Below are 72,089 nucleotides of genomic sequence, written 5' to 3'. Positions count from 1 at the left end.
GATGTTTCCTCACTTTTCATTTCTCTTTTCTTCCCCTACTTCATAATGATTCCAGTGAATATTATAAAATCTAAACCCTCAACCATTCATTGATTTTATTATTTGCAGTATAGATTTTTCTCCAAACAGGTAAACACAGCCCTTATCCTTAAAAATTAGTGGAGGAACTGAGAGATAACATTTGCAATTCCACGAATCAAATTAAAAGAGCTTACTTGACTTATCTTTGCTGTGGTCCAAGAAAAAAATTATCCCTTATGGCTTCCCTGCCCCACAGTATCCATACCGCGTACATAAAGCACTTAAGAACAATCACAATATTTTGTGATCCATCTTTAATTCTGACCAAACTAACTTGAGTGTTTTAATAACTCTCACTGCAACTTGAACATCTGTTTATTCCCCAAGCAGCAGCTGGTCTTTTTCATGCCATGTAATTTACTGAATCGATTCTTACCAATACAGACATTATAAATACAATGGTCCCAAGGATTGTGAGCCTCCTTTACTTAGAAATTAGGCACAGTATTGATGTGAGGTCACTCTGGAGCAATTGTCATTGCTTGCAGGTATTAGTTGAATATTGCAATATTAATATGTGTGTGGAAGGATCTTAAAATCATCCAAATCAACCCACTTACATTATTTATGAAGAATCAAGGCATCAGTTGATTTAGTAAATTATCCAATCTTACATATCAAGGACAAGATTTGAATTCACATTTTCTGAATCTTAGGCTGCTGCTATTTCCGCTATGCCAATTTAAGTGAGAGCTGTAACGTCCATTTTAATATCAGGTATGTGGGCGAAGAAACAAATCTAAAAGTTTTTGGAATAGATAAAGTCAGAAGAACAATGTGGAATTAAAGAAGGGGCACCCAAACTTCAGGAGGGGAAAAAAGCCAACAAGTACAGGTAATTGCATGTAATAATTGGTTTAGTCTTAGAACAGTTCATTTAAAATATACTTATGGCAGAGTTTTGAGAAAGAAAAAAGAAAAAAAGCTAGTTTAGTGGCAAGATGAAAGGAGTTTGTCATGAATTTTAAGTACACATCCTCTCAGTTGGCTTTCAGTGCAGTTTGTAAAGTCTCAGATCTCAGTGGGAACTAGTTTACCTAAGAAGTCTCGTTTTAATTTTTTAAGGCATATAGTATTATCTAACTTCTCCTAGATTCACCACTACCATCTTCTGTCTCTATATAAACCTGTCTCCTATTTGTTCCAAGTGAACTCCTGAAACAGGAAGAGTTTTCTGCTTCAAACTGCTTTGGTGAAAGTCTATAAAATCTAGCAGTTAAAAAAATATGTAAATTCAGGCAGCATGTTACTTAATGGTCTTTCTATGTAAAATATACTTGGAAATGTATGAAACCTTCAGGCTCTATCTACATAATGTTCACCAACCTTTGAAAAATGTTTGGCCTTGGTGGTATGGAACAAGGGTTATTCATGTCTGCATAACTGAAATAAACTGAAAATGAGAGGCTATTTCATTTTTATTCTAGACAATCTCCATTAGAAAATTGGAATATATTATGTTTCTCTATAGCCATTTCCCCTCCCCTTATTTCTATTCCTTTATCCTAACCACTGTAAGGAGACAGTGCCCACATTCCTTTCCACTTTTGTGTTCCCACTATCATGATTCTCGAACGTTGTTCACTCCAGTCCTTCAGTCATCATGATGTTTTGAAAAAGGTTACCATTCCCTTTCCCTTCAAAACTTGTTGGAAGTTAGCTGTGAAATTTTTTTTAGATATTTTATAAACTGAGGAGTAAATCTTAAAATAGCTGAATTTTTCTTTCTTTCTATGAAGATTTGCATCTTGTAAGCAAATTTCTCTCTCTTTTTTTAAAAAAGATTTTATTTATTTATTTGACAGAGACAGCCAGCGAGAGAGGGAACACAAGCAGGGGGAGTGGGAGAGTAAGAAGCAGGCTTCTAGCAGAGAAGCCTGATGTGGGGCTCGATCCCAGAACCCTGGGATCACGCCCTGAGCCGAAGGCAGATGCTTAACGACTGCGCCACCCAGACACCCCCTGTAAGCAAATTTCTAAGTCATAAGAATTCATCTTGAATTGAATCAATTAATATATCTGGAAAGACATGGGGAAATATTTGACCACTGTGAGCAGGGCAGTGATAAAACGGAACTATCTGGTAGTAGGCTACCACTAAATTATTTCATGCAAAAAATCTCACTTTGAATTTGATCACTGTATTTTTTCCTAGTTCTCCTCCCATCTGGAAATGTCAGAGTCCTTCCAGAAATGAAACTGAATGGCCTGGAATAATCAGTCAGTCGTAACTGAATTCATACTACGGGGTCTCTCCAGTTCTTGGGAACTCCAGATCTTCTATTTCCTGTTTTTCTCCATAGTCTATGCATCCACTGTACTGGGCAACCTCCTTATTGTGCTCACCATCATGTCAGAGCCACGCCTTCGCTCCCCCATGTACTTTTTGCTGGGCAATCTCTCCTTCATTGACATGTCTCTGGCTTCATTCGCCACCCCCAAAATGATTGCAGATTTCCTCAGTGAGTGCAAAGCCATCTCTTTTGAAGGCTGCATCACTCAGATATTTTTCCTGCATCTGTTAGGGGGTGCTGAGATTGTACTGCTGATATCTATGTCTTTTGATAGGTACGTGGCTATATGTAAACCTCTACGTTACTTAACCATTATGAACCGAAGAATGTGTGTTGGGCTTGTCACGCTTTCCTGGATTGTTGGCATCTTTCATGCTCTGAGTCAGTTAGCATTTACTGTGAATCTGCCCTTCTGTGGACCCAATGAAGTGGACAGCTTCTTCTGTGACCTCCCCTTGGTGATCAAACTCGCCTGTGTTGACACATACATTCTGGGAGTGTTCATGATCTCAACCAGTGGCATGATTGCCCTGGTGTGTTTCATCCTCTTGGTGATTTCCTACACGATCATCCTGGTCACTGTTCGGCAACATTCCTCTGGTGGGTCCTCCAAAGCGCTCTCCACTTGCAGTGCCCACTTCACCGTTGTGACTCTTTTCTTTGGCCCATGCATTTTCATCTATGTATGGCCTTTCGCAAACTTCCCAATAGACAAAGTGCTCTCAGTATTTTATACCATTTTCACCCCCCTCTTGAATCCAGTGATCTATACCCTTAGAAATAAAGATGTCAAGGATTCCATGAGAAAACTTAGTAGCCGCATCTTTAAGTCTAGGAAGACTGATCATACCCCTTGATTTCCTCATACAAAAATGAAATACTTGTTTCGCATTTATCCTCCTCATTCGTCAGCAAAGTGATGCTACTGCAAGAAACTGGTAGTTCATGGCAGAACTATTTATGTAATCAGTCTCCGCAGTCACTGAGTTCTGGTCATGTTAATTGTTCCTCATACAATATAACTTAACTACAGGGCACCATCAAACCTATACTCAACATTTTACTGCACGGAGACCCACTTTTTGGAATATTCAACTTCTGTCAGATATAAACATATATTTGAGTATTCCTTCCCCTGAGACATATGCATGTTTTAAGAGTAGATTCTCTCCTAGTCTCTTGTAATAGCCTCTAAGAAAAGAGGCAAGTGTGAAAACACCGACACCTAGTATAGTACCCCTGTACACTGAAGTTACAATGAAAATTTTTATTGGTGACAAAGGTGCTGATGAATGGATTATTTTAATTTAAAAGTCAGGAAAAAGTGGAAGGTTCTTGGTAAGTAAAAATATTCGGTATTTAATGTTTTTGTAACCCATCTTTGATGAGAATAAGAATGTATCTTATTTATATTCTGTCCCTAAGTTCCCTAGAGTGGATTTTCCAATTTTAAAGTAGTACAGTTAACTCCAGAAAATTCTTATAGTCATTATATATATATATATATAATCTTTTATATATATATAAAAGATTAATATGTGGTATACAGTAAATTCTATCCACTCTCCCATTCTAAAAGATGACACTAAGACCCAAGGACACAGCTTTTTCAGAGTCATGCTAGAGGCAGGATCTAGGTCATCCACCTACAAATAGAGATACATGTTTATTTTCTAAGCAGTAACAAGTTATTTTGGTGCTATACTGTTTGTTATATTGTTTCTGTAATGAAAAGATAAATAGTTATGTCCTAAAGGGTCTGAGCCATTTTCCCCCTGATTAAACACAGTATTTGACTTAAAGGACCTATGAAATAGTGGTCTTTCGACATATTTGATATAGATAATAACGGGAGTTTTTAGAAGATAAAAATCATCTAGCAGTATCTATTGATTTTACAGATCATGAAAGTGAGAATCGGGGAATAGAGTAACTTTCCAAAGGTCATGTATCTATATAATGACAGTCTATCCTAGAATGTGCCTGTCTTCTCTCTCTCTCTCTGTCTCCCTCTTTCTTGCCCTCTCTCTCTCTCTCTGTCTCTCTCAACTGAACAAGGGCTAGGTTATCTTCAAGAGCATTTGGTCATTGTCATTCTGAGAGCTACACATAGAAGAAATGTTTAATGCATGTAAGTGGATGAACTGTAACCACAAATAATTTTCTAACTGCCTGCCTTTGTCAAAGTTAGCATAACATTGTAATATTGTACTAGCTTGGGTTTAGATAAAGACAGATGAATATATAGAGATGACTGATGGGATAAATACATTGTAAAGAGTTGAAAGAAAGATAAACCAATCATTAGGGGAATGGATGAGCAGATAAATGGAAAAGGAGATGGATGGGGGGATGGCTGTATAGCAAGATAGACAAATACTTAAAATCATAAATAAGTGAAAAAATATCTTACTATATTGACTCAATAGTCCGTGTGCTGAATCTATACAACTATAGATTGCAACTGTCACTTGTTTAAAATTGTTTGAAAGGCTATTGAATTTAGTAAAGTCAAAACAGGATACTCTGAAGTGTGTTTCTTGTGATGAAGTACAACCAGTTCGGTTTAGGAATATATTTAACGGTCACTTGAGAGATCCACCAATGAATTAACATTAGTAAAAAATAATAATAATTTATGGGGTGCCTGGGTGGCTCAGTTGTTAAGTGTCTGCCTTCGGCTCAGGGCATGATCCGGGTGTTCTGGGATTGAGCTCTGCATTAGGCTCCTCTGCTGGAAGCCTGCTTCTTTGTCTCCCACTCCCCCTGCTTGTGTTCCCGCTCTTGCTGGCTGTCTCTCTGTCTGTCAAATAAATAAAATCTTAAAATAATAATTTAAATACCTTTGGTTTATTTATGACTCTCTGAATATTACAAATCTGTTCTCCCACCTTCTCAACTCTGGTGATGAGATCAAGGTTCCAAGTTGAGTCTTTCATATTTCGTTCTGATCAACAGCATACGATTGGCTCATCAGGGTAAGGAATGCTGCAAATCTTTTGTCAGACTGCAGATTTTGTGTTCCAGTTTAGCATCTTAACATACACACTGCTAGGATTATAGCCATATAAATGTCATGAGTTTCATTATCTGGAAATTTACGTGTGCTTGAAAATAAGATTCCAAGTATTAGGAGAACAACATGGGAAGTTAACCCCAAAGACAAAATCTAGATGGTTGGCATAAGCATCAACCTAGGAAAATTTGCATAACGGACTCCCATTCTCCATTCTAAGCCCTCCACCTACAGGGGCCTCTCCCTCCTTGCCTCGTATTCTCTGCTGACAATAAATTATCTGAGCATCCCTTTTTACCTGTCATATAACACTGAGTCCCAACTCTGTGAAAGACAAACCTAGCAAACAATTTCAGGAAATAACCTGATTTTATGATGCCATCTCTTCACCTCAGAGAGTCATTAGCCTAATTGAAATTGTGTGTAGTGTGGTTCAGTAGAGCAAATTTTTTCTTCTCTTTTTTATTCTTTAAGTAATTAGATTCCATGTTCTCCATTTACCTCTGTTGAGCTTGTTTTACAAGTTGATCTCTAATTATAGTCTAATAAATGCAACCAGGAATAAATGTATATAGGGATATCAGAATACTTAACATTGTTCAAAAATTAAATGTACACATACACAATAAAATTGAGATTTGTTTGAGACTGGATGAGCTACAGCAGCAAGCCATCAGCCCCAGAGTTCCCAGTACCAAAATCCCTTTAGATGTATTTCTCTCCCAGCAAAGAGAGAAAGAGAAAGAAAAAGAAAGAAAGAAAGAAAGAAAGAAAGAAAGAAAGAAAGAAAGAAAGAAAGAAGAAGAAGAAGAAGAAGAAGAAGAAGAAGAAGAAGAAGAAGAAGAAGAAGAAAGAAAGAAAGAAAGAAAGAAAGAAAGAAAGAAAGAAAGAAAGAAAGAAAGAAAGACCCATTGTTTCTGCTCAAAGACCTACTGTTCCCGGCTCATTCTAGGAGCAAGGATAATCAGGAATGTGGCCTTTCATTTGATGATGTTGATGATATAACTGGGGATTTGTGACACTTTATTATCAAAAACTTGAAAAAAAGTGATTTGTTTCATGTGCCATTTTTTCTGGTCAGTTAACAGTTTGTGCTCCCCCGTCCCTTTGTACCAGAAAACCTACTTTACTTAGAAGATGTTACAGTTTGCATTTCAAAAAACTGCAGTGATTTTAGAACCAAGACATAGTATGATTTTATAACACCCACCTTCAAGGTTTAACCTAAGCCCCACCTCTTCAGGGGAGGCTTTTTCAATTCTTTTATTAACTTCTCTCTCTCTTTTATTAACTTCTCTCTCTTCTCACAGCTAATATTTCCTGCATTATTGATTTTATACATTGCTTTAGATTGTTGCTTAACCATTTCTTAAGTCTGTGTCTTTTCTTCTTGTAATTTATAAGCATTTTAAGAACAGAAACTTTGCCCTTGCTTGTTTTTGTTGTTGTTATTCATTTGCTTGTAAATCTGTTTTTAGTATCTGCCATAGCATTTGACTCAGAGCACAGTCAGAAGCAGTGATTTGGTACAATTTTTAAAATAATTATGTTTTCTAACTGTCCTTTTGTGTTTTCTTTGGTACTGTTCCACCATTCTTTGTATCATAGTAATCACAGAAATGTTGAGGTAGAGAGAATTTCAGAGATAAGTAGTTGCCCGTATCAAATTCTGACTCTGGAATTCTGCCATTAATTATGGGACCTTGTACAAACCTCTGATCTGATTAGATCTTCTATGAGGTCCTTTCAAGCACTATTATCATGTGTAGGACTTTTAATTGTCGATTCATTTTATCCTGTAGTAGTTCAAGTATGAAACTTCCTAAAAGTCAAGGGAAATTGAGAAGGTCAGAATCTATAGGAAAAGGGACTCTGGTTTTATATCCTTTAAATAATCCTGGATACCCAGGAAGGTGTGGGTCCCATAAATTTTGGTGTGTTGTGTTTTCATTTTCATTTTTCTTGAGATACGGTCTAACATCTGTTGTTGTTGTTGTTTTTTTTATATACAATGGTTGTTTGAAAGTATGCTAATTTACACATATTTGTGAATTTTTCCATTTCCCTTTGGTATTGATTTCTAGTTTCATTCCAGTATGGTTGGAAAAGATGCTTGGGATGATTTCAGTCTTCTTAAATTTGTAATGACTTGTTTTGTGACCTAGCATGTGATCTTTTCTGGAGAGTGTTTCATGTGTACATGAGAAGAATGTATATTCTGGTCCTCTTGGGTGAAATGTTCTGGATATGTCTGTTAGGTCCATTTGGTCTGTAGTGTTGTTCACACCTGCTGTTTCCTTACTGATATTTAGTCTGGATCATCTGTCCATTATCATTTGGGGTGTTGAAGCCTACTTTATTGTGTTGCTATTTCTCCCTTCAGATATGTCAATGTTAGCTTTATATATTTAGGTGTTCTCATGTGCATATATATTTCTAATTGTTACATCTTCCTGTTGAATTGACCCGTTAGCATTACATAATGACCTTTGCTCTTGTGACAGTTTTTGACTTAAAATCTATTTTTTTTTTCAATATAAGTATACTCCGCCTCTCTTTTGGTTCTCATTTGAATGAAATATATTTTTCCATCCCTTCACTTTGAGCCTGTGTGTGTCCTTAAATCTAAAGCAGATACCTTATAGACAACATATAGTTGGATCTTGCTTTTTATCCCTTCAGTGACCCTATGTCTTTTGTTTGGTGAGTTTAATCTATTTACATTTAAAGTAATTATTTTTAGATAAGGACTTACTATAGCTGTTTTGTTGTTTTCTGTTTTGTAGTTCCTTTTGTTCCTCTTCTCATCTTTACTTTCGATGTGTTGGTTCTTTGTAACAGTATGTTTTGATTCTTTTCTCTTTATCTTTTCTTGTATTGCTACAGATTTTATTCTTTGTGGTTACTGTGAGGCTTGCAAAAAAACTTCTTGTTATAACTGTCTGTTTTGGACTGATTACAGCTTAACTTTAATTGCGTACAAAAACTATACTTTTACCCCCTGACACACACTTTGCAGTGTTGTTGTAACAATTAAGCAGATAAAATAGCATGTCTAAAGCCCTCAAAAAAATGGAGTGTAGCACATGGGAGAAAGAGTAAAATTAATGTTTAAGGGGGAAAGGAATGTAAAATAAGGAGGTAAGCAAGAGTCAGATGATTCATGTCCTACTATACATTGTAAGAATTTGTTATTGTATATTCCCTAGCCACATTAGTATTTTTTTTCTGTGATACATAGAATGAAGCCTGTCACATTTTAAGCTTTTAGTAATAAATATCTGAGAGTAAATACATACATCATCTTCATCAATAATAAAATGAGCAATGTTAAAATCAGCATTAAATCAGAATATTTCACCCTTGGAGAGACAAGTGCTGAGCTGTATATGCCTCACTGGGGATGTCCAAGTCTCTTCTATAATCCTTCCTGCTCCCCTCCAGGTATTCTCTGTCACCTAATGTAAAGGTTTCCACCAACTTGCATGTCATCCCCCCAATGAAAACACACCAAAATGCCATTCAGAACTGACATCAATAAGCCAGTAAGATTATTTCAGGGTATGAGAGGAGAAGAGATTCTGGGGCATAGCTTTAAGGTGCAAGGTGATGGGAAAAGAAGAGAAGAGGTAAAAGGGAACCCTAGTTCCAGAAATTGCTGGGCTAACAGTTCCAAGTCATCTCACCTTATAACCTAAGATTCAGTGTTCTGGTTAAATATGCAAATTCAGGATTATACAGGAAAGTTGTAAAGAGATAAGAAGACCAGGATAACTTTTCTTCTGTAGCTCCAATGTAGTCTTCAAGTGCAAACTATATGTTTAGTACCCTGTGATCCACCGTAGAAAAAATAAGTAAGACAAGGCTTTTGTCAGATCACCTGAGAAGGCTATAAAAAGTGCATATTACCTAGTGCAAGACAAAACAGATAAGATCTCTGGTGTTAGCCCAATCTAAAAACTCATTTACAGTTTAGGATTCTGGCCTAATGTTGGCAGGTTTGTTTTTCTTTCATTTTTAAAGAAAATCTATCAAGCTCTATTTTCTTATGAAATCTCCCATTATCTAAATTTATTAAATTAGTTTGATTTCTTTATAAACCTTTGAGAAAAGACAAAAACATGTTGGGAATGCAGGCTGTTGACTTGCAAACTCTGCTATATATTGGGAATGCAGGCTGTTGACTTGCAAACTCTGCTAAAAGAATGATGAGAAAACTGGGATAGAAGTTGACAAACTTGCCCCAAACCAGAAACCTAGTAAGTGGTATAGAGCTTGGGTTCCAATCAGACAACCAGGCTTCACTGGTGATACAGTCCCCACTCCAAGAGTTTTTAGTCTTGTGTGTACCGCAGACCCCTCTGAGCTTCAGTCAAGCTCAAAGCCTCCTCATTAGAATAATACTCCAAATGCATAAACTAAAATACATAGCACTGTAAGAATAACCAATTACATTGAAATATAGTTATCAAAATGTGCTATGTGGACCGTTTGGGGTTTAATCGATTCCCCAGGAATTGGCTTTACCATGTAAATGCCCTGGTGGAAATTAGGTATTTATCCTACAGCTTCAGATTTATTCTAGCCAGTCTGACTTGATGCTTCATGGTTCCAATTTTATAGTTTCTTAAACAATACTTCTACCATGTCTCCAAATAAACTATTCCCTTATATTTTCATAAATGTGGACAAAATCTTTCTGCCTGTAGTTGTAACTTTATTAATGTGCTAAATATAAAGTGAATAGGTAATTGTCACCATTCATTTCTCAGTTAATATTTATGATAAATCTAGTTATATAAGAATTTTAAACATTTCACTACTATCTTTTGAATTGGTAAAAGATAAAGGGAGACGAAATATGTGAACAATATTTTATCACTTTTTAATCATATAAATTTTACTTAAAAACATTGTGATAAAACAAGACACTGACCTGTAGAACATTTATTAATTATTTTCCCCTTTCATGCCATCTTGGTATATATTTCAACTTAAAATGATTAAGAAATTTCTTTTTTTTATTATAATCATATTTTTTTATTATGTTAGACACCATACAGTACATCCCTGGTTTCTGATGTAAAGTTCAATGATTCATTAGTTGCGTATAACACCCAGTGCACCATGCAATATATGCCCTCCTTACTACCCATCACCAGCCTATCCCATTCCCCCACCCCTCTCCCCTCTGAAGCCCTCAGTTTGTTTCTCAGAGTCCATAAAATATAATACTTCCTTTGAAAAACACAGACCTATAAAGGACATTAACTACATCAATGCACCAAAGATTAATAATTGGCACAAATCCAATATTTTAACATTAGTTAATATTAGGTAAATTGACACATCCTATTACAGTCTTACAACCATGTTCTTGAAGTTCAAGTAAGCATATCTATTTCTATTCCATTTACCCTGTCATTTATGCATGTCTAACACAATGGCAACAATAACAATGATATTATTAGTTAGCATTCATTAAACCTTAAATGAGTGCCAAGCACTGTTAATTATGTTACATGTCTTTTTGTTTAGTTTTTTACGATATTCCTAGTCTACATTTTATAGGTGAAAAAACAGAGTCTCAGAAACATTAAGAATACATGCTCAAAGTTGTACAGCAAGAAAGTGGTGAGACTGGAATTTCACCTATAACAGACTGGTCCCATCTAATATTAGATATATGTTTCTTAAAAACCGAGAAACAGATCTTGTACATTAATGTATCACAAGCACCCAGAAAAAATCCTTAAACAGAGTAGGTTCTCAATGAGCAGTTATTGAACTAAAGACTTTTCAGAAGCAGGGTTTATATTTAAAAACAAAGACGTGGAGATTCCTCAAAAAGCTAAAAATAGAACTACCCTATGACCCAGCAATTGCACTACTAGGTATTTATACAAAGGATACAAACATAGTGATTCAGAAGGGCTTATGTATCCCAATCATTATGGCAGCAGTGTTCCCAATAGCCAGAATTTGGAAAGAGCCCAGATGTCCATTAACAGATGAATGGATAAAGAAGATGTGGTGTATATATATATATATATATATATATATATATATATATATATATATATATATATATATACACACACACAATGGAATACTATTCAGCCATCAAAAAATGAAATCTTGCCATTTGCAACAAGGTGGATGGAACTAGAGTATATTATGCTAAGTGAAATAAGGCAGAGAAAGACAAATACCATATGATTTCACTCATGTGGAATTTCGGAAACAAAACTGATGAACACAGGAGAAGGGAAGGAAAAATAAGATAAAAACAGAGAGAGAGAGACAAACCATAAGCGACTCTTAACTATAAGAAACAAACTGAGGGTTGCCGGAGTGGAGGTGGTGGGGTAATGAGGTAATTGAGTAATGAGCATTAAGGAGGGCACGTGATGTAATGAGCACTGGGTATTATATGCAACTGTGAATCACTAAATTCTACCCCTGAAACTGATAATTCACTATATGTTAATTAACTTGAATTTAAATAAAATCTAAAATTAAATTAAATTTAAAAAACTAAAACAAAGATGATAATTTTTACTGAAGAATGGAATTGAGACAAAAGGACATTTTTACCTTAACTTTTTCTCATTTGTCTGATTGACTTTGAGGCAAGAAGGAAGAGTTTATGATTTGGCTAAAAATGAACTAGTATTTTAAAATAGAATATGGTTTTATACCTAACTCCAACTCTACATTTCTTCATAAACTTCTGCCACATTATTTAACTTCGGATATTAAATATTTGGTTTGGAGATTTGTTGAAGCATGCTGAAACCTTAGAGATACAGAATAAATGTCAGAAACTATTAATACCATTAATGCCAAACTGTCTAAATCTATCATAACAGATTGCTTCCTAAACTATTTTCATATACTTTAGTCAGTTCAAAGAGATACAGCCTATCAGTATACTGTTATTCATAAAAATCAAAGTATCTGGCAATCTAATCTAATTTTTTCCAACGACCCTCCGTGTCAGCAATGGAAAAATAGAAAGTGTTCTTTTGTTTTTCTGCCATATGTCTTAAGAAGCCACAAAGAGACATCCTAAAACTAGAATATCAAATTTTATAAGCTTCTGGTTTCACCTGAATGCAGTTATTCGTTAAAAGCATACTACTTACAAATAAGATGCATTTTCAGTCAGAGTTTGTGCAGGTGGGAAAGGTAAAGAAAATGACATTTTTAGAGTCTATTCTGTCCACTTCCCATAAAATCGTCACAACAAACAATCTATTATCTTCACAATAGAAATTAAAAAGGCTAGAGATATAAAGTGAATATCCTAGGATAGCCCAACTATGAAATGACAGACCCAAAACTTAATTCTGAGTTCTACGTATATTCAGAGAAATGATCTGTGCCCCTTACAGTGATTCAGTCTTGACCAGCTCTATGAATTCTCTGCATCTTGGGTTCTTCATCAGCTGTTAGGGAAGTGATTTGGTCAGCTGATTTCCAAAGACTATCTTGTAATAAAAAATATCTTTAACACATAATAAACCAGAATAGGGAGAATCGTGCTATATGTTTTTAAAATTAGTTTCATCTTTTCTTCTTATAGGCTACATTATATTGAAAATGAGAAACAAAACTCATACTAAGACTAATAATATTTTGGAAAGGACAGACTTGTCATGAATGAATTAGTTAATTTTCCAAACATTTAGTCTTGATATTAAATGAATTCATCATATCTCTAATATTCAGTCAGGTTTTAAAAGTTAATCAGACTTCAGCCGTTCACTTTCTACATTTTAAACTTCACAAATGGCCATTTAATCAGTTATTTGCTATATTAAATATCAAGTGTGGTAGTGATCTGTACACTTCTTAAAAAAAATATTGTTAAATGTCACATCCTCCAAACTATTCTGTTTTGTTCAAAGCTGACTCAGAACTCAAGGAGTTAGTTGTAATAAATCAGGATTGTTCAGCTTTATTCAGAAGAAACTCTTCATGATATGAATTTCCGCACAAAAATATCCCCAATGTATGAAAAAAACCTTGTTATGCCCAATACTCTTAATCAGAGTTCTGCAAATGGACACCATCAGAGTGCCACAAGGCTGCCACTGAGTGGGAATGTTCTGGGTTAGAAGACAAGAGAATAGTAATTTTTCTCAGGCTTCTCTAAGTTGACTGAGGAATGTTGATAGGACTCAGGGATATATGAAACCCTGAATTTATGTTTTGATGATATCTGCATTTTTCTATGAAAATAACGTATAATTTCAACAGATTTTCAAATGTATCTATAATCTCAAAAGGCTTGCAAACATCTCACTAACTTCTAGGCAAGATATTTCACATCTCTCAACCCTGGCTTCTTATTTTTGTGAATTTAGACTAAAGAACTTGAAATGAAGATCTAAGTTTAATTATCTTTTGCTATAAGGAGAAAACTGATGATGTAAATCTCAGACAGGAGATTCATTGCACTGGGTATCTTGGAGTAGTTTTCCCAAGGTTTAAGTTTTGATTACTTAGTTTCTTCTTCACAGCTGTCTTCACTTCCTGATTTCTCAAGGTATAGATAAGTGGATTCAGAAAGGGGGTGAAGATGGTATAGAAAACAGACAGAACTTTGTCTACCAGGAAGTTGGTGAAAGGCCACACATAGATAAAGATGCAGGGCCCAAAGAACATTAACACAACCATGAAATGTGCAGTGCAGGTAGACAAAGCCTTAGATGTTCCTGTAGAGGAGTGGTCCCTGATTGTGACAAGCACAATGACATAGGAGGTGAGCAAAAGCAGAAAACTTATAAGAGCAATCACACCACTGGTTGAGATCATGAAGATTCCAAGAACATACATATCTATACAAGCCAGCTGGATGACCAAAGGAAGGTCACAGAAGAAACTGTCTACAACATTGGGACCACAGAAGGGTAAATAGAGGGTAAAAGCTAACTGGCTCATTGTATGCAGGAAGCCCACTGTCCAAGAGGTTACCACAAGCCCAGCACATACTCTTTGGCTCATAATTGTTGAATAATGGAGAGGTTTGCGAATGGCAATGTACCTGTCAAAAGACATGGAGATCAGCAGCACAATCTCAGTCCCAGTAAAGAGGTGCAAAAAGAAGATCTGAGAAATGCAGCCCTCAAAGGAGATGGTCTTACGCTCAGCAAAGAAGTCCATGATCATCTTTGGAGTGGCAAAGGAGGACAGGCACACGTCAATGAGAGACAGGTTGCTGAGTAGGAAATACTTGGGGGAGTGGAGGTGTGGGGTGGATAGAACTGTGAGCAACATCAGGTCATTGCCCAACATAGTTATCAAATAGAGAACAGAAAACATCACAAAGAAGAAAGTCTGGAGCTCAGGAGAATCAGAAAGTCCAAGTAATACAAATTCAGACACTCTAGAATGGTTGAACCCCTTCATTGATCTGCAGACTGCTCTGTCATGACAAAATAAGACAAAATGACATAGTTAGAAAATGTGACACTTTTACGATTACATATGAAGGAGTTATTATATCAATTAGTAATTCACCAGAACATTGATTACCTCAAAGCCTACTAATAACTATCTCAGTAAAGATTTTTCCTTTTGGAACAAACTTAACAATTGCCATCAGATAGCACTTCGAATGGACATCTTCTTGGTTTTGGCCAACATCGGTACATTTTGGGCTATACTTATCATATACCCACACAATAATATTCCCATTCTGAATACTAAGGAGTTACATAATCCATATTTATAGAGTAAGTTTACCCTAAGTTAGTGTGCTCTACTTAATAAGTCAGTTATGTAAAAGTTTAAATGAGGGCTGGAATCTCCAAACTTTCTGTTAAACAACAACAATAAAAATATAATTATGTCAAATCCATTGTTGAATGCTGGATGTAACTAATAGTTTAACATAACAATTTCAAAAGACCCATTAAGTATCCTATGAGGGTAATAAATGATTCTTTTAGTGGTCTCCTGTTTTCTCAGCTACAGAAAAATCCAGTTCCATTCTCACTTCACTTGCAAATTTTCAAATTGTTTTGTCACTATTGGTAAGTATTATTTTTAATATGTAATATATAAATAATTTCTTAATTCCATAAAACTATTGATAACTAAAAGGTACCTGAAACATAAGTTATTCTCGATTTTATTTTATGATTTCAAAGAAACACTTAAAAAAGAGAGAATATCCCTCCTTTACATCTCATGCTATTCCAACAAAGCTGCTTTTTTAGACTAAAAAGAAAAATAGATTCTAGAACTTAGCCAGAAATATACAAGATGAGTGTTTGGCATCTTGTAATACCAGAATATAAGGTGCTCAAAACAAGACAAACAAAAAACCCACTTAGGTGGTAGTATTTCAAAGTGACACAGGAGCCACTGCGGGGGAAGAAAAAGACAGTTCAAGGACTCAGACTCATTTTTCAAAATTGAGTTTTTTATTTGCAGCACATTGCAAGTGCTACAAATACCTTCTATGATGTTTTTCATCTAAGTAACCTCCTGTTTTCCCATTAGAGAAAAATTTGTCTTCATCCTCACTTATTTGCACATATTCAAATTGTTCTGTCAATATTGATAAATATTTGTAAGACTTATCAGAGAACAATATTCCAGAAATCTGACAACTGAACTGTGGCAAAGTAGTTAAAAGTGTTAAGGTGTCCTTAACCTGCTTTGTGACTTTGATCATATCTGAGTAGCCTCTGTCTTCACCTGAGATAATTAAATTAGATAGCTTGCATAAAGCCCTTCTATCTCCTGGACAACATTCAAGAACTCTCTAGGTTTCAAAATCCAAATTTAAGAAGACTGCTCAAAAGTAATCAGCTTGTTTTATTTCATTAATAATTATAATAATTGCAGTAAAAATATTCAAATCTAGTTTTAATTCAGGGATTTAGAAAAAGATATGTGCTTATAAAATCATTTCATCTTTTTGAAGTTAAATTACTTCTTTCCAAATGAAAATTATGAGTACCTTGATGTATCAAAAATCTCAGCCTCACTCATTTGAATATTTGTTCTATTTTCCTAACTTAATAATGTAATTAGTAATGAAAATGCAAACTATTATACCTAATTTATATATGTATATATACACATATATGTATATATGATGAATATATTGTGTATTCATTTATAAGTGAATAAACAGTTGCTGGGTTTTTTCTCCTTTCATTTCCAGAAAGGCATCTCTAATACCTATTTAATGAAATCATCCATCTTTATGTCTTCAAGTTATATATATATATTTTCCTTACTACCCCTTCATTATATTTGCTCTATAGAATTATTAAATGAATTGCTTTTGCCACCTGATGAACACAAACCATGATTGCTTCTCAAGATCCTTCATATTATTTCCAGGTTTTAACCTACCAGCTATACATCAGGAATCAAAAACACTACATCCTTCAAGCTTCAGAAGCCTTTTGAAATCACCATGGTCCTTAGTAAGCATCAGAAGCCTGGAGTATGGATATATGTTTTTCCCAGTCCTGGTATAAAAGCCTCTAGAAAGCAGCGGCATTTAGGAGCTGAGGGATTGGATACTCCTGTCTACTTGCAGTAGGAGTTATTAAAATGTTCCTCTGACTTTTCCCAAAGTTGCAAGAATTGTGGAGTGTGTCTTTGCTATTTAAAGTGAGGATACACATTTATGATGCTGCAGTGTTCGTTAGAGGAAGAGCACAACTGGGACTGGCCTAGGAGAAGGACACCTTTGAGCAGTCTGAAGAGCATTTAAGTAGCAAAAAATTGTTCCTTTGAATGTGGAAGTATTCCCACCTTTATACCCCAGTGTTCAATGTCTCAAAGTTGGAAAATTACTCTTGTAGGCTTAGGTACTTCGTCACCAAAAGAAATCTTGCTTACCGGAAGAATCGTATAATGGAAAAATCATGCATTAAAGTTTTTGACAGGACACTACAGATTGTAGTACAGGTTGGTAGGTACCAGCAGGTGAAATCTGGGGAAGGAGAAGCTGGAAAGCCCAAAGTAACAGAAAGAAGTAAAGACAGGTACTTGCAAGTACCCTAGAGGAATGGTGTATGAATTAAATTATACAAAGAAATGTAAAGCATTTAGCACAATAACCGACACAGAGAAAGTGGTGAATAAAATATGGAATAACTAGCAGGGGTGATTCTAATTAACATTATTTTTGGAAATGTCCATGACACATAGTTCAGGAAGATACTAAATGTAGATTCTCAACCTGAAACCATCACTGAGGGTCTTACCATATTTACTTGAAGGCCAGTCATTCATCTGTGGATTGCTCTCCAAATACAAATTTCTTCTCAAATTTCTCAGTAATTTGAACTCTTCACGAGTATGATACCTATCCTACATTCCCCACAAGACTAGCAGTAGAGCCCAAGAAAATCTTCCCTAGCTGACCACATTTCTTACAGGCTTTGAAATAAAAAAACAAGTTTGTTTTGAAGATTTTAAAAATTTCTCATCTGTAAAGAGAAAGAAAGGAAATAAAGGGGGAAAAAAGGCCAACCAACACAAAAGCGGTTGCAAAAATTCAGTGAATTTTAAATATTTGCCCACTTTAAAACAAAAGGTAAGTGTATACAGACTACTAGAGTTATCCTGGAAAGGCAAGAGAATTAACAACAACAAAAAATAATAGAAATAAAAGATAATTCAGAAAGAGAGTTATGAAAGAGTTTGAGGACATTATGCAGCTGTTCTGTATCTTGGTTGTAGTGGTCTTTACACAAATCTATACATGTATTAAAATTCATATCACTACAATACCAAGAGAAACCAAAATCAATTTTACTTTAAGATAATTTATAAAGTAGAATTTTAGAAAGCAAAACTAGATAATTTTGTTACAAAAGAAGCAAATAAAACCATGATAAACCAACATTAACTGCTAAAATATATAGTTTAAAAAAATAGCCTTTTCAGATAAGGAACAGAATACATAAATAGGAATAATCTTAATCTGAAATGTGTTGTATCTGTGTGACAAGCTGTGATACTCTACAAAAGGAAAAAAAACAAATTGAAATACATGCTGTGTTATTGGAAGGAAAAACACAATATTGGTCAACAAGGAAATTTTTTTTATGGAAGTATAACTAACATACAGCATATTAGTTTCAGGTGTGCATAAAGATTGAATAATTTTATACATAATCAGCACCCACAATGGTATAGTCACCATCAGCCACACAACATATTACGACCTTAACTATATTCCCTATGCTGTACTTTTCTCTCTATGACTTTATTTTGTACTGAAAATTTGTACCTCTTAGTCCCCTTTCTCTATTTCACCTATTCCCCTACTCACCTCCCCTCTGGCAACCACCAGTTTTTCTCTGTATTTAAGATTCTGTTTTTTTTGTTTGTCTCTTTTTTTCTGTTTATTTCTTTAATTCCACAATGAGTGAAATCATATGGTATTTGTCTTTCTCTGACTTATATCACTTAGTATTATACTCTCTAGCTGCATCCATGCCATTGCTAATGGCAAGATTTCATTCTTTTTTATGGCTGAATATTCCATCATATATATATTACATATAATATATGTATGTAAAAAATATATATATGTAAAATATATTTATGTATGTAAAATATATACCAATTATATATATCAATATATATACCACTTTTTTATTGAGTTATCCATCTGTGGACACTTAGGTAGCTTCCATATCTTAGCTATTGTAAATAATGCTGCAGTAAACATAGGGATGCATATGTCTTTTTAAATTAGTATTTTTGTTTTTTTTGGTAAATACCCAATAAGGAAATTACTGGATTATATGGAGTTTCTATTTTTAATTTTTTGAGAACCTCCATCCTGATATCTACAGTGACTACACCTTTTTATTCCCACCAACAATGCATGAGGGTTCCCCTTTCTGCACATCCTCGCCAATACTTGTTGTTTCTTGTGTTTTTGATAGTAGCCATTCTGACAGGTGTGAGCTGATACCTCACTGAGGTTTTGATTTGCATTTCCCTGATGTTTAGAGATGTTGAGCATCTTTTCATGTGTCTGTTGGCCACCTGTATGTCTTTGGAAAAATGTCTAATCAGGTTCTCTGCCCATTACTTAATCAGAGCATTTGGGTTTTTTTTTTTGGTATTAAATTGTGTAAGTTCTTTTTATATTTTGGATGTTAACCCCTTATCAGATACATCATTTGAAAATATCTTCTCCTATTCAGCGTTTTGTTGTTGTTGTTCATGGTTTCCTTCACTGTCCAAAAGCTTTTTATTTTGATACAGTCCCAATGGTTTATTTTTGCTTTTGTTGCACTTGCCTGAGAAGACATATCTAGAAAAATGTTTCTCTGGCAGATATAAAAGAAATTGCGACTTAGGATTTCTTCTGGTTTTATAGTTTGAGGTCTCACATGTAGGTCTTTAATCCATTTTGAGTTTAGCTTGTGTATGGTCTAAGAAAGTGGTCCAGTTTCGTTCTTTTGCATGTAGCTGTTCAGTTTTCCCAGGACCATTTGTTGAAGAGACTGTCTTTTCCCCGTTGGATATTCTTGCTTCCTTTGTCATAAATTGACCATGTAAGTGTGGATTTATTTCTGTGCTATTTTCTTCCATTGGTCTTTGTGTCTATTTTCGTGAGTACGATTACCAAGAGTTAGATAGAAAAGGAAAGAAGTCTTGGTTCTTTTCACTGCCACAGCAAAGAAACGAAAGTACAATGGAACTAAAGTAAAGCAGAGCAAGTTTTATTAAAGTACACTCCACGGGAGGAGCAGGCCAATCAGGAGAGACAAAGTCCCTGGAAACTCTGGGGTGTGAGTTAAGATCAATGTTTTTCTTTTGGGTGCGTCCTAGGGTCGCAACATTTGAGTGACAGGAGGGGATTATATAATAGCCGACTATGCCTATCCTTTCCCAAGATGTATTCAAAATGCCTGCACAGGGTAGGAAACCACATTATTTCTATTCTAGAGACAGGTCAAATAAGGACAAGAGGCTGCTTTCTGCCCAAGAGCAGTAAGCACAACAAATTAACTCCTTTTCTGCTGGGATGTTGTAACTGCAAACCGACTGCTAGATGGGTGGAATGGGGTGTTCCCTGGGGGCTCTCGGTCAGGACATCTGTGGTCCATCCTCTGTTGCTCATGCCTAGCTTCCTACCTAACAAGTACTATACTATTTTGATTACTACCACTTTGTAGTATATATTGAAGTCTGGGATTGTAATACCTGTAGCTTTGTTATTCTTTCTTAAGACTGCTTTGGCTATTCCAGGTCCTTTGTGGTTCCACACAAATTTTAGTGTTTTTGTTCTAGTTCTTTGAAAAATGCTATTGGTATTTTGATAGAGATTGCATTGCATCTATAGACTGCTTTGGGGAGTATGAATATTTTAATAATATTCATTTTTCCAATCCATGACCATGGAATATCTTTCCATTTGTTTGTGTTTTCAGTTTCTTTCATCAGTGTTCTATAGTTTTTGGAGTACAGGTCTTTCACCTCCTTGGTTAGGCTTATTTCTAAGTATTTTATTCTTTTTGGTGCAATTGTAAGTGGGATTGTTTTCTTAATGTCTCTTTCTGCTACTTATTAGTGTATAGAAACGTTACAGATTTCTCTATATTAATTTTGTATCCTGTGAATTTGCTGAATTTTAGTTTTAGTACTTTTTGGTAGAGTCTTTAAGTTTTTCTCTATATACTACTAAATCATCTGCAAATAATGACAGCTGTACTTCTTCCTTACCAATCTGGATGCCTTTTGTTTCTTATCTGATTGCTGCATCTAGGATTTCCAAGATAAATTGGATACAAGTAGTAAGAGTAGACATTCTTGTCTTGTTCCTTGTCTTAGAGGAAAAACTCTCAGTTTCTCACCATTGATTATGATGGTTAGTTGTGACTTTTTCATTATGGCCTTTATTATGTTGAGTTATGTTCCTGTAAACCTTTTTCGAGGGTTTTTATCATGAATGGATGTACTTTGTCAGTGTTTTTTCTGTGTCCATTAAAATGATCATATGATTTTTATCTTTTCTCTTGTTAATGCAATGTACAATGTTGATTGATTTGTAAATGTGGAACCACACTTGCATCCTGGGAATAAATCCCGCTTGATCCTGGTGAATGATTTTTTGATATATTGTTGATTCAGGTTGCTAATATTTTGTTGAGGATTTCTGCATCTATGTTCATCAGAGATATTAGCCAGCAGGGTTATTATATTTTTGTTTTGGCTTTTTGGTTTTTTTGTAGTGTCTTTGGTTTTGGTATTTTTGGTATTTTTGCTCTAATCATTATTATTTCCCTCCTCCTATTGGCCTTTGCCTTTGTTTACTCTTCTCTTTCTAGGTCCTTTAGGTGTAAGGTTAGGTTGCTTGAGATTTTTTTCTGTTTCTTGAGATAGGCCTGTATTGCTGTAACTTGTGTCTTAGCGCAGCTTTTGCCACATTCCAGAGAATTTAGATGGTTGTGTTTTCATTTTGATTTGTCTCCCTGTGTTTTTTTTTTCCCTCTTTGATTTCTTGGGATGACCCATTCATCATTTAGATGTATATTATTTAGCTTATATTATTTGGTTTGTTTCCAGATGTTTCCTTGTAACTGATTTCTAGTTTCTTACCGCTGTGGTCAGAAAAGATGTATTTTATTATTTCAATCTTCTTTAATTTATGGAGCCTTGTTTTGTGGGCTAACATGTGTTATATCTTGGAGAATATTCCATGTGCACTGGAAGGAAGGTGCATTCTGCTGTTTGGGGATGGAATGATCTGTATATGTCTGTTTGGCTTTGGGTGACACAAGACCAGATAGACCTGTTTCCTTGTTGTTCCTGTTCCTGTTTCCCTGTTTCCTTCTGTCTCAATGATCTATCGAATTGATGTAAGTAAGGTGTTCAAGTCCCCTACTATTGTATTAGTATCAGTTTCTCCCTTTATCTCTGTTAATAGTTGCTTTATGTATTTAGGTGCTCCCATGTGGGATGCATAGATATTTATAATTTTTCTACCCTCTTGTTGGAATGTTTCCTTTTTCTCTTTGTCTACTGTCTCCGTGTCCTTTGTCTCCCACTACAGTCTTTGCTTTAAAGTGTATTTCGTTGGTTACAAGTGTTGCTACCTCAGCTTTCTTTTGACTTCCAATTGCATGATAAATGTTTTTCCATCCCTTTACTTTAAAAAAATTTTAATTTAAAATCAGTTTAACATATTATTAGTTTCGGTGGTTCAATTTAGTGATCCATCACTTGCATGCAATACCCAGTGCTCATTACTTCAGGTGCCATCCCTCATCCCCTTACTTTCAATCTGCATGTGTCTTTAGTGAGTCTCTTGTAGGCAGCATGCTTTTTTATCCATTCTGTCACCCTTTGTCTTTTGATGCAGAATTTAGTTCATTTACATTTGAGGTAATTATTGATAGGTATGTACTTATTGCCATAAGCCCTTGTTACTTGTTTTCTGGTTGTTTTTGTCATTGTTCTCTGCTTCTTCTCTCATTCTCTTACCTTGTGGTTTGATGGCTTTATTATTATGCTTGGATTTCGTTCTCTTTTTTGGGTGTATGTCTGTTACAGGTTTTGTTTGTGATTACTGCTAGGTTCATATATATCATCTTAGGCCTACAGCCATCTATATTAAGTTGATGGTCACATTCTAAAAATACCGAAATTTAACTCCCCACCTCCATTTACATATATGATGTAGGTTTTTACATCCTTTCATGATTTTGGTCAATATAACTGATTTTTACTGCTTTCATGTTTTAACCTCCTTACTGATTTTATATGTGATTAATCCACTACCTTTATTCTGTGTTTGCATTTATTTGTGAATTATTTTTCTGTTTTTTTTTTCTTTTTTTTAACTGCTAGTTGTGAACTTTCCTTTCCACTCAAAGAATTGTCCTTAACCTTTCTCTAAGGCTGCTTGAGTAGTGATGAACTCCTTTAACTTTTCTTTATCTGGGAAACTCTTTCTCTCTCCTTCTTTTCTGAATGATAGCTTTCCTGGGTGGAGTGTTCTTGGCACTGTAGGTTTATTTTTCCTTTTAGCACTTTGGATATCTGATGTCACTCACTTGTGGCCTCCAAAGTTTCTGGTGAAAAATCAGTTGAAGCCTTACAGAGTTTCCCTGGTATGTAACTGTTCTCTTTTCTCCTTAAAATTCTTTACCACTTTACTTCTTGCCATTTTAAGTATTCTGTGTCTTGGTGTAGACCTTTTTGGGTTGATTTTGTTGGGAGCTCTCTGTGCCTCCTGAATCTGAGGTCTGTGTCCTTCACTAGATTAGAGAACTATTCAGCTGTTACTTCTTCCAGTATGTTTCCTGGGATCCTTATAATGTGAATGATAGTATGCTTGATGATGTCACTGAGTCTCATTAACCTATTCTCATTTTTATTCTTTCTTCTTTTTAGTTTGATTGCTTTCATTACCCTGGCTGCTGGTCCTTTCTTCTGCGTCCTCTAATCTGCTACTGATTCCCTTTAGTTATTGAGTTCTTCACGTCCGACTGATTCTTTTTTACATTTGTGATCTCTTTGTTGAAGGTCTCATTGAGATTCTCCTTTTCTCAAGTCCACTGAGTATCTTTTTACCATACTTTGAAGTCTTTATCAGACATATTCCTTATCTCCATTTCACTAAGCTCTTTTCTGATTTTGTTCTGTTCTTTCATTTAGGACATAATCCTGTCTCCTTATTTTGTCTAACTCTCTGTTTAGGAAGGTCGCTGTGTCTCCTGATCTTGAATGTAGTGGCCTTATGAAGAAGTCATGTGGTGCCTGCCCTGTAGTGCAGTGCTACCTGGTCATCAGAACCAGACTCTCCATGGGTGTCTCCTGTGTGGGTCCATGTATCCTAGCATTTTGACTGAGCCATGTTTGCTTTCACTTCAGTTGGCTGCAGTGGCCCACTTTGCTGGCTGTGGAGCATAGGTCAGTGTTTGGTCCCTGTGCTGTTGAGAGGTCTGAGGCCTCTGTGGGCTTGTAGTTGGGCAGTGTCAGCAGTCAGGCTAGCTGTCTGCACTCTGTCATAGTTGCTTGCATACTGAACTGCAGGGAACTCTCCCTGTGTTGCCTCCTGAGAGATTTTTGTTGGTTGGCAGGGCTGGCATTCAGAACACAACTCTGTAGACACCATGATTTTAGGACTTCTGATCTCCAGAATTGTAAGGGATCATTTTATTTGCTTTAAGCCCCTATGTCTGTGGGAATTTGTTATAGCAGCAGTAAGACTCATATGTTTATTTTATACTTTAGGTTATAATCCATCACTACTACGTTTATTTTATTTCCAAAATTGTTGCGCTTTCTCAGCTGGGAGCTCCTTCAGTTGGTTCCTATGTCACTTTGACATATTCCCCAACAGCGTGGTTTTTGGGTTTTTTTTTTATGCTTTTTTTTGAGCATTGGTACTATAAGATATCCAACACTCATTTCGTATATTTCCTGGACCACTACTAGAACCTAAGAAGCCCTGGTCCTTTTTCTTGTAAAATGGTATTAGAAACCATTGTGATTAACACTAGGTGTGTTTATTGCCACAGGCTGTCATTGCCCTAGGCCCTCTCAGCCAACAGAGTGAGGGACTATATATGCCTGTACAGCAACCTTCACATACACACATATCTATAAGTCTTTCTGTCTGTAACAGTCTGCATCTATATTGAGCTAAAATATGAATTTATACCGATGTCTTCAGCTTTAATCCATTATCTCATGGATCATTCTAGCCTCTTCACATAATCTGTAAACTCCCACTCCAGCATTGAGAAGCTTGGCTACCATCATCCATTTACTTAATTATTCAGTTCCAGTAGATACATATATAGCAGTGTCAAAATTGTTAACCCATACCCCATGGGAGACAACTCTGTCACTAGAATATAGTGCTTAGGTGCAGTTCCTTTTGCCGTTAGTCTTACAGATTCCACTAATTTCCAAAGTTACTTAGCTCAGCCCCTTTTCTCCTATCTCCTTAAATAAGTCATTTCATACATTTGTTACATTTTGGGTGGTCACAGTCTACGTTCCATCCTGGAATCTTTTAACTTCCTGAATGACTTTCTTTTTTAATTTGCCTAAATTAAAGTTCATTCTTGTGCTCTAAAGTTCTGTGGGTTTTGATAAATCCATAGTGTCATATATCCATCACTGCAGTATTACACAGAAAAATTTCACATGCTAAAATATCCCTTTTGCTTCGCTGATTCAACCCTCCCCACATCCCTGTCTACCTTTGGCAAGGTACTGATTTTTTTTTTTACTGTCTTTAAAGTTCTGTGTTTCCCAAAATTTCATACATTTGAGATCACTTAGTATGTAGCCTTTTTAGACTGGCTTCTTTCACTTAGCAGTATGCATCTAAGATTCATCCATATATAAACGCCTTAATAGCTCATTTCCTTATATTGCCAAAAAATGTTCTGTTGTGTGAATGTGCCACAGTCTGTTTATCCACTCACCCATTGAAGGACATTGTGGTTGCTTCCAGCTTTAGCTTTTAGGATGAAACTCTTAAAAACATTCCTGAGCATGTTTTTGTTTGGACATGTTTTCCAATAAGTTACATAAATACCTAGGAATATGATTGCCAGGTCATAAAGTAAGAGTATGTTTAGCTTTGTAAGAAATTGCCAAAGACTTCCAAAGTACAATTTTGTGTTTCCACAAGCAATAAATAAGTGTTCTTATTCCACTTCATCAGCAGCGTTTAGTACTGTCAGGTTCTTTGCATTGTAGCTCTTCTAGTAGGTATGTAGTAGTATCTCATTGCTTTAATTTGTAATTAAGTTACAAATTTAGTGGGATGAACAGGCAGACCCAGGGGATTTTTAGGGCATTAAAACTACTCTGTGTGATACTATATTGGTGGATGTATGTCAAGCATTCGTTAAAATCCATACAGTTGTACACACAATGCGAAACCTAATATAAGCTAAGGACCTTACTAAAACTATATCACTATTGGCTCATCAGTTGTAACAAATATACTACACTAATGCAGGGGAACATATGTGTGTGATGTATGTGTAGTGGAGGGCAGTAGTAGTACGGGAACTCTGTATTCCTGCTCAACTTTTCTGTAAACCTAAATACTACACAGGAAAAGTCTACTAATGTCTACGTAGAAACAACTTTTGAGGAATTTTGCTGTAAAAAGGAGAAATGAGATAATATGTAGAGGGGAAAAGGCAACAGTTTTATTTAATATGAAAATATGTGGTTATACACTAAGAAAAAAAAAAAACAATTGGGAAGAAAAAGTTAATGGTGAAGAGAGAAAAAAGAATTACCAGAGTAATTGCCTTTAGTAGCAAAGAGAGGATGGATTCTGCTGCGTAGATGGGGGAGGGGATTTTTGTAGGAGCAGTATCAGGTGACTCAGTTTCAGGAGGGATGAAAGGCAGCATGGTCCCAGATGCAGGTATAGGGGTAGTTTTAGTGGTAGGAGCTTGAGGAATTCTCTTCTTTTTTTAGTGAAATAGGAAGCAACATGATAAGCTGAGAGTGAAGATGGAGGAGATATTTGAGGAATAAGAACATTTCTATGGCCTGAATATTTTTACCATGCACATGATTTATATTCATAAACATTTTAACTTATTATTTTTAAAAATAAAATATAAAAAATCATAGACTTATTTGCATTTTTGGTTACAGATTTTTTTTTTTTTGGATACTGCCTATTCAGTGTAGTTATAAGTGACTTAAATTTGGGTAAGTTTAATGGGGCAGAGAGGCAGTAGCAGAAGATTCTGTTTTGGTAGAGGAGATCTGATAGGTACACAGTGCTCTGGATCATTCTCTTGACCCTAGTCCTATGGTTAATGTGGTGGAATTTTTCAAACGGAGGACAAAGATTATAGCAGGAATGGCTCGCTTGACAGCCTGGGTCTCCTGTGTTATTCTAGGAGACATCTCTGGATGCCGAACTTATAGTTTTTCTAGACCTTTCAGTTGTTTTGTAAATACATAATTCTCTATATTAAATCATACTGTGTGGGGATTCACAGTGTCTGGATAGATAAAATCTGACTTGCATATGCCTCCCTGGATGAGACTAATTGAAAAGCAAAAGAGATGAGCCCAGAACCCTGGGCCTCCATTGAAATTTCTTGGCTGAAAGCAGCCAGATTCTTCCTGTGGCTCCAGGTTCTCATCTAAGGAGTACATGTTTACATTTTGAAGAAAAACAGGCACCTGTGCTGCTCACATATTTCACCATCTCCTTGCCTCACATGCACTTCACGAGCACTGCTCACCCCATCACGCAGTTGCCCCATAGACTATCGTCCTAATCATTAAAGCTACACATTTCCTTCTTGTTTTGCACTTGCTCTTGGTGTATCGATAAACTCACAATAAAAGCGGAGACAGAGGACCTTTCAACACTAGAGCGTCTGGTCCCCAGGCCCTCTCTTTCTCCTACTAAGGTGTCTGGAGTCATCTTTTCATTTGCTGTCTCGGGGTTTGCTGGCTAAACCAGACAATACTTTGTTTAAAATAACTAGGATAGGGGCGCCTGGGTGGCTCAGTCCTTAAGCATCTGCTTTCGGCTCAGGGCGTGATCCCAGGGTCCTGGGATTGAGCCCCGCATCGGGCTCCCTGCTCGGCTGGGAGCCTGCTTCTTCCTCTCCCACCCCCCCTGCTTGTGTCCCCTCTCTTGCTGGCTGTCTCTCTGTCAAATAAATAAATAAAATCTTTAAAAATAAAATAACTAGGATAGTTTCTGCTATCTGCAATAGATTCATGACTGGCCCACCAAAGAATTATTATACTCAGTGTAAAATCAACTGGGGATGAGATCAACAAACAGCTAGAACTCAAAGAAAAAGAAAAACACACACACACACACAAAAACAAACAAACAAGCAAACAAACAAACAAACAAACAAAAAGTTTCCATGACCTTTTCATATGAAAATAACCAGTTTTGGGGGATTCTGGTCCAAGATAGCCATGTAGGGAGGTCTTGAACTCACATAAACACACCAAATTTACATTTAATTATAGAGCAATTTCTCCTGAAGAAGAACTGGGGGCTAACTGAACAGCATTTGCACAAAAGAGAGGACAGCAAAAGAAAATGGCAGGAGAGACAGAGATAGGGTAATGAAGGGAATGCCCATCCCTGAAACTGTGAACTACAGTGGGAGGGATAATAATGAGGGACTGTGAACAGATTCTTCTGCCCTGGGGCATAGAAAAAAAAGCGTGATTTGAAAGAACAACTAGTATATAAAAGATCCAACCCTGGAACTCTGCCAAATGGCCAGAGGCACTGCTGGAACTCTCTCAGGGTTGGAGTATCTGGTGAGTGCCGTGGTTTACATTCTCCCTCCACCTCCTAAGTGCAGGCCAGTGCAGGATCTAGAGGCCATACTGGCCTGCTGCCTCAGCAGCCCCAGGTCACCTAGCCCACACCAGCCCTAGACACTCAGGGGCACAGAATAAAAGCACAGTTTAAAAGCAACTAGCATATAAAAAACCTGGCCCTAGAACTCCACCAAACAGTGGGGGGGGGGGGGCTTTTGGAACTCTGCAAGTCAGAGGGGCTCCTGAGAGACATCGTTTACGCTCTGCCTCTACCTTAATAATCTGACCTGGGGCAGGGTCTAGGTACCCTAGGCACTTAGCAAGCACTAGAGCCCCTGGCCCATACCAGCCCCAACTGTCCCACCAAGGTGGCCACAGTTTAGTACACACTGACACCCCTAATCAGCACTCATCACAGCTCCAGCCTTTGCACCAAGGTGACACAGGGGCAAAGGTGACACAGGGCAAAGCATCCTAGAACAGTCCATGCCCACACCACTTCAGCTTCAGCCAGCTTGCTGGGGCATCCCTGCAGCAGAATGCTCTAGGACCTCCCAGCTAATAATGCCCACTTTGGCTCCAGTGGTCCTGCCAAGGTGCCCCTGTGTAGAGTACCCCCGGACCCCCAGCTTGTGCCTCCATCAGTTCCAGCCACCCCACCAGGGCAGCCCCTGCACTGAGCACCTTGAGATACCCTGGCTCACATCAGCTTCAACTGTCCTGTCAGGGTACATTTTGAAAAGTCCAGGGAACACACTGGGGCATCTTTGTGTAGAGAGTCCTGGAACAACTTAGTTTACACTCCTTTCAGTTTCTGCTGTCCTGCCAAGGTGCCCTATGTGCATGGGACACCCCCACTTGCACCCACTTCATTTTCAGCTACCCTGCTGGGGCATCCTCTGTGTGAAGAGCCCAGGGACCATAGCAGCCCATGTCTACTTAAACTTAGTAATCCTGCCAGGGCACCCTCTGCATGGAGAGCTCTGGGGTCTCCAGGCTTGCACCCACTTCAACTTCCACTGTCCTGCCATAGTGCTACCTGCATGAAGAGACCCAGGACCTCCCAGCCTGCACACTGCCTGAGCTCTAGCTGCTCTGCTGGAGAGCACAGAGCACCCCAGGACCCTAGTTTATACCCACTTCAATTTCAGCTATCCTGTCCATGTGCCCTCTGCACATAGAGCCCTAGGACTCCCTGGCTTGTACCCACCTCAGCTTTAGCTGTCCTGCCAGGGTGTCCTCTGTGCTTACAACTCCAAAACCCCTACCCGCCAACCACCCAGCCTGCACCCACTTCAGTTTTAGCTTTCCTGCCAGAGCACCTGCTGCTTGGTGAGCCCAGGTACTGTTAACACCAACCTGCACCTACTTAAGCTTTAACTCTTCCTGGAGCTTACAGTACATAGAGATCCCTGGGACCCCTCAGCTTTCACCTCCTTCAGCTTCTGCTGTCCTTCCAGGGCACCCACAGAGTCTCAGGGCCACTGCAGCTCAAGCCAACTTCAACTGTGGCCATCCTACCAGGGCAGACCCAGCCCACACCAGCCACAGCTCCTGCCATCCAGTGACACCACACACACAATCTGCATATGGTACAACCATACATAAGACCATTCCCTCAAGACTGAAAGATTCAGCAGTTCTACCTAATCCATAGAAACAAATATAGAAAGTCAAGCAAAATGGGGAGACAGAGAAATAAGCCCTAAAAGAAAAAACAAGAAAACTCAGAAAAATAACTAAATGACAAGCAGATAAAGAATATGCCTAATAAGAGTTTAAAGTTATGATCTTAAAGATGCTCACCAGGCTGGAGTGGAAGAACTCAGTTGAGTCATTCAATAAAAAGATAGAAAATATAAAAAGGACCCAGAGTTGAAGAACACAGTAACTGAAATAAAAACACTAGAGAGAATCAGCAGTACATTAGTGGATACAGAAATACAGATCAGTGATCTGGAAGACAAGGTAATGGAAGCATCCAAGGTGAACAGCAGGGAAGAATTTTTAAAAATAAAATGAGGATAGGTTAAGAGATCTCTCGAACAACACCAAGGAAACAAACATTCACGTTATAGAGGTCCCAGAAGGAGAAAAGAGAAGGATACCCATTATCACCACTTTATTTAACGTAGTACTTGAAGTCCTAGCCACAGCAATCAGGGGAAAAAGCCATCCATATTGGTAGGAAGAAGTTAAACTGTCACTATTTGCAGATGACATGATACTATACATAAAAAACCCTGAAGACTCCACCAAAAAGTACAGGAACTGATAAGTTAATTCAGTAAAGTTGCAGTATACAAGATTAGTACACAGAAATTGTTTGTGTTTCTATACACTGGTAACAAAGTAGCAGAAAGAGAAATTGAGAAAATAATTCTATTTACAATTGCACCAAAAGGAATAAAGTCTCTAGTAACAAACTTAATCAAGTTAGTGAAAGAACTATACTCTAAACTATAAAACATTGATAAAGAGTTTGAAGATAACACCAAAAAAGTGGAAAGATGTACCATGCTCATGGATTAGAAGAATTAATGTTGTTACAATGCCCATCCTACCCAATACAATCCACAGACTCCATGCAATCCCTATCCAAATACCAACATCACTTTTCAAAGAATGAGAACAAATAAAAGTAAAATTTGTATGAAACCACCTAAGAACCCAAATAGCCAAAGCAGTCTTGAAAATGAAGAATAAAGCTGGAGGTGTCCAATTCCACATTTCAAGATAATATACTACAAAGTGGTCATCAAAACAGAATGGTAGTGCCAGAGAAGAGACACACAGATTAATAGGACAGGATAGAGAGTCCAAAAATAAAGCCACACTTACAAGGTCAATTACTCTATGACAAAGGAGGAAAGAATATACAATGAAGAAAATATAGTCTCTTCAACAAATGGTGATGAGAAAACTGAACAGCTATGTGCAAAAGAATGAAACTGGACCACTTTCTTACACCATAAGCAAAAATAAGCTCAAAATGGATTAAAGACCTACATGTGAAATTTGAAACCATAAAACTCCTAAAAGAGAACATAGGCAGTAATCTCTTTGACACTGGCTGTAGCAACGTTTTTCTAGATGTATCTCCATAACCAAAGGAAGCAAAAGCACACATCAACTATTGGGACTACATCAAAATAAAAAGCTTCTGCACAGTGAAGGAAACCATCAACAAAACAAAAAGGCAACCTACTAAATAGGAGAAGATACTTGCAAATGATATATCTGATAAGGAATTACTGTCCAAGATATATAAAGAACTTATTCAACTCAATACCAAAAACAAAACAAAACAAAAAACAAAAACCCAAATAATCCAATTAAAAAAATGGGCAGAGGACTTAAATAGACATTTTCCCAAAGAAGACAGATGGCCAACAGACACATAAAGAGATGCTCAACATCACCAATCACCAGGGAAGTGCAAATCAAAACCACAATCTGATATCACCTCATGCATGTCAACATGGCTAGAATGAAAAAGAAGAGAAATAACAAGTTTTAGTGAAGATGTGGAGAAAAAGGAACCCTCATGCACTGTTGGAAAACACTATGGAGGTACCTTAAAAAATTAAAAATAGAATTACCATATCATCCAGTAATTCCACTACTGGGTATTTAACCAAAGAAAATGAAACTCCAATCTGAAAAATATGTGCACTGCTATGTTTATTGTAGCATTATTTACAAGAGCCAAGTTATGGAATCAACCCAAGTACCCATCAATAGATGAATGTATAAATAAGATGTGATATATATATATATATATATATATATATATATATATATATATATATATATATATAATGGTATATTACACAGCCATTAAGAAGGATAAGATCTTGCCATTTGTGACAACATGGATGGACCTAGAGTGTATTATGCTAAGTGAAACAGACTTATTTTGCTTAGCATAATACACTCTACATCCATCCATGTCATTGCAGATGGCAAGATTACATTCTTTTTTATGGCCGAGTAATATTCCATACACACACACACACACACACACACACACACACACACTCACACACACTCACACATACATACATCTTCTTTATCCATTCATCAGCTGATGGACACTTGGACTTTTTCCATAATTTGGGTATTGTAGATAATTCTGCTGTAAACATTGGGTGCATGTATCCCTTTGAATTAGTATTTTTGTATTCTTTGGGTAAATAAGTCAGAGAAAGACAAATACCATATTATTTCACTTGTATGTGGAATTTAATGATCAAAACATGTGAGCAAAGGGAAAATAAAAAAGAGAGAGAGGCAAACCAAGAAACAGACTCTTAACTATAGAGAAAAACTGATGATTACCAAAAGGGAGGTGGATAGAGGGATGGGTTAAATAAGTGATGGGGATTAAGGAGGGCACTTGTGATGAGCACTGGGTGTTTTATAGAAGCGCTGAATCACTATATTGTACACACGAAACTAACATTACACTGTATGTTAAAAAACTGGAATTTAAATAAATAAGTAAAAAAAAGAGAGAAAGACAAATACCATATGATTTCACTTATATATGCAAACTAAAATAAAGCAAATGAATACTAAACAAAGAAACAAAAACAGAATCAGACCTATAAATACAGAGAACAAACCTTTGGTTCCCAGAGGGGAGGGCAGTGGCAAGATGGGGAAAATGGATGAAGGGAACGGGAGATACAGGCTTCCAGTTATGGAAGAGTAAGTCAAGGGAGTAAAAGATACAGCATAGGGAACATAGTCAATGGTATTGTAATAGTGTTGTGTGGTGGCAGACAGTAGCTATACTTCTGTTGAACATAGTATAACATATAGAGATGTTAAATTACTGTGTTGTACACCTGAAGCTAATTTAACATTGTGTGACAACTATACTCAAAAAATATTTTTTAAAGAAAATAACCAGCTTTTTTTGGCCTTCATCTAATTATGGAAAAAATTTGGCAGCTTAATTTCTTTCAAAATATATTTCCCTCTTAATGATAATTTTTAACTCTTGGTATCTGCACAGAATCTTGAGTTTACAGCCCTAAGACATTTATAAAACTGCATGTGATAAATCATCCTGCTGCTTAAAGCCTTAGAATGGTTTCTTATTTTAATTACAAAAAAAAATCAGACTCTTTATATTCACTTCATAGACTCATGTGTTAGACTACCTGGTATCTTCAATCTTTTTCATATTCACTTATTATACCTCAGTCAATTTGAACTTTGTTGTATTCTTCAAATATACCAAGTTAATCACCATCTTCAGGTTTTTGCACTACCTGTTTCCTCTGTCTAGAATGCTCTGCCTCCAGATGTTTGCATGGTTGACTGTTTAGTTCATCTAGTTATCAGCCAAAATGTCACATCCACAAGAACAGCCTAGTTTAAGATGGAAAGTCGACTTATTACCCTCACCCCACACTCTCTCTTATCTATTTCTCTATACTTTTGTTATCCTTTAGTTTCTGTATCTCTTCTTGAAACCATTCAGTTCATTTTCTATCTTTAATGGCTGTCTATTCCCACCAGATTGCACCTTTAGGAGAGCAGTGACTTTACCTGTCTCAATACCTCTCTCTCCCAGTGCCTAAAATAGTCCTGATGAAATGTTCAATAAATGCAGTATTTGGAAATGGATAAATTAATTTCAGATAAAATTCTCTGGTCTTGATTTTTTAATTCTTTTTTTCCCTTTAACTAGGCTACATGCTGATTAAACAGCCTCCTCATAGAAGCTTTTACTTCCTGGTTGCGAAGGGTATAAATCACAGGATTCAACAAAGGAAAGATCACTGTGTGAAAAAGAGAAACTACCTTGTCAGCCGGGAAGGCTCTGAAGGGGCGAGTATAGATGAAGATGCCAGGCCCAAACATGAGAAATATAACAATGATATGGGTGGTGCATGTGGAAACAGCCTTACTCTTCCCCTCAGAGGAAGACCCATATACACGGCAGAGGATGACCACATAGGAGGCCAGAAGGCCCAGGAAGCACAGAAGGGTCATCAGACCACTGTTGAAGACCATCAGAAGCTCCACCACAAAAGTGTCTGTGCAGGCCAGCTTGATGACCTGTGGCACATCACAGAAGAAGTTATCCAGTAGGTTTGGGCCACAGAAGGGCAAGCAGAGGATGAGGGCTACCTGGATAATGGAGTGGATAAAGCCTCCAAGCCACAGCGCCAACAGCAAGGCATGGCAGGCTCTAGGGTTCATGACAGTTGAATAGTGTAAAGGCCGACAGATGGCAATGTAGCGGTCAAAGGCCATCACAACAAGGAGTAATCCTTCCCCTCCTCCAAGGAAGTGCAAGAAAAAGAGCTGAGTGATGCAACCCCTGTAGGAGATTACCTTTTTCTCAGAAAGAAAGTCCACCAGCATCCTAGGAGCTACAATGAAGGAATAGGATGCATCCAGGAAGGCCAAGTTGCCCAGAAAGAAGTAGAGGGGGGCTGTGAGGCCAGGGTCTGATCTGATGGTGAGGATGATGAGGAAATTTCCAGGGAGGATGATGAGATAGAAAATTAAAACTAGCGCAAAGACCAGGAGCTGAATATCTCGAGATTGGGTCAGACCAAGAAGGATGAATTCTTTCACCACTGTGCTGTTGTCATTTTCCATCTTCTCTGCCTGCAGTACATCAAGAAGCAGAGTGATTGTTGTTATTGTTTCTTCCATCTAGAACCTCATTCTTCTCCAACTAAAAATATTTGACATATCCGGGGGCTCAGTCGGTTAAGCATCCAACTCTTGATATGGGCTCAGGTCATGATCTCAGGGTTGTATAGTTGAGCCCCAGACATGGAACCTGCTTAAGATTCTCCCTCTGCCCCTCCTTCCCCCTTGATCCCCCTCCCTCTACTAAAAAAAATTTTTTTTGACATGTTTGTCACATCAGCTAAAATCATGTCTCAACCCTCACCAACATCCTGGGTAAACTCCAAACATTTTGTTAACTCCAGACTTAAAGCAAGCAAACCAACAAACAAAAATACTGTTTTCATACCACAATTCTTATTCCCATCCAACCATGCGCTTCTATAGAACTGCTCTCCACTCTAAGAATCTGGCATCCTACACGTTGGGATTCCTACCTTCCTGGGTCATATGAGAAGGTTCCTAATTGAGATACAACATAACTCCAATTATTAAGATCTTTGCATTTTTATGGTTGTACTGTGCTTGAGACTTAGCTATTTTCTTGAAATTACACCTCTTTTCATTCACCAAGTCCAATTTTTTTCTTAAGTATTTCCTTTTATCAGTTCCTGTGGAATTCTCAGTTCCTGCCCCAACTCCCTGCCTTGCCCTCTGTATTCTTTTATTAATTCTCTTACTACATTACCCTCCTCTGGTCTGGTGTCTTTCTATTACCCTGACTCCAAACTGATCATCAGGATCCCAATGATAACTCCAGTTTTCATGTAACTTAGGGGCAATTTCCTGGCTATGTCCCTGGTTAAATACCACTTATATAGCCACTCCATACGTTGTTCATCTAGCTTAATTAACACTGCTTACATACTCCCAGTCTCCGTCTCTCTCTGATCCCTGTATAACACCCAAGGGTGGAGAGCCCTTAGCCGTTCAACAAACAATATGCTACAATACAAAATTTGCAAATATAACATTTTTAAAAATTAGTTATGTCAATGCATAAAATCATAGCATAGAACAGGTAGAAGTAACAAAAAAGATCCTATAGTCTAATATATTCCTTTCACAGATAAGAAAACTAAGGCAACTGTGGTTACCTAAGTCTAGAATGAGTTTTCTCTTTTGTTCTGATTGACAAGTAGTGAAAGAATGCAAGTGTGTTCTTTTTCATTTAAATAAAGAAATTACTAACACAGCTCTCAACAGTGGATGTCCTTTTTTTGTGTACTTAAATAAAAATAATATTGCTAGTCTAAAAATCACACCTTTGTGGAGCCTAGAATTAGAAGATGAACCTTGTCTAAATTATTGGAGGGAAAATTCAGACTTAAGGCTCAGGCCATTTAGTGGGGTGTGCTCATTTCAGAAGGGACACATGATGATTCATTGAAGAGTGAACATAAAATAGTGTATATATATATATATATATATATATATATATATAGTATATAATTATGCATATATGTACATATTGCATTTTAATTTTAACTACATAACTGCATATACTTAAGGTACATGTTCAAAAAATTTTGTCACAGATATGAAATGTTCTTAAAGTTTGAAAATTGCTAATCTACAGAAAAATATAATGTGATATATACCAGTGCTCCCCTATCCTATTTAACTAAATAGCACAGTTGCTTTAAGTAAGTTCTGTGGAATATGGAGTGCCAAAAAAGGGGGACATCTTTGCCAGAAAATGCTAATGGGTCAGTAATTAGAAAGAAAGACTAGAAGAGACAAGGATGAAGGAAAGAAAGAAGAGGAGAGAAATAGAAAAGCAGTAAGTCTATATAGTGTACTGTTAGGATACATATTTTAGGAAACATTAAAAATATCTGTTTTAAGTATGTCTGAAGCTAGTTGAGTGGATAATATATAGGTTTCCATTGTATTACTTACAGCCAAAGGTAGAATTTTTGAAAGTCTTATTCAACATATCAATCAGTATATATACACAGTATACATATACACAAACACCACACACAGGGAAAGTGGGACCTACACAGAATTTTAACTATGCTACCCAAAGCAATCTACACATTCAATGCAATCCCTATAAAATACCATCAACATTTTTCATAGGGCTAGAACAAACAATCCTAAAATTTGCATGAAACCAGAAAATACCCCGAATAGACAAAGTGTTGTTGAAAAAGAACCAAAACTGGAGACATCAGAATTCTAGACTTCAAACTGTATTACAAAGCAGTAGTCATCAAGACAGTGTGGTACTGACACAAAAACAGACATATACATCAGTGCAACAAAATAGAAAACCCAGAATTGGACCCTCAACTTTATGGTCAACTAATCTTCATCAAAGCAGGAAAGAATATTCAATGGAAAAAGACAGTCTTTTCAGCAAATGGAGTTGGGAAAATCAGACATTCTCCATGCAGAATGAAACTGGACCACTTTCTTACACTATACATACACAAAAATAAACTCAAAATGGATGAAAGACCTAAATGTGAGACAGGAATCCATCATAATCCTAGAGGAGAACACAGATAGCAACCTCTTTGACAGACTTAGCAACTTCTAGCTAGACACATCTCCAAAGGCAAAAGAAACAAAATCAAAAATGAATTATTGGGACTTCATCGAGGTAAAAAAACTTTTGCACAGCAAAGGAAACAGTCAACAAAACTACTGAATGGGAGAAGATATTTGCAAATGTCTTATCAAATAAAGGGCTAGTATCCAAAATCTATTAAAAAAACTCATCAAACTCAACACCCAAGAAACAAAAAAATCCAGTCAAGAAATGAGCAGAAGGCATAAACAGATGCTTCTCCAAAGACATACAAGTGACCAACAGACACATGAAAAAAAATTTTTTTTGCAGGCTTTCCAAATTAGCTTCTCTGTTCACTTTTTAACTTTTCAACATTTGGGCAGCCATTTGTCTCAACATTCATTCCATCATCTGCCCATAAAAATATACTCAGGAATGTAAGTCAGAGCCCCCTTTTACTTACTTAGGAATTTTGAATCCCACAAGCTCACTCAATAGTGTATTATTTCATGATATGTTAGTGTTCAATGATATCTCTAAGACATCAGAGGATTTCTGAAGGTCTTTGTGATAGGCTCCTCCACTCTGCCTCTTTCCTGTCTTTCATTCCTGTTTTTTAACTATTACCTAAACAGATGGTATTACATACTACCTGACATCTGATTCATTTTCATCACCTATCCCCTTTTCATCTGTGTACCTTCTGTACCTGTAATTCTGAAACGGTGGCTGAAATAGATCCAGAGACTATGTATGAAACGAGCATTTTTCTAAGTAAAATAAATTTCTGGGAAAAATTCTACAAATTATGGCCCTTTTCAGAATAAAAATATCTTATTTTAACCAGTTAGTGGGAAAAGTGTTGTCAAAAGAAGCTGAAACAAAAATCAAAATCCTCACCACTGTGTCTCCAATCTTCCTTGCCATTTCAGCTAATTCATAAATTATCACTGTGGCAATGATGATATATTAGAGAAGTAGGGAAGGTGAGGGAGAAGGGCTACTCTCATTTTTAGGGTGGGGACACAAACATCTGCTGGCAAACTGTGCATGCCTAGAGTACAAACCCTGGTCAGACCAGCCTATGGAGCTAGGTGTTTAGAGACCGAAGGGGCTTCCCCATCTCTTTGAAACATTCACTCATGCTTCCTTCCTTATGTTCTGTCCTCTTTCTCTCCCCTTTCAACTTATCACCACATCTTCATTTTCCTAACTTATTTTTGTAACTTCGATTATGGTTTCTTTTCCTCTTTTAATTTATTGAACTCATTTCCCCCAATTTTCTCTCCCTGTTTACTCTACCTACTTTAAATCTCACTCTTCTTTATAATTTTCTCTTCTTTCTCCCTATCATTCACTCATGTTCTTTTCTGTCTGAAATATTTTGTCTCTCTGCTTGTCCTCTTGTTCGTTGCTACTCCACTATATACCATGCCTGTCTTGCCATTATATCTAAAAACAAAACAAAAACCTTATTGTTGGTTCCTTTCAAACAAAAATGAGCAATAACTACACTTCCCACCATATTCCATTCTTTTTTTTTATATTTGTGTGTTTATTATATACCTCATTACATCGCATAAGTGGTCGCTGACAGATGTCCTTTAGAGCTGTTCATGGACACTGGACACCTGACAGGATGGACCTTTGAACTGACCAGATGTAGCAGTTCTTCCATTATTAAATTTAGCAGTTCTTCCATTATTAAATTGAGAATTCTTACAAAAAGAAGATATGTGTATCAGAAGGAGTAATCCATTCTTAACAGTCTACAAAATAAAGTTTATGTCACTCTTAAATACTAATTATTTTCTCTTGAGTGGTATCCTTCTTACAGTTTAATTAATCTGAACCACTCATTAATTACTTCCCATTCACTCAAATATATTTTTTATGCACATAAGTGAACCTGATAAAATGAGATGCTTTACCTTTTTTCAACAAATCTCAGTATCATTCTAGTGAAATGAATATATTTAACAAAGTTTCCAAAATTTGAGGTAATGTCTGTCAGCATATTGATTGGAGCTTGTAGGTTATTTGAGTGTAAATTAGTAAGTTTTACATATTCTTAAAACTGTGGATCAAGCTGAAGAACGTGATCAAAGATGTAGTTGATACTGATGGTAATGGTGGACATATAAAGCACTAAACAAATGTATAGGTCTTCAGCCAGGAAATTCACTCATCAGTAAAATGAGATGGTTAAATTATTCCTAAATTCCCTAATTTTTTAGGCAGTTTAACAATGTAGAAATATCCTTAGTTTGGAACCCTTTTATATGATTTTAATGCCTTTTTAGAATGAGTGAGTGTTGGCTCAGCAATTCAGTAAATGTATGACCCTGGGAAAGTCACCCACCTTTCAGAAGGCTGGCTTTTCATCTTTCACATAGAATAATGTGTTGACTCTTTCTGTCAGACAGGGATATAAGGCTCATGGTATATAAGGATGACGGCAATAATAAGTAACTTATTCAAGAATGTTTAAACCAAAGCTAACCCTGCAAATACATAGATATTAAGAGGTAGCTCTAATGAATGGACATATTGCCACGAGATTCTTAGTCAATGGCTGTAGGGTAAACCCTGGGTGATGGTAGCCACAAAAATCAGAGTGAGTAATAGAAGAAATTGGGGCGGTGCAGTAAAGCTTTTCATGTAAAATTGCCAATGCTGTCAGTTGTTTATGTATCAGTCTTTTCTCAGTTTTACAGCTTTCTTTGTCAAAGCCCTATGTTTTGAATAATAGAACCAGAGGCAACAGAAGAAACTCTCAAATATGTTGTATTATGGAAATTAAGATATCTGGGCTAATCTTCTGCAAAATGATAAAATCTGTTAAGTTTTTCTCTAGAGACTTTAGCCTAACTTTCTGTAGTTTCCTTCCTTTCATCTGTAGTTTATAAGGACAACAAAACATATCATTCATTCGTATGCTCCTTGGTTTTAACACCAGATGTCAATTCTCTGAAGGCTATTGATAATTTCACTTACTTATGATAAGAGAATAAAAGTTTTTGGGCATCAGTAAAGTAATTCTAAGCATCAAGAACATATGGAGATCTCTTAGGGGAAAGGAAGAAAATGCCACACTGCTGAATTTAGGTCTTTGGCTCTGCTGTTCCTACTGAAACTCTGACCTCTATTCCATTGTATTCCAAGGCAGCAGTTAAAGCAGTAGAACAGCTGTATTATCTTCTCCATTGTCCTCTCCTTGTTTCTTGTAAATATGAATCCTACTCCCGGCCCTGGAAATTTGAGTCTCCAGGGGTTTTATGTAATTCTCACAAAGTAGCCATACTTCCTCCCCTGAAAAAAACACAACAACAAAAAACCCCATTAATTGACCATTCTTACTGTTCACAAATATTTGTTCTCACATAGGGATCTTATATTTTGGAACCTCTTTAACTCTTTATGATGCAATGGAGAAAGTGCTTTGGAGACTTGAGACTACCACAACCCTATTGAATATTTCCAAAGGGAGCTATTAGAATGTGAAATACCAGCGCTTTGGAAGGGATAAATATTTTTAAATATGTCACATAATGCCACACTGGATTAATTCTGAATTCTAAAACCAAAATCCTATCAGTGAATGAGATAATAGAATCCTATTTGGAAGCATATTTACTAGGTCAAAAGTAAATAGAAGGTTAAGAAAAGTTCATTTAAATCCTATAATAACCCCCCAAATGTAAATAAGTGATGGAAGATTAATATATATATATGAAAAAAGCAAGCAGTGCCAGGATGAGAAGGTGAGAAAAGTGAGGTATTTGCCTTAGGCACAAAATTTGCCAGGGTACCAAAAAACTTAATAATGAAGATAAATAACATTTTAATGCAATATCTTAAAAATCACAGTTAATGTGAAAATTGTGAAGAGAATAATCAAAATTTTAAACGAAGACATCAGTATTACAGATATTTCCTTTTGCGGGAGTTCCCAGTATGGCTCAGCATGACAGTTACTGATCCTGTCTTTATTTAAAGTTTGGCATTTATTTTGTTCATCATGGATTTTTAAAATTAATTTTGATTTTTAAAAACATTAAAATAGTGTTTCTCTTTATCACTAAGTTATTGGGGTATTTTTGTCACTCCCTTAGATTTTACACTCAAGGCAAGTGCTTGACTTATTCTCTAGCATCACCATGATCTGGCTCTGAAATCAAATAATGTGGCCAAGTCAGTAATGAGTATGTAAGAGTCAGCATACTGCTGGTGATGAAGACATAATGCTCGTGAAGACTTTGAAGGCATAATTCTTCTTAGAGGAAAGAACTGTTTGGTGTAAGACAGACCATTTACTCAAGGGAAAGTGACTTCCCATAGAGGATGTGAAAAGATATATCATGATCTCAGGATTTGTTGTTTACTCACTTTTACTCTACTCAGCAAAACCAAAAACGAATACCTTTTTGTTTTTTCCACCAAAGATTATTCAAATAAATTAAGGGTCAGAGCAATTAAATGCAACTTAATTTTTTATATCTGTTTTTATTGTTTTGCATTAAAGGGAAACCTGAGTTTATGAGTCACTTTACAGTTGAAATAATGAACACACATTTTTGTGAACTATAATTCATAATCAAATATGTATTTGTCCTAATCTATTTTCAGCTCAAAACCACAATGTGAAAAGTAGAAAAAGGGGAGAGAAAAAAGAGATAAAGGATGATCAAAATATAGAACAGGAAAACAGAGAAAGGAGACATAAATGGAAAGGCAATTATATATTACATATAATAATATGTTATAATTATATAAATAAATTACATATATAATTGTATATAATATATAATTATATAAATATAAATATATAATTATTATATATATAATAATATATAATTGTGGAGTAACAGCCTCATCCTGGAGTAGGTTAGAATCCTGCCACAAAAGACTCCTAAAAATGTGATATTTTTCTGTAGTTATAATCTGGGACTTCCTCACTTTTTAATATTCACCCCAATACATAAGATAAAATTAAGCTGAAGATCTAAACTAATTCTCAAAATGGAGGCTTTTTAACCCAGCTGGGAAAGCATTATCATGTTAGATTTACAACCTGAGAAAAAACAAATGAATAAAAACATTTTCAAAAGTTGTATTCTCAGATTGACTTAAGATATTGTATAGTTGATTTGCTGATCAAAAAGCATATACACAAAAATAACCCACTACAGTGAAAAGACTGCCAGATAGAAAGTAAAAAGCTAAGGATGTAGTGCTGGCTTCAATCTATAAATGTTCCATGGATTTGGAAAATAATATCACCTTTCTCAGACTGTTATCCCACCTATAGGTGGGGCATTTTTCTTTTTTGTTTGTTTTGTTTTATTTAAAGATTTATTTATTTGAGAGAGAGCATGAGCAGGAGGGGCAGAGGGAGAAGGAAAGAGAACCGCAAGCAGACTCCACATCAAGCACCCTACACAGGGCTCCATCTCATGACCCTGAGATCACGACCTGAGCTGAAACCAAGCGTTGGTCACTCAACTGACTGTGCCACCAGGAGCCCCAGGGTATTTTTGGATTTTTTTTTTAATATTAATATATGAACAATTTATCTCTGTTACTGAGTTTATTGACACTCCCTTAGATTCTGTACCCAATTCAACAATCACTTACTGTCTACCATGAACCAGGTAGTATTTTAAGTGTCCAGAATACAGTAGAGACAAGACTAACAACATCCCTGTTCTTTGGAATTTTACATTCTACCACAGGGAGACAGACAATATTAACAAGCAGGAGAGAACGTCAGATAGTAATGAGTGTGATAATGAAAATATAACAGTGTGTTGGAGAAATCTTGAGAAAAATACTGCTATTTTAGATGGTCACGGAGGTTCTTTCTGAGGCAGTTTCATAAAAGTGAGATCTGAAGGTTGAAAAGAAGCCATTCTAGAGAGAAGTCATCAAAAAGAAAGATCTGGTGTGCTGAGGAAGAGAAAACAGGCCAGGGTGTCAAGAGAGTGAAAAATTTATATACAGAGAAAATTGCTTCCCATCTTTGTCCCCCACCTATACCTTCCATACACACAAAATTCCTAATAAGAAATACTATCATTTTTCTGTATCTTCCAAAGAGTATTATGCATACATAAGCAAGTGGATTGTACATTTTTCCCTATTAATAAACAAATGTGATAAACATCCCAAAATAGGGGATTATTTAAATACATTTTAATAACAGCATACGAGTCAAGACTTCATTCACAGGTATTTAAAATACTAGATATATAAAATATGTAAGTTCATGTATAATATAGGTTCTAGAATATTTTTTAAAGTTTTTACATGCTGAAAAATGGGAAAATATATTCCAAAATATTATATACATTCTCTGGCCTTTTTTCCTACTGTGTATATTTCTCATCAATTCCTTTCTACCAGTCATTTTTTTAAATTACTGTTATTGTTATTAACATCACATTATGTAAAACTCTATATTGCATATTTCAAAATTTCCCATTCTACTTTTTACAGTAAAAAAAAAATAATATATTCAATTACTCATTCTCTCCTTCCAACCATTATGGAAAGTCTACCAGAGTGAGTCAATGTGCCAGAGATGAAGTACAAAAATAAGACAAACACTAACCTCAAGGAAGACAGAAAATTGTGAATAATGCACAAAAATTTACATAATCGTGAGATGTTTTGTTAAAGAACGATGCTTAGGGTATCATAAGAGCAAAGAGAAGTGAACACAGTGTGGGGCATTAGAAATATTTCAAGAAGGAAGAAGCATTATAGCTGAGTCTAGATTGAAATATTCCCCAGAGAGTGGTAAAAGGAGAGAACGGAAAGTGCAAAGGCATCAAAGAATCAGAACTGTGCATGTGCAGAAATAGTAACAGACAAGATTGGAAAAACAAGGTAATTGCTAAGAGTAGTTGTATTTGATTAAGTTTGTAATTCAGCAAAAGGAAATTCAGGAAGTACCCATGAGAGTGCTGTTTCACACTGTATGTAAGGAATATATACAGCTGACTTGATGAAATTTACAACGTCTCAGTATGTTGTTTATATATCCTGTAGATACATCATCAGAGTAAATTCAGTTTCAAAAGTATACTCTTACATTTAAAGTTCAGAATTTATTATGGCATTCAACATGGCAGGTCTTAATCTGATAGATTTTATTCTAGGATATAAAACAAATTTCAACACATTTTTTAAAAATTGAAATCATATCAAATATGTTCTTGGACCACAATGAAACTAAATTAGAAATATATTAGGCTAATTCCCAAATATTCAAGAAAGAAACACACTCTAACTAACCCCATGAGTAAGAAAGTCAAAGAGAATAGAAAATAGTTTTAATTGAATGAAAGTGAAAACACAATTTCTAAATATATGCAAGATTTAGATAAAGCAGTGCTAGAGAGAAATGTGTAGCATCAACTGAATATATTAAAGGGTTTATAACAAAGGGTTTTGGTTTTGTTTTTGTTTTAAAGATTTTATTTATTTGACAGAGAGACAGCCAGTGAGAGAGGGAACACAAGCAGGGGGAATGGGAGAGGAAGAAGCAGTCTTCCAGCAGAGGAGCCCTATGCGGGGCTGGATCCCAGAACACCGGGATCACGCCCTGAGCCGAAGGCAGACGCTTAAAGACTGAGCCACCCAGGCGCCCCTGTAACAAAGGGTTTGAATCAATAGTCTAATCTTCCACTTTAGAAAAAAGAACAGGAAATTAAATGCAAAGAAAGAAAGAATGTAATAACATAGATATAAGAAGAAATACAAAAAATTAAGAAAATAGAGAAAAATAAATAAAACCAAAAGCTAGTCTTTTTATAAAGAACAAGAATATTCATAAAACTTTACCCAGACTAGTCAAGAAAAAAAAAGAAATGACAAAAATGTCAATATCAGGAATTAAAAAGAGGGGCAATCACTATAGGTATTACAAAAATTTAAAGAATATTAAGGAAACATTCTGAGCAATTTATGCCAATGAATCTGATAACTTAATTGAATGAACAAAATTCTAAAGACATTAACTGCCAAAGCTAATTCTAGAAGAAGTAGATTGAATAAATGTGTATCTATTAAAGATACTCAATTTGTACTTAAACATCTTCCCACAAAAAAAACTTCAGACCCGGATGGCTCCTCTAGTGAAAACTATCAAACATTTTTTGAAGAAATAATACCAATTCTAAACAAACTCTTTCAAAAAACAATATAAAAGGGAAGATATTTTCTAATATCTGCTAATATATTCTTGTACACATTGAGTTATTTAAAAGTGTCTGGCTTAAAATGTCTGGCTTAATTCACAAGTATATATAGTTTTTTTTCTTAATTATTTCAAATTCAACTCCATTGTGGTCAGAAAATATATTTTGTATGAAATATACTGAGGCTTTTTTATGTGCCAGCATATCCTCTATCTTGACAAATGTCTTGTGTGCACCTGCAAAAACCTGTGTTCTTCATTGTTGAGTGTAATACTCTATAAATAGCAACTAGGTTAAGTTGTTTAGTTTCTATTACCCTACTGATTTTTTATCACATGTTCTACCAATTTTCAAAAAAAAGTTATTAAAATCTCAATCCATGCTTTTGGGTTCTCCACTTCTGTATTTAGATATGTCTGTATTCGTGCATAAATTGTTAAGTTCTGCTACTAGAGGAATCACATTTAAGATTGTATGTCTTGATGAATTGACATTTTTATCGCTGTGAAATTCTTTTATAAATACCTAGTAATACCTCTAGGTCCTTGAAGTTTACTTTGTTATTAATACAACCATGCCATGAAATGGTTAATGTTCGCATGGTATATTGGGTTCTCCAGAGAAACAGAACCAGTAGGATAGATACATAATTAAGAGAGAGAAAGAGAGGGGGAGGGAAGGTGGGAGGGATGCAGTTTATTATGATGAATTAGTTCATGTGATTATGGAAGTAGAGAAATCCTACAATCTGCCATCCGCTAAATGAAGACCCAGGAAAGCCAGCCATGTCATTCAGTCCAAGTTCAAAGGTCTGAGAACCAGGGGAGCTGATGGCATAAATTCCAGTCCAAGAACTAGAAGAGATGAGATGAAATGTACCAGCTTAATCAGCGAAGCAAGAAGAAAAAGCAAATTCCTCCATCCTCTGAGTTTTTTGCTATTCAGGCCCTCAACGGATTGAATGACCTCTACCCATGTTGGAAAGGGCAATCTACTTCACTGAGTCCACCAGTTCAAATACTAATCTCATGCTAACACTATCACAGACACACCAGAAATAATGTTTAATCTGAAGACCCATGGCCAGTTGACACATAAAATTAAACATCACATATGGTATATCATTCTCCACCCTCATACTTAAAACATATCTGTGACTTTATATTTAAGAATTGATATATCTCATAAACAGTATATACTTGAATCTTGTTCTTTTATACAGTCTGAAAATCTTTTTTTAATTGGTATGTTTGGTCCATTTACATTTAATATTATTGTTGATATTTGGGTTCATTATATTTGTCCCATTATTCTTCATTCCTTTGCATTTCTTTCCTTCTTTTGGATTGAATATTTTTAATATTCCATTTTCTCTCCTTAAAAGACTATCTAATAAAGTCTCCATGTATTATTTTTGTGTGTGTGGGGGGGTGCTCTAGTGATTATAATATTCATCTGTAGCTTACTAGTCACTCCAAATTTTTATTCAAGGATATTTCATGAAGAGTGTATTTTTACATATATATATGTATATATATAAATCTTTTATCCTCTTTTAAGTCCTCTGTGCTATTGTTGTCATATATTTTACTTCTATAAAAGTTATAAGCCCCATAATACCTTATTATTTTTTAAGCAGCTAAGTATTTTATAAAGTAAATAATACAAGGTAAAAATAGACTTTTGCCGTATTTACACACTTATTTACCATTTCCAGATCTTTTCATTCTTCCTCATTAATTCAGGTTTCCATCTGACATATTTTACTGTTGAAGAATTTCCTGAAGAACTTCCTTTGGCATGACTTTTTTATGTAGGTCTGCTAGCAACAAATTCTCATCTTTTATGAATATTAAAATGCCTGTTGCACCTTTCTTTGTTTTTTTTTTTTTTAAGATTTTATTTATTTATTCGACAGAGATAGCGACAGCCAGAGAGAGAGGGAACACAAGCAGGGGGAGTGAGAGAGGAAGAAGCAGACTTATAGTGGAAGAGCCTGATGTGGGGCTCGATCCCAGAACGCCGGGATCACGCCCTGAGCTGAAGGCAGACGCTTAACCGCTGTGCCACCCAGGCGCCCCTCACCTTTCTTTTTGAAGTTTATTTTGACTAGATATGGAATTCCAGCTTCACAGTTCGTTTTTCTTAAGAATTTTTAAAATTGTATTTCACTGACATGGTGTCCATTGTTTCGATAAAATGTCAACCACCATTCTTGTTGCTCCTCTGAACTGTCTTTTTTTTTTTTTTCTCTACTGCTTTTAAGATTTTCTTTTCAGGGGTGCCTGGGTGGCTCAGTCGGTTAAATGTCTGACTCTTAGGATTTTGGCTCAGGTCATGATCTCGGGGTTGTGGAATTGAGCCCTGAGTCAGACTCCATGCTCAGTGTGGAGTCTGCTTGGGATTCTCTCTCTCTCTTCCTTAGTCCTTTCCTGCTCATGTGCTCTCTCTCTTGCTCAAAATAAACTAATATGAGATCTTAAAAAAAAGAAAAAAGATTTTATTTTCATATTTGGTTAGCACATATTATACTGTGGTCTTATTTGTATTTATACTGCTTGAATTTTGTGGAGTTTCTTAGATATCTGAGTTAATGTTTTTGAGAATTCTTGACAGTTACTTCTTTTCCTTGTCCCATTCTCTCTCTCCTCTTCTGGAATCCCAATTACATATATGTTTTACTATTTGATATTGCCCCAAAGTATATTAATACTATTAATATTTTTAATCTTTTATCTCAGCACTTCAGCTTGGGTTATTTCTAATTACCTGTCCTACGTAGTGAAGAGAAGGGCCATATGCACCCCAATGTTCATAGCAGCAATGTCCACAATAGCTAAATCGTGGAAGGAGCCGAGATGCCCTGCAACAGATGACTGGATTAAGAAGTTGTGGTCCATATATACAATGGAATATTACTCAGCAATCAGAAAGAATGAGTTCTCAACATTTGCTACAACATGGACGGCACTGGAGGAGATAATGCTTAGTGAAATAAGTCAAGCAGAGAAAGACAACTATCATATGATTTCTCTCATCTATGGAACATAAGAACTAGAATGATCAGTAGGGGAAGAAAGGGATAAAGAAAGGGGGGGTAATCAGAAGGGGGAATGAAACATGAGAGACTATGGACTATGAGAAACAAACTGAGGGCTACAGAGGGGAGGGGGGTGGGGGAATGGGATAGACCGGTGATGGGTAGTAAGGAGGGCACATATTGCATGGTGCACTGGGTGTTATACACAACTAATGAATCATCGAGCCTTACATCGAAAACCGGGGATGTACTGTATGGTGACTAACATAATATAATAAAAAATCATTATTAATAAAAAAAAAAAAATAATTACCTGTCCTCACCATCATTAGTCATTCTGTCTACATTGTCCACAGTGCTGTTCATTCATCTCTTCTGAAGCATTTCTTTTAATTTCAAACATTGTTATTTTCAAATCTAGCATATCCATTTATATTTAAAGTTCATACTTCTCTCCTGAAATCCTCATCTATTTATCCATTTATCACTTATTTGATATATTTATAGTAGTTTTCTAAAGTCTTTGTCTGATAATTACATCATATGGTTCATCTGGTAGTTTTTGTCTATCAATGTTTTTCTATTAATTATGAGATAACTCTTCCTTGTTTTATTTTCTTGGCATAGCTCCTAATTTTTTATTATATTCCTAATACTTTCAATAAAAATTCAATGGAAGATGAAGAGTAGTATTTAATTTTATTTTGCTTAATTCTTCAGAAACTTCAATCCTCTTCCTCTGTCCAGAAGTTAGAATAAGGGTACACCTGGGTGGCTCAGTTGGTTAAGTGTTTGCCTTTAGCCTAGGTCAGGATCCTGGGGTCCTGGGATCGAGTCCTGCATTGGTCTCCTTGCTCAGCAGGGAGCCTGCTTCTCCCTCTCCCTCTGCTTGTGGCTCCCCCTGGTTGTGTTCACGATCTCTCTCTCTGACAAATAAATAAAAAAATATTTTAAAAAATAAAAAAGAAGTTAGAATGAGGATCTGATCTTCAGATTCCTTCATAGGTCTAGTTTAACTGGGACTTGGAATCATCTTTAATTCAACTGAACTTAGCTCAGATTAGTTTTACCTCCAACATTTGCCAACTGCCAGCAAGGTCTTTTCTGACACTTGGAGCTGACACTTGGAGCCAGGAGGAGTTTGAGCCACACTTCAGATATTTTTGTTTCCCTTATGATTCAACTCTATAGACATCAATACCCAAGCACTACAATAATGGCTGGGAAAGTACAAATCCCCTCTGATTTTCATTTCTTCCTGCAGTGTCCCTTTTCTGAGAAAATTACTGGTATGGGTATCAGTGGTTGTTGGGGGAGAAATTTATAAAAGTGAGCTATTTATTTTTGTGTTTGGGACTTTTTTGGATTCCAGTCTGTCCACGGCTTAGCGCTTTTTCCTCACCTCTACCAAATATCTCAATCTATGGTAGCATAACTCCTCCATGTGCCCATATCCAGACCAGATAACTTGCCTACAGATATAAAAACTGCCATAACTCTCTGCTCATCTAGATGGGCTTTGTCCCTCTCTGGAGCTCAGTAATAAGGCTTCCTTGCTCCACCCCCTCTTTAGAAGCCTCACAGAAATGTATGATTTTTATTTTTCACTTTTCTGTTGTTGATAATACATGAGCAACATTATTCTACAAGCTGACCACAATCAGTGCTCTGTATTCTTATGATTTGTTTTTGAGAATAAAATTATAAGCTCTTCCATTTTTTCCTTTGTTAATTATCTATTACTTTCAATTGCCCCTTTCCAGTTTCCTTCTGGGTATATAATTGTTTCATATTCATTTATGGAAGTTACTTGTGTATTAAATAAATTAATCTTTTATCATTTATATTAATTTTTAGTTAATTATTTTTATGCATGGATTCTCCCTTGTGCCATTCTGGGGTAGGGAGGAATTCAATTCAATTTCCATGCAAGCCTCTATAATTACACAGAAAATAATCCGCATATCCATATGTGGCAGGCAGATTTTCATCAGTTTTTTACATTTTAACTACACATATATTTTTTAACATGTCAAATATAACTACTTTTCTTTTCACTTACTATTTTCATGTCATACTTCTTTTCACTTACTATTTTCATATCGTACAAATATAACTACTTTTCTTTTCACTTACTACTTTCGTATCATACTTTCTCACTTCCAAGATTGTAAAACTATTATCCTACATTTTCCCACTATTTTTGGCATTGTTTTATTTTGTTTTCCAATAAAGCTGAAAACATATAAACAGGTTCTTCTAGGACTTTGTGTCTAGAGTTCCAGATTCGGACTATCAAATGAGCTCATGTAAAGCTTGAATTTAGAAAAAATTAATTGGAGAGAGAGGCAGTAACATTAAAGGTATTCTATATCATCCTCCTGTTCCCAAACCATGGCTAACTGGTACAGTCTTTCAGTCAGTAGCTGCAAAATGGCTTCTTGTTTCCCTATTCCCCTGATTATTTCAAAGATAGATCACTTAGCATGTTAGTTTTATACTGTTTTTCTGGCAGTCATGTATGGATGCCCAGCATAAAAAATAGTCTTCTATCCCTTAAAAGATTTTACAAGTACCTAATTTCCCACACTAAGCCCCATTATATTTAAAATAACTAAAGTAGTTTATGTAATCTCCAATACAGTCTATAGTACCAAATAACTATCATAATCATAATGAGTGAAATCAATTGATGGCAAGGTTTAACTTACAGGTAGGATTTGTAAATACCCATTAGTAATAATCATGAAGCTCTGAAAAAAATCAAGTGAAATCATTTCATGACATTTTTCTATAAAACCAATTATTTTCCTTTCTTACCCATTTACCAAATTGGGGTGGGGGGGAATATACCTATCAATCAATTATATATATATATATATATATATATATGGAGAGAGAGAGAGAGAGAGAGAGAGAGGGAGAGACTTTTTTCAAAACAAGTCTGAAGAATAACATTTGGCTTGTAATGGTGTTTTGCAGCTTACTGCTCTCTGCCAGAATCTTCATGTTGCTCTAAACCAAAGACACAATTGTGAATGCGTGACTCTCTTGCTTGAAATATTAACGTGTATTCTTACAGCAATTAGAATAAAACTCCTTATCTCAGCCGAAAAGACCTTAGTGATTTGACCCTTACAGTAACATTTATTTATCCCCTAAATCTCTCACAATTATTCATCACACTCCAACTGAGAAGCTCTCAGGTGTTTCTTTCATATTCTTTAAGCATACCAAGTTTATTCCCTAATTATACATAACTCTCCCTCATTGCCTACAATAGTACCTGACAAATGGGAGGTACTCAGTGAAAAACAATACTTGTTACATGAATGTTATGATTTACAGCAAGAATTTCCTCTTCTTTACTTCATATTATAAAATCTATTCAGCAGACCACATGCCGACTCAATAGCCTCCTCATGGAAGTTTTCACTTCCTGGTTGCGAAGGGTATAAATCACAGGATTCATTAATGGAAAGATCACAGTATGGAAAAAGGAAACTACCTTGTCAGCTGGCAAGGCCCTGAAGGGGCGAGTGTAGATGAAGATAGCAGGTCCAAACATGAGAAGTATAATAATGACATGAGTGGTGCATGTGGACAGTGCTTTTCTCTTCCCTTCAGAAGCAGACCCACATACATGGCAGAGGATGACCGCGTAGGAAGACAAAAGCCCAAGGAAGCACAGGAGGGTGAGCAGGCTGCTGTTGGAGACCATCAGAAGCTCCACCACAAAAGTGTCTGTGCAGGCCAGCTTGATGACCTGTGGCACATCACAGAAGTTATCCAGCTGGTTTGGGCCACAGAAGGGCAAGCAGAGGATGAGGGCCACCTGGATAATGGAGTAGATAAAGCCTCCAAGCCACAGCGCCAACAGCAAGGCATGGCAGGCTCTAGGGTTCATGACAGTTGAATAGTGTAGAGGCCGACAGATGGCAATGTAGCAGTCAAAAGCCATCACAACAAGGAGTAATCCTTCCCCTCCTCCAAGGAAGTGCAAGAAAAAGAGCTGAGTGATGCAACCCCTGTAGGAGATTACCTTCTTCTCAGAAAGAAAGTCCACCAGCATCCTAGGAGCTACAATGAAGGAATAGGATGCATCCAGGAAGGCCAAGTTGCCCAGAAAGAAGTAGAGGGGGGCTGTGAGGCCAGGGTCTGATCTGATGGTGAGGATGATGAGGAAATTTCCAGGGAGGATGATGAGATAGAAAATTAAAACAGCTCAAAGACCAGGAGCTGAATATCTCGAGATTGGGTCAGACCAAGAAGGATGAATTCTTTCACCACTGTGCTGTTGTCATTTTCCATCTCCTCTGCCTGCAGTACATCAGAGAGTAGAAAGTTTATTTCCATCTCTAGCATCTAGATCATAGTTCTTTTCAAACTAAAAGGAGCATGTGCCACATCTGTCATACTTCCCCACAACCAAAGAAATCTTTTCTGCCCATTATTCTTCTACATTTCTATCTGCCAACACCCTGGTTTGAAGCCACACTCTTCTGCTTCTTCAGTTCTGTGCTTCTATTTAACTGTTCTCTCACCTGGGACTCTGCAATGCCCCTGCCCTGGACTTGTTTATGATTTGCATGAGGCAAAAGGAAATGTCTCTGAGAAAAAACTTAATCTCAGTTATTAAGTTCTTCAGGTTTTTATTTGAATGGGAGTTAAGGTGAGGATTGATAGCAAAGAGGAAGGGCAGAATTTTTTAAGGTGACAGAAACATTCCATATCTTGACTATAATGGTTGCAAGTGTCTGTTCTTTCACCAAAATTTACTAAACTATACAGAAATTGTTACATTTACTCTATGCAAATTATACCTCAGGAATGCTGACTTAAAAAGTTTTTTTAAAAACCTGCTTATTTGAAATATTTCCTTTTCCTCTATAGAATATCAACCCATCCATGTGGTCTAAGTAAAAATAAAAAAAGTCCTGATTATTCTGGAGAAATTAAGATCTGAGGCTTATCTGTACAGTGGCCTCTAAATTGAGAATGTGGTCACCTAACACACATGATAATTTAGTGGCATGAAAATAATAATAGAATTTCTATACATATATTATTATATCCCATTCTATGAAGCTAAATTTTGAAAGTTGTATACTTTACACAGAATCATGGTATAATTGAATGTAAATATATAAATAAAATATAGATATTGCTTGTGCATGTTCAAAATGGTTTATTACTGAAATGAAAAATTTAAAAAGCTTGAAGACATTTGAACTAGAGCAAAATATTAGTGATTTAAAACAATATTTCACAGGGGCACCTGGTAGCACAGTCAGTTAAGCATCTGATTCTTGGTTTCTGTTCCAGTCATGATCTCCAGGTCGTGAGATTAAGCCCTGCATCAGACTCTGCACTCAGCGGAGTCTTCTTGAGATTCTCCCTCCCTATCTTCCTGTGCCCCTCCAACTCATGCTATTTCTCTATCTCTCTCAAATAAATAAATAAATAAATCTTTAAAAACAAAAAACAATATTTCACATGCTTTCAGTTACATGGTACCCTCGTTTTTAAATAGCGTTGTGGAATATGGAGTGTGGAGAGGAGGGCAAGAAGGATCCACAAACTAAATGTAAGATGAGACAGAATGAAAGAGGGAAAGAAGGAAGAGAAACACAATAAAATCCCAAATCAAGAAACCAAAGGAAGTTTTTATAATAGCACATCTATTAAAAACAAAAATACATGCTTTTTATGTCTAAACCTAAATAGACTAATTAGTAACAGAGATTTCCATGTATAATCTAAATTGAAAATTATGAAAGAGCTACTTTACATCACCAAGGCAGATATATGTGTGCGCGCGCGCGCGCGCGCACACACACGTTCCTAAGCAAAACTAAAGCACAAAAATTTACAAATGGCACCATCCAAATCATTTTTCTTCCTTTCTTTTTTCTTTCCTTTCTTTCCTTCCTTCCTTCCTTTCTTTTTTTTACTTAAGTATTCATTGGCTTCAATATTTATCATTCCTTCTGTGCATAAACCTGCTGTTAGCACAATGAGTCAGAAATCCCTCTCCACTTAACTCCTAAGTAGTGTGCTTCCTGTACACTATTACACAGTGGTTATTTCATAGTCTTTCAAACACTGATGCTGTCTTTAAGACATCAAAAGGGGGGGGATGTGCCCTGGTGGCTCAGTCGCTTAAGCATCTGCCTTCCACTCAGTTCATGATCCCAGAGTCCTGGGATCGAGCCCTGCATCAGGCCCCCTTAAAAAAAAAAAAAGAAAGAAAATTTTAACATAACATAATAAAAAATATTTAAAAAAAAAAGAAAACTTAAAGTACCTCTAAGGTTAAAAGCTGCAGGCTCTTCCACTGTAGCTTGTGTTTTATTTTCCATCATAAACTTCTGTTCTTCTATTAATTCTTTAACAGATGGGATTCATTACTATCTGACATCCATCACTTCTCTCAGTTAATATGTGGTATGTAAATATAACACCAAGTATTAACATCCTCAAGACAGCTGGTATTTTAAGAAAGGTTTTGCATATCCCCCAATAAAGTAATTTTAAATATTGAGAAGATCTAAAGATATACTATTGAGAACAGATAAAAGGTGTTGCTGTAACACTGAATTCAGACCTCATATATTAGTCTATTTCTACTATAATTCTGACCATTGTATTCCATGACAGTAAATGCCACACCTGAAGAATTGTAATATGTCTCCATTTATTCCTTCTTTCTATTCTTCATAAATATAAAGATAAAAACATTTACTTCTCTAGCAACCCAAAACTACTCTCACACAGCAGACATCAACTCTTAATGGAAGAAACAATTACTGATTATTCCTACCTTTGTTCTTAAATATCTCTTCTCACACAGCAGCCTCATACACATTGAAATGCATAGCCAATTTGTGATGCAATGGAGAATGTACTTTGGGAATTTGAAGGCTAACAAACCTATGGAATGCTTTCAATGGGAATTATTAGAATGCCAACAAGATATAATCAAAGATTAGACTTTAGATTTGTTAGGTACAGATATTCAAATATAAATCAATTAAACAGACACTGTCACTTCTGGGATTTAAAATCAACATTCCATCAGTGACAGAGACAATGGAATGGCAAGCATATTTATTAGGTCTCAGTGAGTAGAAACCACAGGAAATTATTTTATATTTTACACTGCAATTCAAAAAGAGAAAAATAGTATAAATGATACAAAATCATTGCTACATCTAGGGAAAAATATTGTGGTCAAGTAGGTGGCAAATATGTTAGATTCGACATATTTCTGGTGACAAAAAGATAGGCAAAGACGAAATAAATGATGCTCACACAGTCCCCTTTACATAGTCCTTCCATGGAGAGAAGATGTTCTCCTAAATAGATCACACAGTCCCCTTTACATAGTCCTCCCATGGAGAGAAGATGTTCTCCTAAATAGACCCTATTATACCCTTGGTATTTGTGGTTTTCACTTTAGACATAATTGTTTCCTATGCTCTGCTAAAGCAATAATGAAGAACTATTTTTTTTTCAACTAAATATTATACAGAAGAAAAATAATTAAAAGTCATGTAGTAGAAGGCAACATCATTTCAATTTTAGATTTGATTTTCTTTTAAAGAGAAAGATTTTCAAACTATTTTAAAAAAATTAAAATACTAAACATAAAATGTTTTCTTAAAGAATACAGTGCACAATCAAAGACATTTCATCCTCATACAATGATAGTAGGGGACTTTAACACCCCAGTTACATCGATGGACAGATCATCCCAACAGAGTATCAACAAGGAAAACAGTAGTTCTGGGTGGCACATTGGACCAGATGGATTTAACAGACACGTTCAGAACATCCCATCCTAAAACAGCAGAATACACATTCTTTTCAACTGCACACAGAACATTCTCCAGAATAGATCATATATTAGGCCACAAAACAAGTTTCAACAAATCTAAAAAAATCAGTCATAGCATGCATATTTTCTGACCAAAACAGCATAAAGCTAGAAATCAACCACAAGAAAAAATCTGGAAAGACACATATACATGGAAGTTAAATTACATGCTAATAAGGAATGGGACAACCAAGAAATCAGAGAAGAAATCACAAATTATATGGAAACAAATGAAAATGAAAACACAACAGTCCAAAATCTTTGGGAGGCAGCAAAAGTGGTTTTAAGAGGAAAGTTTATAGCAGTACAGACCCACATCAAGAAGTAAGGAAAACCTCAAATAAACAACCTAACTTAACACCTAAATGACCTAGAAAAAGAACAACAAACAAAACCCAAACCCAGCAAAAGAAAGGAAGTAATAAAGATTAGAGCAGAAACAAATAATACAGAAACTGAAAAAAAAAAAAAATCAATGAAAGCAGGAGTTGATTCTTTGAAAAGATCAACAAAATTGATAAATCTCTAGCCAGACTCATCAAAAAGAGAGGGAGAAAGGACCCAAATAAATAAAATCACTAATGAAGAGCAGAAATAGCAACTAACACCACAGAAATACAAAGGATTGTAGCAGAATATTATTAAAACCCATATGCCACAAATTGGACAACTTAAAAGAAATGGATAAATTGTTAAAAGCATATAACACACCAAAACTAAAGCAGGAAGGAATAGAAAATTTGCACATTACCAGCAATAAAGCTGAATCAGTAATCAAAAAACTACCCACCCAAAAAAAGTCCAGGACCAGACAGCTTCACAAATTCTACCAAAAATGTATATCTATTCTATTAATATCTAATAATATCTGTTAGTATCTATCCTTCTCTATTTCAAAAAATAGAAGAGGAAGAAAACTTCCAAAATCCTTCTATGCTGCCAGACACCAAAACCAAATAAAGATACCACAAAAAAAGAGAACTCCAGGCCAATCTCTCTCATGAATATAGATGCAAAAATCCTCAAAAAATATTAGCAAACCAAATCCAACAATACATTTTAAAAAATCATACACCACAATCCAGTGGGATTTAGTCCCAGGATGCAAGGATGGTTTAATAGTCACAAAACAATCAGCAATGATATGTCACATCAACAAGAAAAAGGATAAAAACCATATGTGAGAGAAGAATCCATCAAAATCCTAGAGGAGAACACAGACAGCAACCTCTTTGACCTTGGCTACAGCAACTTCTTGCTAGACACATCTCCAACGACAAGAGAAACAAAAGGAAAAGTGAACTATTGGGACTTCATCAAGATAAAACCTTTTGCACAGCAAAGGAAACAGTCAACAAAAGTAAAAGGCAACCTACAAAATGGGAGAAGATATTTGAAAATGTCTTATTAGGTAAAGGGCTAGTATCCAAAATCTACAAAGAACTTATCAAACTCAACATCCAAAGAACAAATAATCCAATAAAGAAATGGGCAGAAGACATAAACAGACATTTCTCCAAAGAAGACATACAAATGGCTAACAAGCATATGAAAAAAATGCTCAACATCACTTGGCATCAGGGAAATACAAATCACAACCATAGTAAGATACCAGCTCACACCTGTCACCATGGCTAGCATTAACAACCCAGGAAACAACAGATATTGGTAAGGATGTGGAGAAAGGGGAACCCTCTTACACTATTGGTGGGAATGCAAACTGGTGCAGGCACTCTAGAAAACAGTATGGAAGTTCCTCAAAAAGTTAAAAATAGAATTACTATATGACCCAGCAATTGCACTACTTGGTATTTATCCAAAGGATACAAAAATACTGATTCAAAAGGGCACATGCACCCCAATGCTTATAGCAGCACTATCAACAATAGCCAAATTATGGAAAGAGCCCAAATGTCCATGGACTGATGAATGGATAAAGAAGAATGTACACACACACAATGGAATATTACTCAGCCATCAAAAAGAATGAAATCTTGCCATTTACAACAAGTGGATGGAACTAGAATGTATTATGTTAAGTGAAATGTCAGTCAGAGAAAGAAAAATACCATATGATTTCACTCTTATGTGGAATTTAAGAAAGAAAACAGATGGGGGCACCTGGGTGTCTCAGTTGGTTAAGCATCTGACTCTTGATTTCAGCTCAGGTCATGATCTCAGGGTCCTGCAGTTGAGCCTTGCTACAGGCTCCCTGCTCAACGGGGATCTGCTTGTCTCCCTCTCCCTCTACCCCTCCCCCTACTTGTTCTCTCTCTCTCTCTTAAATAAATAAACCTTAGAAGGAAGGAAGGAAGAAAAGAAAAGAGAGAAGAAAAGAAAAGAGAAAAGAAAAGAAAAAAGAAAAAGGAAAGAAAGAAAGAAGGAAAGAAAACAGATGAACATAGGGGAAGGAAAGAAAAAAATAGAATAAGATAAAAACAGAGAGGGGGCCAAACCATAAGAGACTCTTAACATTGTTTAGAGAATAAACTGAGGGATGCTGGAGGGGAGGTGGGTGGGGAGATGAGCTAAATGGGTGGCATTTGTTGTGATGAGCACTGAGTGTTATATGTAAGTGATGAATCACTAAATTCTACTCCTGAAGCCAATACTACACTATCTGTTAACAAATTTGAATTAAATTTTAAAAAATACAATGTCCATATATAAGTGGACCCATGTAATTTAAACCAGTGTTGTTTAAGGGTCAACTGTATAATTTCATAAAGACATATCTTGAAGTAACAAAAATGATAACGTAACTAAGAATAAATCTAATAAATAATTGGTTTCCTAAAACAAACAAACAAACAATGCAATATGGGCAGAAAACTCCCCATTTTGGAGTATGTTGCAGTCTATTGCCACCAAAGACTAAAAGGTGAGGTTTTTTCCATAACCATACATAGACACAATGAGGGACCTTGCCTCCTAATGTTTGGCACAACACTCATAATTAACCTGATGGTCTAAACTAGTTCTCAGAAAAAGGAGCACCTAGGTGGTTAAGCATCTGCCTTTGGCTCAGGTCATGATCCTGGAGTCCTGGGACCCCTGTCAAGCTCCCTGCTCAGTGGGGAGTCTATTTCTCCTCTCCCTCAGCTCCCCCCTCCCCCCACTGCTTGTGCTCTCTCTCGCTTTTGCTCACTCTCTCTCTCTCAAATAAATAAAATCTTAAATAAATAAACAAACAGACTAGTTCTTAGAATGGAGACTTCTTATTCTGCTGGGAAAAATTTATCATTTTAAACAGTCTTAGAAACTAAAATCATGAACCAATTTTCCTTATAGAGTCAGCAATGTAGCACTAAATGTGGCAAAAAAAAAAAAAAAAGGTTCCTGTTCCTGGGGACTTTACATTCAAATGCATGGAGAAGACATTAAACAAACACACCAGAAAGGAAATAACCTGATAGTGGTGAATGCTACAATAAAAATATAAGTGTGATATACTGGAAAGGGATGGGGGAAGAGGCTGCTGTGCTAGGTGAGCTGGCCAGGGAGAGCCTTTCTGAACAGGTGGCATTTCAAGAGATATCTGAATGTCTGAAATAATCCCACTATGTGAAGATTTAAAGAAAGAGCCAATAGAAGGCCACAAAGCAGGAAGAGGATGGTGCACTAAAAAGCAGAAAGGAGGAGGACAAAGCAGAAAGGCCACTGTGGCAAAAGAGTAGTGACCAAATAGAAAAAACCCAAAAACATAGGCAAGATAGAGAGGAAGGACCAGATATAGATCAAATGGCAACTGGTCATCATTCTATTTAAGATGTTATAAATAGAGGAGTGCCAATACCTGATTGACATTTTTAAAAGATTATTCTGGTTACTAGTAAAGAATGGGCTTAGAAGGCAAGAGTGGAAGCAAGGGAACCAGTTAGGGAGCATTTGACGTACTGTAGACAAGAGATGATGGTAGGTTAAGCTAGGAGGTGGAACAGGAGATGGAGGGACAATTGTATATCAAAGATATGTTTTGGGGAAATAGTCAAGGGGAAAAGAATGGGATTAAGGGGCATAGAGCATATTCCAAAGGTAATGATAATACCCTTATTTAAAAAAAAGTTGATAGGTGTGCCTGGATTTGTATTCTTATAATTTCTTTTTAAAAATTTTTTATTTAGGGGCGCCTGGGTGGCTCAGTTGTTAAACATCTGCCTTCTCCCTGGCTCAGGGCATGATCCCGGCATTCTGCGATCGAGCCCCACATCAGGCTTCTCCGCTGGGAGCCTGCTGCTTCCTCTCCCACTCCCCCTGCTTGTGTTCCGTCTCTCGCTCTCTCTCTCTCTGTCAAATAAATACATAAATAAAATCTTTAAAAAAACATAAATAATTTTTTAAATTTAAATTCAGTTTAGTTAACATATAGTACATTATTAGTTTCAGGGATAGAATTTAGTGATTCATCAATTGCATGTAACACCCAGTGCTCATTACATCAAGTGCCCTCCTTAATGACCATCACCCAGTTACCCCATCTCCCCACCCACTTCCCTTCCAGCAACCGTCAGTTTGTTTCCTGTAATTAAGAGTCTTTCTGTTTTTATCAATTTTTTCTTCCCTTCCCCTATGTTCATGTGTTTTGTTTCTTAAATTCCATATATGAGTGAAATCATACGATATTTGTCTTTCTCTGACTGACTTATTTCATTTAGCATAATACCCTCTAGTTCCATCCATATTGTTGCACATGACAAGATTTCATTCTCTTTGATGGATGAGTATGTGTGTGTGTGTGTGTGTGTGTGTCCATTCATCTGTCGATGGACATCTGGACTCTCTTCATATTTTGGCTATTGTGGACATTGCTGCTATAAACATTAGGGTGCATGTGCCCCTTTGAATCACTGTGTTTGTATCCTTCGGATAAATAGCAAGCAGTGTAATTGCTGGGACATAGGGTAGTTCTATTTTAACTTTCTGAGGAACTTCCATACTGTTTTCGAGAGTGGCTGCACCAGTTTGCATTTCCACCAACAGTGTAAGAAGGTTCCCCTTCCTCTGCATTGTTGTCAACACCTGCTGTTTCCTGGGTTAGTCATTGTGACAGGTGAGAGGTGGTATCTCATTGTGGTTTTGATTTCCCTGATGCTAAGTGATGTTGAGCATTTTTTCATGTGTCTGTTAGCCATTTGTATGTCTTCTTTGGAGGAATGTCTGTTCATGTCTTCTGCCCATTTCTTGACTGGATTTTTGGCTTTGTTGGGTATTGAATTTGGTAAGTAGTTTATAGATTTTGGATACTAGCCCTTTGTCTGATATGTCATTTGCAAGTATCTTCTCCCATTCTATCAGTTGCCTTTTAGTTTTGTTGACTGTTTCCTTTGCTGTGCGAATGCTTTTAATAATAAATATTAGAGCAGAAATCAGTAATAGAGAAATCAAAAAAAATAGAACAGATCAATGGAATTAGGAGCTGGTTCTTTGAAAGAATTAATAAGACCAATAACCCCCTAGCCAGACTTACCAAAAAGAAAAGAGAAAGAACCCAAATAAAATCATGAATGAAGGAGGAGAAATCACCACCAATACAAAAAAAATACAATTATAAGAGAATGTTATGAGGAACTATATGCTAATAAATTGGGCAATCTAGAAGAAATGGATAAATTCCTAGAAACATAGAAACAACCAAAACTGAAACTTCAAGGAAGAAATAGAAAACCTGAACAGACTCAAAACCAGCAAAGAAACTGAAGTAATAATCAAAAATCTCCCAACGAATAAGAGTCCAGGGCCTGATAGCTTCCCAGGGGAATTTTACCAAACGTTTAAAGCAGAATTAATACCTATTCTTCTGAAGCTGTTCCAAAAAATAGAAATGGAGGGAAAACTTCCAAACTCATTTTATGAGCCCATAATTACCTTGATTCCAAAACCAGACAAAGACTCCTCTACAAAGGAGAATTACAGACCAATATCCCTGATGAACATGGATGCAAAAATATATCATTATAATTTCTATGCTTAGCATATCTCTTTAATAGATAATAAGACTCCATAAATAATAAAAGAAGTGCTATAACAAAATTTTATTTAGTTGAGTAAAAAACTGAGAGAAAGTTTATAATAATTGCTTCCTATGTCATTTCTAGAAGACAAAGTCTGTTACTAAAGTTGTAATTAAATGATTGAAGTACAAGTCCTAGAAAGGTAAATTAAGAAAGATAAAACTTTTAATCACTACAATCTGAGTTGAAGAAGAGGAAAGAAGGTATATACTAATTTTATCTTTGCTCATAACGTGGACCTAAGAGATATTGCCTAAAAATTCCAGAAATGGTTTTATTATATGATATAAATATAAACCCCAGAAAGGTGCTAATATGGTAGTCACTCACCACATGTGACTATTGAGCTCTTGAAATGTGGCTATAACCTGAGGAAATTAATCTTAAATTTTATTAGTTAAAATTTTAAAAGGCACATGTAGCCAATGTATTGGATAGCACAGCTCTAGAATAATATAAGAACCTTTACTCATTTAACTTAACAGTCCTTCCAATCTATCTGCTATTTTTCATTTTAACCTTTTTGTTTTTTCAGTGTTCTGGAGTGTCACCCAAACCTACAATAGGCTTTATGTGAGAAAGAAACTTCTGATGTGTAACACCAATGACATTTTTCTGTCATTTCTATGGTGTAACCTATCAAAACTGGTAACAACCCAAAGTTAAAAGTAAATCCGCATCCTCATCATCTTCTAGAGAAATATAAGGACTACTACACTTAACTCCAATCATACAACTCTTAACTTACGTAAATATTATTTCCATGAACTTTGGTTCTTAACATTTTTCTAGACTTCAGAAGTTTGTTGTCACTCTTGGTAGTTAATACAGTAGATGTTTGTTTAGATTTATCACATACTTGCCATTCTTTTTCTGTCACCTCAAATCTCCTAGCTGGGATCACTTTCTTGTTTCAAGTATATCCTATGAAATTTCTCTTAGTTGATTGTTTGCGAGTGCACAACTTGTTTCTTTTTTTCTAAGGAGTTTTTATTTTATTCTTACAGAGTTGATAATTATTTTATCTCTGAATATTGAATATAATTCATCATCAGTTTACATTTTTGCTGTTAAAGCAATCTGCTGTTAACTGCCTTTCCCTAGAGAGTAATCTCTGCTTTTGTATTCAGATACTTTCAACATCTGCTGAGTTGTCTTTATGGATTTTATGATGTGTCTCAATGTGTGTTTTTAGAAGTTTTTCCCACAAATATTTTGGTGGGGTCCTTGAGTATGGAGATTAGTGTCTTTTGTTGGTTTGGGAAAATTTTCAGCTTTACGTCTTCAGAATTGCCTCTGCCACCTATCCTCTCCTCCAGGAACTCTGAACTTCCAGTTCTCAATGTCTCTTACCCTCTGTTTCATTCTTTCTATCCATTTTGTTTCTGCCCTGCATTGTCGGTAATTTACCCAGATCTATATTCTAGATTCCTGTTTCTCTCTGAATGTGTCTAATTTGCATTGAGACACATCTGAAGGATTTTTTAACTGAATCTAAGTTATCTTTGTTTTTCATATAATTTTCCTATTTGTTTTATAGTGTCCTCCTCCTTTTTCATATTTCCAGCCCTTTTTTTATTTCTTGAAAAATACTAAATGTATGCAATTTATATTCTGTGATTCTTTTGTGCTTTCAGTTCTTCTTTCTGTTGTTCTTCTGGCTCTTGCTCCAGAGCCTTGCTGTCTTGTGTGATCACTGATGTCAGACTGTAAGCTTATTTCTTATCTGTAGAATACTTTAAGTCCTGGAATAATGGCAGCATCCACCATAGGGTATTTGTAGTTCCTTCTATCAAGAGGCATTACATCTCTGGAATCAGACACTGTGAATAAAATTATCAGCTAGCAGTGATTCAGACAACTCAATAGTATAAATTCAAACTCAAAATATATGTGTGATTCCACTTACAGTTTATAATTCTTTCTTCTCTTTTTAGCCTTTCAGGTGGTGATTTTTTTAAAACTCTATTTCACCATTACCCTGAGAATATATCTTCTGAGATCTCAGCTTGTTGTGGAGGATTTCCTTGTGAGTGCCCTGGGCTTTGTTACCTATGCATCTCTGTCTCTACCATCAACACAGTGGCCTTAAAAACAGATCACAAATTTTCACAATAAAAGCTGATTTCTAGTCAGCATTTATTTCTCTGAGTTCCCAGTTTCATTTGATTTCTCAATATTTTACATCGCCTTTTTTTTTTTGGCTAGCTAATCAAAGTATTTCAAAAAATGTTATCCAACATGTATATTTGTTTTTAGTGACAGGTTCTGTAAAGCTCTCCAATATGCCACCAGGTGGAAATGGAATGCAGCTCTCTCGTTTCTGTGTTACCGAGGCATGTGGCACTTCATACTGTTCAATCATGCAAATCATCACATCAGTTTCAGTCTTAGATGTAGTTTTAATATGTTTAATATTCAGTATCCACCTTTCTGTCCTTTTTCAGTCTCCTTTCTCAGCCTTCGTGACTGAATGATTTATTGATAGTTTCTTCAAGAAGTTCTTGGAAACAACATTCCCAGAATTCTGTTTAATGTTTGAAACAGTTGGTAGCCTTTTAAATTAAATGCCACTTTTGCTAGGTATATAATCTGAAGGTTACCCTTACTTGTCTGAAGATTTTTATTCCACCTCACCTCAATTTATTGTTAGTTCATTATATTTTATAGCAATGCAGACAGGCAAACTGGCCTGCTTCCAGTAGAGCTGGGTGTGTGGGACTTCACAAATTTTGTTACATGAAAACCCCAATCCCTAGGGAAAAAGAGATTGCCAGTAATGTTTGTTTTTCTACTTACATGTTCATATATTTTTAATTTTTAATGAACATATTATTTTATTAGTTAAAAAACAGAAGAACTGTATTTTTGTTTGGATAATAAAGATGTTTTTTACCAAATGTTACGGTAAAGTTCATCTTGTTAATATTGAGATATTGTTAATATCTTCATTACACTGCTGTGTTTGACATTTTTTCTTCTTATTCTAGCTTCCCTATTTTCAATAAATACCCTTATGTAGTAGCAGTATAATGGTGTTTGCAGAGCATATTGAGTCAGTAGTCTTTTCCCCAAAAACATTAATCCTAGCTAAATGAAGGATAAGTGACAAAATGAATAGAAGTCTGACTATTTCAGATACAGAGAAATAACAATGAGGAAACAAAATCTAGAAACATAAATCATTTTTATTATATATATGTACCTATATATCTATATATATTTTGTATGTTAGATCCTCTTTTTCATGCTCTGTTGTGAAATATTAGAGAAGTCTACTATTTTATTCATTTCCAGACAATGAGCAGTCAACTCAAAATTCAGGAATCATCATTTCCATCAGTGTATCTGGGTTCTTAGAAGAGAAGTCACTCTAACTTTGAAGATGAAAGAGGGTCGTCAAAGAGAAAAAATTCCCAAAGCAAAGAATAAACTTTATGTGCAATCATTCCATCCTGTGTACCTGAGGTTTTCATCATTGTTTCCATCATTCATTTATATATATTCATTCCTGATGCTGACAGATACCTGTTCCCCTCAAAGTCTAGTCATATTATATTATCAAAGAAAACATAAGACTAAAGCTCAGAACACACAAAATCCTCTCACTCTTTGATGAACACTATCCTAGTTTTGAAAGTGGAAGTTAATATAAGTAAATAAATTTATACAAATTCAAATATACTAGTCTATCTTTTATATTCTGAAGCAAGGTCAGTAATCAGGTTCTTAGTATCAGGGAATAATAAATTGATCTCTACTAAATAATTCACTAAAAGATTCTGAGAACCAGTACACCCAAGTCTCTGTCATAGGTACTTAAAAAAAAAACGGTTTAATGGGAAAGAACTCTAGATTATAGGGCTAACAAAAGCAGCACCTTACTAATGTAATTTTAACATGAGAAACAGAATTAGAAAATACAGAAAACACACAAAAATGACAAAGGAGATAATCTTTTAAAAATCACACAGCTAGATGTCTGTCAATTCCAGTCAACCTAGACCCCCTTTCCTCCAAATCTGCTTTCACACTGGAGGATGTAAGTAGAGACTGGCTATAAAAACCACTACTTGACTGGCAACTTCCTCTGGAATGTTTGTAGTAACCAAACTCTGCTATGAATTCTTAAAAATTACTTCTAGGATATGGCAAAATCTTGAATTCTATCACCGATCCTTATTTCAGTCTCAACTTCTTTGCTTTTTCACCAAATAGAGGGAAAAATCTGAGAATTTAAGAACTCAGATGAAAAGAGGTAGTGAAAGCATTATTACTGCCGCAAATGCTTCCTACTTTAGGACGATGACCCGGAAAGATTGTAGAATATGCCACTTATCTTTCACTTCTCTTTGCATAAAATACATCTGTTGACCAACTTCCTCATGGCTGTCTTTACTTCCTTATTTCGCAAGGTGTAGATAATGGGATTAAGTAAAGGGAATATCACAGTATGGAACACAGACACCACCTTATCTAGGGAAAAAGAGTCAAATGGGCGAGCATAAATGTAGATGGATGGTCCAAACATAAATACCACAATGGTGATGTGGGAATAGCAGGTGGACATGGCCCGGCTGGTACTCTCACCTGAGCCTGAGTGTTTCTTCAGCATGGCCAGGAGGAAGGCATAGGACATTAGGAGAGCAATGAAACATACCACAGAGATCAGACCACTGCTAAAAATCATCACTAACTCCTCTGGGAAGGTATTGGCACAGGCAATCCGGACTACCTGCGTGATGTCACAGAAGTAACTGTCTAACTCATTGGGCCCACAGAAGGGAAGTCGAACAATGAGAGCCACTTGTATTATAGAATGAATAAAGCCCCCCAACCAGGAGAGAGCCACCAGGATACAGCAGAGACGTCGATTCATGATAGTAGCATAGTGGAGAGGGCGGCAGATGGCGGCATAGCGGTCAAAGGCCATTACTGTGAGCAGGAACATCTCAGAGGCCCCAACGAAGTGCAAGAAGAAGAGCTGTGCAATGCACCCACCAAAGGAAATTCTCTTCCTTTCCACAAAGAAATCCACGAGCATTTTAGGGGCTGTGATGGAGGAGTACCAAATGTCAAGGAAAGCCAGATTAGCCAACAGGAAATACATGGGTGAGGTCAGATGAGGGTCAAGCCTGATGGTGCAAATAATAAGAATATTCCCTGGAAGGATGAACAGATAGAAGGATAGAAATATGACAAATAGGACTAGTTGTACCTCTCGAGTCTGGGATAAGCCAGTGAGAACAAATTCGGTCACCCTGGTATAATTTACGGGTTCCATTTCTTCACTTTTTTTAAAAAATAATATGGCTATAAAAAATACAGAAATTACAATTATTCCAAATAGCATTTAACTAGATTTATTTTACTGCTGTTGAAATCATCAGTTTGTTCTGTGTCATTAAGGGACTGTATTAGGATACATTTGATTGTTCCATTTGATGTCTGATAAGCCAAGACAGGGAAAGAGTAAGTGATGACCTGAAAATTAGAAACACTGAAACCATATGAAGTATGTCACATATCTGAAACCAAAATCCCAATCTATTACTGTTATTAATTTCTATTTTTTTATGAAACTCAGCAGTGCACTGATCCTTTCCCCATATATCTACCTTAGTAAGCATTATGTGTAACTACTTATGAGAGAAGCTAAATTGTAGACTGGTAATAAGTAAATCTAGCTATTTCTAGATTTTTTGTTGTTGACAAATCTAGCAAACTTGAAAACTTATGCTTCTTGTCTAATATCAGGTACACTGATCTGGCAGTAGTTTCATTTTAATCTTTCAAAAAGATCTCAGGGTTTCATGTGTGGTGAATAGACATTTTTTTCCTTAACCAAAGCCTATACAGCTTAATCCTTGGCAATAGGTAAGCAGCCACAATATGCAACAATGCAGGGTCATATATGAAAATTCTTCGAGCTGTGACCAGATGTCATTATTCCACTGACCATGCAGTTTATCCACTGTTCCATGAAGGTAGGAAGAAGATATAGTGATCTGAGGAATGGGTATGCTTGCCACCCAAGCTGACCCATTCTGCCAATTCAAGGTGACAGTGGGAATAAGATTATTGCTAAAATTTTGCTCAAGTCCTAGTATTGAACCTACCACTATTAGATAGAACAAAACCCATCAAGTAAAAATAAGATAATCATTCACTTTACCAGATATGCTTCTTCTTTTAAGCAATATAAAAACTGCCCATCAAAGCAAGTATTTCTTGTAACCAACAGCCAATACTGAAGAGTTGTTTCTGCTCTACTGATGTGCAGTTTTATAATATTGCCTCTCTTCAGGAGGTAAGCATAGAAAAACAAACGTAAGATTTTATAAAACAACAAAACAAAACAAAACAAACAAACAAAAAAAGATTCTATAAAACCAAATAGATTTAACAGCATCCAGGCACTAAAGCTTATGAATACTATTGACTAAAGAAACCCAATGTTTCTTCCCCGCAATCTGCTGACTCAATTTGTGCATAATTTTATCAAACATAGACATATACCTTCCTGATCTGTTAAAAAATCATTCATAAAGAAGGGGTGGTTCACTACAAGTAGACACACAGAGAAAAGACCAGTAATTAGCAGCAATCTGACACAAAAAGCAGAAAACAAAAACACTCAGAAAGCTCAGCATTATGGGACTATTTAGCAAAAGGGTAAATATTCCCACATCCATGAATAGCCCAGGGTGGGCCTCAGTGATTTAATTAATCATGTTTAGTAAGGAAGGAAATTTAAAATTCAGTTTAGAAAGATTTTAGTCGAAAGAAAGATAATGCTGCCAGTTTTCAATCCTCAACTTTCTTAAGAGCATGACTATCCAGAATGACATATTTCCTAGCAACCCAGAAAGCAATGCTTTCATCCTATTTACCTGGAGAAGGTGACTGATAGCCTCCATAAAACTTTACATATGACATTGAAAGCTCTATCCCAAAATATACACCTTCTGTGTCACTTCTATAAACTGTTTATTCAGCAAGTATTTAGGGGACATCTACCATGTGCTAACTGCTGAGAACAGAACAATGAACAAGGAAGACTCAGTTTCTGCCTCACTGAACTTCCACTTTAGAAATATAGACAAACAACTTAGTAAACATCAATAAGTAAATGAATTATAAATAAGCAAAATAAATAATTACCACTATTAATAAGAGACAAGAGGGAAATAAAAAGGGAATTATGATAGAAAATAAATGGTAGTGGCACATGGTACTGATGGTGAGGATTTTTTTAGAAAAGCATCTTTCAACTGGTGACATTTCAACTAACTTTGAAAATAGGAGAAAAGCGTTTTAGGAATAGAGAATAGCAAATACAAAGGCTTTGAGGCAGGGAAAAGTTTGTAGGAACTACAGAAGACCTGCAACTTACTGAAGCACAAGAACACAGTAGAAATAGCCAAAGACCAAGTAATGTGGTCAATAAAAAGAAAATTAGATTTTAACAGGTTCCAATATATTTTGGAATATATTGTTATGTTATATAGCTTGCTAAGCTATATAATATAGCTTAACAAAATTTGTGATTTAGAACTATCACCCTGGCTACTTTGCAAATAAATTGAAATAGAATTAGATGTGGCTTAAACTACAGATAAAGCAACAGCTATTGAGAGAAATAAAGTGTTTTCTTTAGAAAATATTTAGGAGATGCAATTGGCAGGATTTAGTGTTAAATTGTAGTCATTATTGTCATACTACCAAAGCCAGTTGGAACTTGAACACCATAACGGCAAGCTATTAAAAATGTAACTTTATATCTTCTATGTCTATAATGAGATTCATCCAACACATTCAAGTTTTTAATAAATTTGAATGAATCTGCCATAAATATTTAGGAACACTCTGTCCACACTCTAAGAAAAGCTTGGGGATGTGCCAATATAATCTGGAGCAAGGAATTCTGTTTGTGGGAATTCTGGGAGGAGATAAGCCATCCGTGGGTGCTGGGTTAGGGCATTTCCTTCCTAGGCTGTCATCTAGAAAGAGTTAGCTATCCTAAGCCAGCACTTACTCTTAGAGCAGCTGTACTGGTTGGTCAGCAGGTTTTACTTTATCCTGCCTACACTACACCCCCCAAGGCTGCTCCTCTTTTTATTCTCCTTAAATAAAAATTGTATATATTTAAGGTGTACAACACAATCATTTGATACACATATACAAAGTGAAATAAGTACTATCATCAAGTTAATTAACAGAATCTCTTCACAGTTTTTTCAGTTTTCACAGTTTTTTTCAGTTACAAGAACACCTGAAACCTATTCTCTTAGCATATTTTCAGCATTCAATAGAGTATTATTAATGACAGTCAGTATTCTGTCCATTAGCTCTCCAAACTTATTCATTCATCTTACATAACTGCAACTTTGTTTTTGACCAACATCTCCCTATTTCCCCCACCTCCTTGTCCCTGGTAACAACCACTCTACACTCACATGGAAAAAGGAAATGTGATATAATAATAATATAATAATAATTATATATATATATATAATTTTGTCTTTAAAAAAAGAGATTCTGAAATTTTAGCTATCACCCATTTGCAACAACATCGATGAACCTGGAGGATGTTATGCTGAGTGAAATAAGCCGAACAAAGAAATACTGCATGATCTCACTTATATGTGAAATCTAAAAAAGCCTGTTCCTCTTTTAACAACATCTAGTGAATTCCCATTCCATGCTTAATCTGCAGGGATATAGTATCTAGAGGATGACTATGGAGAAACCCAGGAGTACAGAAGCTTTCCCTACAGGTGAGTGAACCGTGAACTCTCCTCAAGGGAACAAATGCTTTGGGGAAAAGTAAGAATCTGTGCAGAACTTCTTCCTTACCAACAATGCAGTTTTCGTCCATGTGTCTAGCCAAGCTCTTAGTAACCACACGGAGAATAGTTATCTTGCCAATTTGAGGAACTGGGGAGTCTAGCACAGAGATCCTGAAATAGTAAAAGATTAAATGACTCAAGAGATACTGGATTACCCTCATACAAGAGGCATTTTAAAATGTTAGCTATCATCATGAGCACTATTGATTCTCTTTCCCCACATAAAGATG

The 72,089-nt window shown here is 36.0% G+C and overlaps 4 protein-coding genes and 1 pseudogene across 4 annotated transcripts; 1 reads left to right on the top strand and 4 right to left on the bottom strand.

Annotated features, from left to right (window-relative positions):
• The first annotated feature begins 2,205 nt into the window (after window positions 1–2,205).
• LOC123786826 (olfactory receptor 4K3) lies at window positions 2,206–3,232 on the top strand. The gene has a single exon (XM_045789179.2). The coding sequence runs from the start codon at window positions 2,285–2,287 to the stop codon at window positions 3,230–3,232; it is 948 nt and encodes a 315-aa protein (XP_045645135.2). The 5' UTR covers window positions 2,206–2,284.
• Window positions 3,233–13,848: 10,616 nt separating this feature from the next.
• LOC123786780 (olfactory receptor 4K2-like) lies at window positions 13,849–14,808 on the bottom strand. The gene has a single exon (XM_045789143.2). The coding sequence runs from the start codon at window positions 14,806–14,808 to the stop codon at window positions 13,849–13,851; it is 960 nt and encodes a 319-aa protein (XP_045645099.2).
• A 19,584-nt stretch (window positions 14,809–34,392) lies between these two features.
• On the bottom strand, window positions 34,393–35,328 carry LOC123786825 (olfactory receptor 4N2). Its single transcript, XM_045789178.2, has one exon. The coding sequence runs from the start codon at window positions 35,314–35,316 to the stop codon at window positions 34,393–34,395; it is 924 nt and encodes a 307-aa protein (XP_045645134.1). The 5' UTR covers window positions 35,317–35,328.
• A 17,177-nt stretch (window positions 35,329–52,505) lies between these two features.
• LOC123786824 (olfactory receptor 4N4C-like) lies at window positions 52,506–53,440 on the bottom strand (annotated as a pseudogene).
• Window positions 53,441–67,349: 13,909 nt separating this feature from the next.
• LOC123786823 (olfactory receptor 4M1) lies at window positions 67,350–68,309 on the bottom strand. Its single transcript, XM_045789177.2, has one exon. It carries the CDS (start codon window positions 68,289–68,291, stop codon window positions 67,350–67,352), a length of 942 nt encoding a protein of 313 aa, XP_045645133.1. The 5' UTR covers window positions 68,292–68,309.
• Between the last annotated feature and the right edge of the window lie 3,780 nt (window positions 68,310–72,089).

Source organism: Ursus americanus, chromosome 9 (genome assembly GCF_024610735.1).
Source record: "Ursus americanus isolate L20-20 chromosome 9, mUrsAme1.1.p, whole genome shotgun sequence".
Taxonomy (NCBI): Eukaryota; Metazoa; Chordata; class Mammalia; order Carnivora; family Ursidae; genus Ursus; species Ursus americanus.
This window is presented reverse-complemented; position numbering and strand designations above follow the sequence as displayed.

Bases quoted from the DNA above. Each gene is read 5' to 3' on its own strand.
- LOC123786780 (XM_045789143.2), bottom strand. From the start codon at position 14,808: ATGAAGGGGTTCAACCATTCTAGAGTGTCTGAATTTGTATTACTTGGA.
- LOC123786823 (XM_045789177.2), bottom strand. From the start codon at position 68,291: ATGGAACCCGTAAATTATACCAGGGTGACCGAATTTGTTCTCACTGGC.
- LOC123786825 (XM_045789178.2), bottom strand. From the start codon at position 35,316: ATGGAAAATGACAACAGCACAGTGGTGAAAGAATTCATCCTTCTTGGT.
- LOC123786826 (XM_045789179.2), top strand. From the start codon at position 2,285: ATGGCCTGGAATAATCAGTCAGTCGTAACTGAATTCATACTACGGGGT.